General features: G+C 42.5%; 3 protein-coding genes and 1 long non-coding RNA gene across 4 annotated transcripts in view; 2 read left to right on the top strand and 2 right to left on the bottom strand.

Annotated features, from left to right (window-relative positions):
• Window positions 1-1,098, bottom strand: part of LOC118945812 — a 3,976-nt gene extending 2,878 nt beyond the window's left edge. The window contains exon 1 of the mRNA XM_036969312.1: window positions 1-1,098. This exon is cut by the window's left edge and continues 2,337 nt beyond it. Within this exon, the coding sequence (XP_036825207.1) occupies window positions 1-451 (451 nt within the window). The 5' untranslated portion in view covers window positions 452-1,098.
• A 6,523-nt stretch (window positions 1,099-7,621) lies between these two features.
• On the bottom strand, window positions 7,622-14,542 carry LOC110521935. Its single transcript, XR_002473238.2, has 3 exons — window positions 14,372-14,542; window positions 8,206-8,313; window positions 7,622-7,921 (listed from the first exon to the last, which is right to left on the bottom strand). It is a non-coding gene; the product is annotated as an uncharacterized LOC110521935 (long non-coding RNA).
• A 20,269-nt stretch (window positions 14,543-34,811) lies between these two features.
• On the top strand, window positions 34,812-37,855 carry LOC110521934 (prolactin). Its single transcript, XM_036969380.1, has 4 exons — window positions 34,812-35,093; window positions 36,185-36,292; window positions 36,788-36,970; window positions 37,143-37,855. The coding sequence occupies exons 2-4, from the start codon at window positions 36,203-36,205 to the stop codon at window positions 37,329-37,331; spliced, it is 462 nt and encodes a 153-aa protein (XP_036825275.1). The 5' UTR covers window positions 34,812-35,093; window positions 36,185-36,202; the 3' UTR covers window positions 37,332-37,855.
• Window positions 37,856-39,901: 2,046 nt separating this feature from the next.
• Window positions 39,902-50,013, top strand: LOC110521933 (dual specificity protein phosphatase 3). Its single transcript, XM_036969008.1, has 3 exons — window positions 39,902-40,072; window positions 48,142-48,374; window positions 48,900-50,013. Exons 1-3 carry the CDS (start codon window positions 39,951-39,953, stop codon window positions 49,106-49,108), a joined length of 564 nt encoding a protein of 187 aa, XP_036824903.1. The 5' UTR covers window positions 39,902-39,950; the 3' UTR covers window positions 49,109-50,013.
• The last annotated feature ends 10,445 nt before the right edge of the window (window positions 50,014-60,458 follow it).

The raw sequence follows: 60,458 nt of genomic DNA, 5'->3' as shown, positions 1-60,458 counted from the left end.
TCTCTGTTACCCCAGAACACGTCTTCATGGTGTATGGAGCAGAGTTGTCATTGATGTTGAAGAGACTGAACAACTCTGTCTTGGCCAGAGATGTGTTACTCTGTTCATCAAGCACTACATACATTTTGACAGCTTTCTCTCTTTTCCCAGCCGGATAAGCTTTGACTAGGCATATTTTTGAACATGATCTTGGATTGACTGCCTCACCACAGATCTCTGTACACTTTGAGGTGACAGATAGAAGAGCATTGTCACCTTGCTCCCCGCCATGCTCCGTCTCTGCTGTAGCGGTGTCTGTATTTGAAGGGGCCTGGATGCAGAGCAGCAAGATGCCTGTCGCTGTCGCACTCAGAGCACTTGATTGAAACCTTACAGTCTTTAGCTCTGTGTTGAGTTGACCCACAACATCGGAAACAAATGCCATTGTCTTTGAGATATGATTTGCGATCATCTAGAGTTTTGTATCTAAACCCACAACACTTTTTAAGAGGATGAGGCTTGTTATGTATTGGACAGTGATGGTCAGGGTTTTCAACCTTTGTCTTACTGGGTTTGGTTTGGTGGTCTGAGGCCTCAGATGACACATCTGTCTTGTATACAGTCACAGGTGTCTTGCTGTTGTACCTGGCAGGTTTCTCACTTTTCATGGACACCTGGTTAGTTGAGGTGTAGAGGGTGAAGCTGGGGTCATTTCTAATTTTCGCCTGGTTCCTGATGAATCTCGAGAAGAACGAGAATGGTGGGAATGCTACCCGATAGTCCTCCTTATATTTGGATCCCTGTGCTATCCATTTTTCTTGTAAACTGAATTGAAGTTTCTCTACAATAGGGTTTACCCCCCGAGATGTGTCCAGATAAGCGAGGCCTGGAAGGTACCCTTCTACTTTAGCACACTCCAGTTCGAGAAGAATGTCACCTAGTTCCCTTAGTTTGTGATTGTCTTTGTTAGTCAGTTTTGGAAAATCATACATTTTCTTCAACAGTGCATTCTCGATCACTTCGGGTGTACCATAGCACTCTTCTAGTCGTTGCCAGACCATGTTAAGTCCTGCTGTTGCGTTGAAAATATGGACAGATCTAATTCTGTTTGCTTGCACAGACGACTCTGCCCCTAGCCACTTGGTAATTAGATCTAACTCTTCCCCGGCTGATAAATTCAAGTCTCTGGTCACATTGAGAAAGGATGCTTTCCATGCCCAATAATTTTCAGGACGATCATCAAACTTCAGGAGTCCGGAACTCACCATCTCATGGTGTAGGAGGTACTTGATGAGGTCTGGTGCCACTTGTGACTCGGGGAAGTTTTGTGTGTGTGACTGGAAGTGGGCTTGTTTTCCATTTCCACCATGCTGCTGTTCCTTTCTTTTGAACGGAGAGTCTCTGCTCATGTTCTGTTGTTTGCTACTTTCTGGATTATGGCATGTAGCTGGGTCAACACTAAGCTCTTGTTTCTCCACTTCAAATGGAGGTTCAGCAAAGTAGGGCCTAGCATGTTGTTGCACATACTCACATGTGCGTTGGACTGGACTTAAGGGCTGTGTCCCTGTGTCTAGTTCTTTGCGAAGCTCTCTGCGTTCTGCTTCTACAGCTTATTCAAAGGCTGCAGCTTCAGCCAACGCAGCAGCAGCTGCTCTCTCAACTTGGAGAACATATAAAGTTGCCTCGAGGTCAGCTTTTTGCTTCATCACAGCAGCTTCCTTCTCAGCATAGGGGACTTGTGCACGCACTGCGTCTGCCTTGGCGCGTGCTTTGACGGCTGCAGAACTCGCCGTTGAGGATCTGCTTGACTGTTTTGATGACCTTGATCTTGTAGAATGAGACTTGGTCCCAATGTGCTGAAGAGGCTCTTCCATCTCTCTCTGTTGAACACCTGACTCTGGTTGTTGTATCGTAGACTGCTGGTCTTCCCTAGGATAAGAGGCTTTGTTGGCTGATGAACGTAGAAACATAACCACCGTGTGCAGTTATTCTTGTGCTTGAGCCCGCTGTGATGATGTTTTTTCAATATTCTGCCCTTGAGTTGCGTTTCCATGCAAAACTAGACAGATAGCTAACAACTAAGTCTTCAATAAAACTCCCAAGGCGTGACTTTTCTTGAATGAATATATTGAAAACGTTTATGTTGTGAAACTGCAAAATACAGAAAACAATATACTTTAGTATTCAATTCACACCGACAGTAGCTGTACATTATACATTTGAAGTTGCATAAATACAAAGCACGCGCTAAGGTACCATGCATCTGGCATGATGCCAAACCATATAGCTAATTGTTACTCATATGGTAATTGGCTCCTTTCATTACTCTAATAATGTACAACCATTTATGTAGAATAACAAAGAATATTACACTAGGAACAGTAACAAACTACAGTATTGTATATTTTACAATTCGTTTGCATGACGCACGAGCAAAGTAATACAGCTAACGACATACATGAAAGGCATTGAGGAAATGCAACCAACATTGATATGTAAGCAACTCTATCAATAACAAGATTATAATGATTAGCTAAATGCTTGAATTGAACTTACAAACAAATATTTTCCAAGGCTGAAGCGTGACAAGAAATAACTACATTGAAAGACCTGCACCGTAGCGTTGTTTGTAGCTGCTTCTATGCCTGCAGAACAAATTCTCTACTTCCTGTTTGCGTAGTCTTTCTAAGTACCAGAAACCTCCACTAGGGGGCAAATAACACAATTGAACACAATGAAAATCCAATTGAACCATTGTAATGAAATAATCTGTTACCTTCTAACAGGATGGCAGCACAATGACCATGATGCAAGGTACATCAGTCCATTAAAATAAAATAAACAATTATTTCAATTTATGCTCAGCTCTGCCTCGCAAGTGCTAGCTTCACCAAATGATATATTTTATTATTAAAGCTTGTGTTTGAAATATAATATGGTCTTTTTTATTTATTTATTTTATTTCACCTTTATTTAACCAGGTAGGCAAGTTGAGAACAAGTTCTCATTTACAATTGCGACCTGGCCAAGATAAAGCAAAGCAGTTCGACACATACAACGACACAGAGTTACACATGGAGTAAAACAAACATACAGTCAATAATAGAGTATAAACAAGTCTAAATACGATGTGAGCAAATGAGGTGAGATAAGGGAGGTAAAGGCAAAAAAGGCCATGGTGGCAAAGTAAATACAATATAGCAAGTAAAACACTGGAATGGTAGATTTGCAATGGAAGAATGTGCAAAGTGCAAAGTAGAAATAAAAATAATGGGGTGCAAAGGAGCAAAATAAATAAATAAATTAAATACAGTAGGGAAAGAGGTAGTTGTTTGGGCTAAATTATAGGTGGGCTATGTACAGGTGCAGTAATCTGTGAGCTGCTCTGACAGTTGGTGCTTAAAGCTAGTGAGGGAGATAAGTGTTTCCAGTTTCAGAGATTTTTGTAGTTCGTTCCAGTCATTGGCAGCAGAGAACTGGAAGGAGAGGCGGCCAAAGAAATAATTGGTTTTGGGGGGTGACTAGAGAGATATACCTGCTGGAGCGTGTGCTACAGGTGGGAGATGCTATGGTGACCAGCGAGCTGAGATAAGGGGGGACTTTACCTAACAGGGTCTTGTAGATGACATGGAGCCAATGGGTTTGGCGACGAGTATGAAGCGAGGGCCAGCCAACGAGAGCGTACAGGTCGCAATGGTGGGTAGTATATGGGGCTTTGGTGACAAAACGGATTGCACTGTGATAGACTGCATCCAATTTGTTGAGTAGGGTATTGGAGGCTATTTTGTAAATGACATCGCCAAAGTCGAGGATTGGTAGGATGGTCAGTTTTACAAGGGTATGTTTGGCAGCATGAGTGAAGGAAGCTTTGTTGCGAAATAGAGAAGAACAATATCGCTGGCGTATATAGCCAGTATGCTATGTTAATGTATTAGGTCTACTGCACAAACCTCATTCCTATAGAACTCTTTTTATTAGGTTAATGTTTTAAAAAATTTAAGACATGTTTTAAAAAAAATCTGAGTGCTAGAGCTCGGTTTGCTTTTTGACTGCGAAAGTAATCTTGACTCAGAAAAGGTTGGTGACCACTGGGGCAAATTATTAAAGTCTTCTTATCCCGTGTGTTTCCACAGACAGTAAAGTCAATCCTGTTAGTGTCTTTACTACTAATCCTTCTCAACAACAGTTAGAGTTCAGACTCTTCACCAGTCAGGTCAAACTGGTACTAAGTACTATGGTGTAGGGTACTACTATGTTGTACTACTATGTACCCTAATACCCCATGTGCCCTAATGGGGTTTAATTGGGGGTTAAAATTGTATGTATCCCCGCCCCTCCACATTCAGTATACTACACCCTCGCCTTCTCACCACTCCCTTTCCATATGCCTCCCAGTAACGTGTACTAGTCTGGTGTACTACTATTTACCCTAATACCATGATCTATCCTTTTTAAAGTTCCGGGCAGTTTAAAACGGTATGTACCCCCATCCAACCCTCCACAAAGACTACCCCACCCCTTCTCAACACCCCCGTCCCACACCTCGTCCTTATCCCCCTGACACATAACTCTGGGATGAACCAAAATATCTCCCCCCTCAGCAAAATTCCAGTCAGGCATAGGAGTCCCAATGAAGATTTAGGGGTCCAACCAGGGGTACAGTGAAGTTAGAGTAAATATGTCTGGATTGAGCACTGTCCTGTGGGGTATACGAAGCAAGCTAGATCTACTTAGGGTTTTCTAAAGCTAACCAGCTTCAGTTAGCTTCACATTTCAGTTCAGGCTTCATCTGTACTACGACGGTGTATATTGCGCGCCGAATGCCGAACTCTTCGTTGATACAATGCTAAAACATCAATCCAATTAAAATGAAAGAAAAGTTATCTACCAAATTCAGCTAGCTATGGTGAGAAATATGCTTTTATTAGTGCCATCTTCATTTTATTACTTGTCCTTAATGCTGACTTTGGTGTGCTTATCAATGCACTATCACCTTTTTTTTCCCATTCCTATCGTTAAAATAATTGTATTAAGTCGTACAAAAGTCAGCGTTACAGTGCGTGAAGTTTAAAATGCATTCTGTCATTACTAAATTTGCAAAGTGATATATTGTAACACTACTCTTTTTTAACACAAAACATTTGATTAATAAAATATTGAATCAGTCTTCCTCAAATTAAGGGGATGATGATGCAATCTTTGCAAGAGGGAGGGAATCTGATTTCAATGGACCTCAACTCGTGGTTCAGACATTTCATTCAGGGTAAGTGGAGTTAGCCTGCCCTGGAGCTGGTTAGTTCTGAAGGATTTGTTGCCATAGAAATTTACCTGGCTAAAAGGTGAGCCACTTTTGTATGACCGGTTATCCCAATTGACCAATGTTGCCTCGCTAACTCCTCAAACCTGCTTTGTAGGATACCCCTCTGGTGAGTGGTTTGTGTGTCAGGAGGAGGTTGGGGAGGGGGGATAAAGGTATGTTCTTTCACATTGAACATTCCTGGGAACACAGTGAGAGCAGGCCACAGTTGTTACGCATACACACGTATACACATACCCTCTATCTCCCACATGTATGTACAGTACCACCTATATTGCCATATCTCCTCTCGCCATTTGCTCTCTCATACACAGTTCACACACGCACACTGACCATAATGCATAGCTAATGTATCTCCTATCTCACACACTCAGTTCACAGAGCATTTAACTCACATTTACAAATATCAAATCAACTACAAGAGGTAGGCTAACGCTTCCAACACAACGACAGCGTCCTTGCGCACAATAATACTAATCTCATCTGGATATATGTATGCAACAAAAGTTCAACATTCACATTCTGCTACCATTTTTGTCAAGCCGTCTACCCATACAGTTTGAAGCATATGTTCAATAAATCCAACGTATGCACCACACCAAACGCACTGCAACTGCCTCTGCAACGCAATGGTGTAAGGCAAACACAACGTTTCATTGGAAATTAATGTAATTCTGGTGTACCAAAATGCAATGACGCTGTCGGTGTGTTTGTTATGTTTACGCTACTGCTACTCTGTTTATCATATATGCATAGTCACTTTAACCATACCTACATGTACATACTACCTCAATCAGCCCGACTAACCGGTGCCTGTATATAGCCTCACCTTGCTAGTGTTATTTTTCACTGTCTTTTTTACTGTTGTTTTTATTTCTTTAGTTATCTATTGTTCACCTAATACCTTTTTTTTACTGAAAAATTGCACTGTTGGTTAGAGCCTGTAAGTAAGCTGTAAGGTCTACAACCTGTTGTATTCAGCATATGTGATAAATAAACTTTGATTTACTATGTCCCACTGCCCAGCCCACTTCACACATATAACCTCCTTACATGCACACATTGTCCTTGCATGAAGTCCCATCTCTCTCTCTCAGGTCAGCTATCTGATTCCGGAGCCCCAGGAGGTAGATTGAAACTTTCATGTACTCACGCATCCTGATTGGCCTTGGAGTCTACTCACACCATAGAAAGTTGGTGTGTCATACCTCCCTGAATCCCACTTAGTTCTACACCCTTTTCCAGAAGTGTACTTGCACTTTTCCCATCATGTTTTTAAAAGCATATGATTGGTGTAAGCATTAAGCTGGAGTCAGTTTACACCATTGTTCAATCCATATGAGAAAGAGCAAGTGTACAGTTTGGTAGAAGGGTGGAAAATGGGGATGCAGGCTGTGTCCAGTGCCTCGTTCAGAGTGCGTTCATGGAATCAGTCAGAATTAAGAGTGTATCAGTTGCATTTGACAGAGTAAGGGTTAACTGCATTAGTCAAATTAATCTCCTGGTCCTTTAAACCCATTACAAAGAGACAGAATAGTCCCAGGTTCAAACGCTTTTGGAATAATGAGTTGAATCTTAAAGTAAAAGTGCAGAGACGACATCTTAAAATGACACATTCACCAGCTTTTGATGGTATGAGCCTGTATTCATAAAGCACTTCAGAGTAGGAGTTGTGATGTAGCATCATGTCCCCCCAATCTCATTCATTAGGCTAAACTGATCCTAGATCAGCACTCCTGAGAAGCTTTATAAATAGGGGCACTGGTCTGCAACAGGTCATTAAAGTATCAAACAGATGTAAAAACCCAAAGCCATAACCCAATTCAGTACATGAAACTGTAGAGACGGGCTAGCTGACAATGTCAAGAAAATTATGAGCGCGCTTCAATGGGGCAGAAGTCTGTGGATTGTGACTCTGGATGGTCAGATAGCCAATAACTATGACAAGATGCTTCCATGTGGAGAATCGCCAGTTGCTCATTTCAGCTAGTTCTTGATACCATGGTCTTGTTTTGAGGAGTTTTAACTGATGTCACATCTATGATAATATGCCAAAAATTAGCTTGCTAGCTAACCAACAACTGTAACAATGTATTTGAGACAAGTGCACATTTATTTATGTTTTCAATAAACATTGGAGACGAAACAAATTTTACATGTTGCCAACAATCTATGCCAACCCAGTCTGTTTTGCCCCATAGTTTCACACGTGTCGGTTTTGTTGCTAAACAACCAACCTGTCTATTGAGGTTACAAAACTGTTTAAAGAGCCAAAAAGGACATTTCACATCACATTCAAAAAGAGAAGCAAAGCAAGAGGCAAAATGTTATACCAATTTCTTTTATACTTTATTATTCCATTTAAATGTATACATCTCAAGTGGACAATTTACATAAAACCCATAGGCTCTCCGGAATTGTCTACCATTGGATGTACTCAGCCATGGTGGGAGCAGCTCAGGGGTATAAATCGGAAGACACCATTTAAGCTTCAAGGGGGGTTGGGGAGGGAAGTAAGAGGTGGATGGTTTCTGCCAGGCGCCGAACACAGCCAGTATCATTCAGCCCAGTGCTTGTTGTGCAGAAGGGAATGCTGGGAAACGTGGAGGATCCTGTGCAGTGGACCTGGAGAGAGTGAACAAGAGAAAGTGTGCAGAATTAGTTTCAGTCATATTGGCTTAACATCTGCCTCCATGGCTAGAGTGGATAGACTGGCTGGCACACCATTGGGTTGTTTACACCATAAGCCAGATTCTTCAGGCTATTCAATTCACATTCCATGAGTGAGCCCCAATAGTCAGCTAAGCATTTCCTTTGGCATTAGAGAGAGTCCATTACTGGACAAAGAAAGGTTGGCTTTAGTAGTTAGGAGCCTTATCAGGACACATCGCCCCTGCGTGTGAACTTACGTTTCCTGTGAGTCTAGCTCCTGCTCTCCTCACGACTCCTCCGCTACACTCTTCAGACAGGCTGCAAATGCCTCCATCAGATCCTTACAGTCACCCCCCTCCTTCACACTGTAGAGAGAACACAACCGCATGGTTAGGACCTCTGAGGGAGGGACCTTGGATTCTCTCCTCCAACAGTTTGACAGCTATGGAGCCAATAGCGATCTTTGAAGCATTTAGATAGGTTGGCCATCGAGCTCAGCACCAAATGATCAACCTGGAAGTGTCCAAGCCTACCCTATCCTAGTATGAGCTTTTCTAAACAATGTTGGCATTCTTCAGATTGAACCAAGTCAGACTGGTCCTACAGACAGACACTGCCCTCACTAAAAGGAGTGAACTGGTTACATAGGTAGAGATTGTTGGCATAATGGTCACTAGAGAGGACAGGGAAGGGTGTTGAGGGAGATTATTTCAGGAACTCTGCACCAAACAGCAGGCAGACACTGACACAACGCATTAGAGTGATACGGCGAAAGGGAGCGAGGGAAGAGAGGAAGGTGGGGAGAGAGGGATGGGGATAAACCCATCTGTGATGGAAGGTGGGCATCAGGGAGAGCGAGTGATTGCGTGACAATGCAAAACAGATGACGAAAAGGCTGGGTAGGAGGGTGTTGGTCAGAGACGGCAGGAGGGGATGGATTGACTGACATGACTGTCTGCAACCCCACACTACCTCACCATTCTCCCATTGGTTCCATGCCCCGTCCTCCCCCCATCCCCCTGTCGCTGGGCTGATCTCTATGATGTAACTCACAGCTGGTCTCTGCAGATTAAAAAGGTTTATGCAGCCGATTGCTACGGGTTTGAAGAAGGGTCGTTTGTGTAGTGTGTGTCGAGTGAGTCACTGAACGCATAAGAGTGTACGGGTGTGTGGTAAAAAGAGGCATGGGAAGGGTGATGGTGCAGTGACGTGGAGGCAGCAGAGATGACCCAACAGCAGCACAGAGGACCTGGCCCTGAGGCTGTGTGGCCAGATAATCCATCCACCATAAACATCCCTTGCACTGAGAGAAAGTGCTTACCACTGAGAGAAATATGACTGGACCAAACCTACAATGAGAAGCAGGGGAGATAAACCCAAAACAGGCAGCCATTTTAATAATCAAATGACATTGAACTGTAATGGAGGGAGGGAAGGGAAAGAGGGATGGATAGAAACACATTCATTCTGCCACTATAAGAGTGACACTGGGTCTGGGTTCCCTACAACTGTAGCCTGGGGCCTCGTCAACCAACCAAACCAATTAAGCTTCGTTATGTAATGCTGCCTGAACAGAACCTAACTCCCCTGTCTCTCCATCTTCAGCTCCCCACAAACAAATTGGGGAATCCTTTGTGAATGAACCAAGGGGGAACTTTGGGGGTTTGAATATAATGTTTTGGGATTGAGTGATCAACATGCAAGAGTGATCTGCTGCAGAGTGTTACCTCTGGATGTCAGAGGTTGCAGGGGCAGTGAACTGGTGACATCACCATGATAGCTGTCACACAACATGAGGGGGGTGGGGGGCATCAGTCACGTTATGGCACCGCCACCATGTTGGCATGGCAATGGGCACAGACCACTTTAGGGTGCATCACAGAGCAAGTTAAAGAGGGTTGGGTGGCAAGGGCTGGGTTTGTATGGGAGGAGGATGACCGATTGGGTGGTTGGACTGATGGAAACACTGCCTTTACAATCAGGAAATTAAAATGTGAATTATTTAGGGCTATCGGCTGGCAACTAGTTGTGCACAGGTCAGTGGTTTGTTTAACCGCAATTGCTAATAACCCACCCGTAACCGCCCGACTATATGTGATAAAGTGAACATTTGTTTTTGCTCGATTTAGATATGTTTCTGCTTATAATTTCCAACATTTTGGTAGGCTATTTGTTAGTCAACTTGTCTGTATTTAGATACATGCAGCTTCTCTTCTGTCATTATACGTTGCCCTAGAAGACTAAATAAATCCTTGCTCACCAGAATGTCATAAATCAATAGACTGAATGCTTCAATCTTGTTGACATTGGTAAAGTTCTGTCATCTCTGCATCTTTTGCAAAGCAAAGACATTTAGGGACTGGGAAGAACATGCCATAACCACAGTTTGATCGGTTTTAAGGAAATATACTGAACCAAAATATAAACGCAACATGCAACAATTTCAAAGATTATACATAACTACAGTTCATATGAGTCAATTGAAATTCATTAGGCCCTAATCAATGGATTTCACATGACTGGGAATACCTAATTTAAAAAAATGGGTCTCACAACGGGCCTCAGGGTCTCATTGCGGTATATTTGTGCATTCAAATTGCCAATTGATAAAATGCAAATTGTGTTAGTTGTCTGCAGCTTATGCCTGCCCATACCATAACCCCACCGCCACCATGGGGCACTCTGTTCACAATGTTGACATTAGCCAACCGCTCGCCCACACAACGCCATACACATGGTCTGCAATTGTGGGGCCGGTTGGATGTACTTCCAAATTCACAAAAACATCATTTTTGAGGGGGATTATGGTAGACATTGGTGGACATTTCTGCAGTCAGCATACCAATTGCACGCTCCCTCAAAACTTGAGACATCTGTCGCATTGTGTTGTGTGACAAAACTGCACATTTTAGAGTGGCCTTTTATTGTTCCCAGCGCATGGTGCACCTGCACCTGATCATGCTGTTTAAATCAGCTTCTTGGGACCAACACCAACAATTTATATGTTGCGTTTGTATTTTTGTTCAGTGTAGAAAGCTGTGACAACAACCCAACATGATAGTTTGTGATAAGATTTCAGTTTGGCTTGGATGCATATTTTATGTGTTTGAAATACTGAATCAGCTTTTATGATACTAATAAATTCAGCATCTCTACAGATGGTATCTAACACATTCTCTCAAGATGCTAAAATAAATCAATCATATTTCTCCACTCCTGCACCCGAGTCAAAATTTGTACTACATTTGGTGTATCATTTTACTGCAAGAAATGCTTAATTCTGTAGGAGTTAATATTAAGGCTATGTGAGAGGTTACAGTCCAGATTTCAGTTTCCATTTAACCCATCTGAACAGTAGGCCTCAGTTCCCTTGACATGCCATAGGCCTATTTGAAGTCCCCATCTTATGACTGTCAAATTTGTATAGCGCCTCACAATCAAATAGCATCCGCTTTTACCACTTCACCAAATCTTTCCCTTCTTAGTGCCTTAAAAGGAACTCCTGCTCAATTCTGAGTATCAATCAAGTTTGAAAAACTTGGAGTATTAAATATAATATGGTCAACAGTATAATCTGAATTGAGCTTCAATAGTGAGTGCAAACTGTGTATAGAAAGTGTATAACTAGGCTGTCCTAATGGAAAATAAGGGATGCTTAGAAAAGCGCACTAAAGAGGGGGGAACCATCCAGACCAGTATACTAAAGAAAAGAGAGTAGGGACACAGAGCCAATATCATCTAGCTTGTGAACAGCTTTGAAGTTGGTTACTGGGCCTGTCTGAGTAGGAAACTAAGAGCGACCTAAAGTCACCACACTGAAGAGTTCATTGGCATTGGGACGCCTGCGAGTGAACAACTATAGAGGGAACTAAGGGCAGGCCTACAATGATAGGGATATCATTCTAGGACCAATACAAACATTGTCTGAGTCTCAAATGGCACCCTTATTCCCTATATTGTGTGCTCACTGGGCTCTGGTCAAAATAAGTGCACTAAATAGGGAATAGGGTGTAGTTGGTTTCCAGTTGGAGCCCTGTTGTAGCTAAGGGCTCTTGAATTGCAGTAACACTGCATTCCATCCAAGTAAACCACATTTTCAGTCAAGCAGAGCAAGCACACACATGTCTACATACAAGCCAGGGGCCAGGGTCTGTGTGGAAGGCTAGGGTGTTGGCTTACAAGTTACACACAGTTAGACTGCCAAAGTTACTACAGAACCAAATTTCAAAGTACACAGCAGGACCCACACAGGTAGTAGACATCTGTAACATGGTTAATATTACTATTTAAAGCAGCAGTTATGTATCCAAGTCATACATTGACATGTATAATCTATACGTCTCAATTTCCTGACTAGGAGATAAGCAGGCACATACAAAGCACACACAAATACCTTGTCACAGGTTCAAATGTCAGTCAACGCAGGTTCTAGAATAATTAGGCCATGTCCACAAGCTCAAAGTACTTTCCAGAGGAGTTGTTTGGCCCATTACCAAACTGACCCCTAGACCCTAAAGCATGTGTACTTGTGGATATCCGAGGATAAGACAGGTGTAATTAACAACATGAAATTAGTTTGCGTTTGAAGGCGTCAAGGTGGTGACTCCTTCAACTAACCCATGTATTTCTAGGTGACATGTTAGGGCAGGCCAAGCCAGCCAAGATGTCTGCAGCCAGCTGTGCATCGTGTGAGGCCGTTTAAAAATGTATACCTTTTCAGGTTCCACGGTAAGTCGAAAACATGATCATGAACTAAAGCCATGGGACAGGACATGGTATCCTGGACGTTTACACACCAACCCATGCATGACTATTTAGGATTCAAGAGTGGAGCTATAAATACATCGTCCTGGTATACATTACACAGTCAGCCCTCTGGTACAGCTAGCTACGCTGCCTTCAGCAGGTCCACTGCCATCACGTGGACCATGTTACAGGATACAGTATCATTTGGGCCCATCAATGACAAACCCCAAGGACCATGAGATTAACAGTAGAACCCTGGCCTGAGGGTTAGCGGTACAACCCTTGACTGTAGGGTTAACAAAGTGTCCTGAAAGGTTTCACCACAACAGCACAGGGCCCTTGACTAAACTTCAAAGTAGATGTTATTTACTGTGGCGTAGACCAAAGAGCTGTACATTGTACAAAACAATTGTGCTTGACCCAAGTGTTGAGAAAGCCTTCATCTAGGTTCTAATGCAACATTGACAAATTATACAAGTATAAATACTGAGGTAAAGGGCACCTGATGCAAAGTGAACTATAAGAGGCCTACCATGAGTATCAACACTACAGTCCATTCATAAAAAGGTGGCATACAACAATTCAATGACATTCAATTCACCATGGCTCAAGACCGCTATAGGCACCTTGAAAATGTTACTAAAACAAAACTTTACAACCAGCAGCCAACCTAGCCCATCCCTAGCCTGCCCTGCAACCTGCAACCTACCACCCCCTAAACCCTGCATCCTTATCTCATCCCCCACACCCATTGGTCTGGACTTATCTGGCCTATACAGGCTGGGACACTCCAGGCCCTAGCCTAGCCTAGCCTAGCTCCAAACCCTGCAACAACACATCAAAATACAACACCAAGGGTCAAAATGCATCTAGGTTTTGGTGAAATGTCAATGAAGATTGACAGAGTTGAAAACCGCTGAGGGCTAGAGTAGACGAACCGGGCTTTGACATTGCATCGAACCGGGCTTTGACATTGCACTGTCATTGAGCCCTCACACATGCCATCATGTTTCCTGTTTCTACGCATTTCTAGAGATAAAACCCACAACAATCTCACTCTGCACTAATCTTGCAGAGGGAGGACAGAGGAGGGGGGAAAGGTGCACACAGATTTGGACAATGAAGCAGTGAGTTAGCGACTTAGCGCTGGCTAACGCTCACTCAGCAAGGCCAGAACAGCTGAGCGGGGACAGGGGTGGGGTGGGGGGGGCAGCGAGTAGGAGAGGACATGATGTAGGCAAATTCCCTGCCTTCAATCAGGCGTGTGCGAGAGACTGCAGTGCTTTGACCCCAAGACCCCCCATTACACTACAATAGTAACCCCCCAAACTGGCAAGGCAGTTTAAATTTGGATTCTTCTATCATCATTCACTGCACTTCTCAACTGCTCCACCATTTTATCATGGATTCCAAACAACATCAACTCATCATGCACCGCTATAGCCTTCCTCCAAGCGATGGGGGGGAGGGTAGTTGCTTCAATTAAAACACAACTCAACACTGAAATCCACTTGGAGACACTGGGAACTTCTAAGTGAAAAGCACTAGAAGCACTGCGGATTTGCCATGTCCATCCAATGAGTTGGAAGCCATGGATGGGCATCCTGGAGACGTTGGTCCCGGTGGCAATGGCGGACAAAAACAGAGAAAACCACATCCGTCCGTACAGACACTCACCATTTGTCCAGGTCTGCCTTGATGCTTGCACATGTGGCAGGGACAGGGGCCTCAGTAAGAACGGCGGTCTCGGAGTCCGACATGTCTGTAGAGTTGCTGTGTGTGTGTCAGTGTCTCCTCTGTACGCCTATGGGTTGCGTGTGCCAGAGAGAGAGGAGTGAGAAGAGAGCAGAGGAGCGTGTTAGTGGGAGGGGCAAGTGAACACACATGAGGGGAGGGAGGAGAGAAAATGTGACAGGACAGAACACATGTGAAAATAAGGGTCAGCTCAGTGACCCAGACAAAGTTCAATGGGAAAATAAATCAAGTGGAAAGATGTTGAAGTAGAGTGGAGAAGACTAAAAATGACACTTCAAATACCATGAAAAGCCAGATGGATACCCTTAGTGTTCATATAGGCCTACAACTCATTCACCACTGAATGTCGCAACCCACACCAATAACCATCTATACAAGCAACTATGCAAAACTAACATTCTTTTTACATGCACTTCGCTACAGATGCGCTACAGATGCGCACGTTTCGGGGCCCGTGCGCACACATGAAGATGGAGCACTGAGCGCTGCAGAAGGAGAAAAAGAAGTCAATCCATCAAAGCAAAAGGATCCCCGCATGACCTATGGACGAGTGCCACCTACTGGCCTGTTCAAGAAATGTTTTTTTTTTTAAATGCGTTAAAAAAATTGCCTTAAATAATGACGGATAACACCTGGCAAAGCACGAGTCCTACAACTAGCCTATAGTTAAACTTAAAGCAATTGTTACAAAACAGGTATATTTGAACTACTATACAGTAGGCCATACAGATGTTAAACACCAGAAGCGTGTTTAGTCTATGGAACATAATGGGAGTGTTTGATTGGTTAGGCGAAAGCAACCTACCGTAGATGAAAGTCGAGTGAAGTCGGGGGAGGTGCATCCGAAAGTCAGACACCAATGTGGTTTTCGAACAGCAAGGCTCAGATCAACATGCCAGTTTTGACGTTGTTTATAAAAGTTTTTCTTAAAAATGTCGAAATAAACATGGCTCCAACACGCATATCACACACTCACAAACTAAACTCATATGCGTGTTCATTGTACAATCAATGACAGAGAGAGCCTAAAATATCACATTAATTTGTATATAAGCTATCAACTGTATAGCCTACATGAAGTTGGTTCCTGTTTCAGTCATGTCTTTGGTCACATTTGCGTTGGTCAAACAAACATCCTAGTGATTGGTTGAAAATAGAGCATCTCACAATGCAGTCGATGGCTGCAGGATGAAGATGGTGAAGAGCAACTGCAAAAACATGAAGTCAAATCTTCATGACCTTTGATCACATGATTTCTGTATTTTATTCAGTCCACATGTAGGCAGGCGCAAGTCGGAAATATAGAATAAACCAGGTATGATTTATTCTATAAATGTCTAGAATACTTTTACAACCTTTGTTTTGAGGAAAAAAATCCAGTTTGGACTTGTTAGAAATATATAACATCTATAAAATGCAATTTAAAGCAATATAAATCAATAACGTTTTCACTGATTATGACAGAACCATCAAACTAGCTATGATTTATTCTATAAATGTCTAGTATACTTTTACAACTGCTTTGCGTGGAAATTCCAGTTTTGATTTGATAGAAATACATAAAATCTCAAATATTGCATTTAAAATCTAATTCAGTGAAGTGAAAATATGCGTTTATTTGCAATAACTTTAAAGAAATGTTCATTTCAAGTGCAATTTGTTCTATATGAAGTTAGACATAGAGTTGTACAATTGTTATGATATTCAATTGTATGCCAAATCAATGTTTTCATTTTTAGTGCAACAGTTCCACATTTTAAAGTAGTTACAAGGCACAACAGTCATTTATTTATACGTTTCTAATTTAACAGCTAAGAGGCACCTTCCAATAATTTTCTATTTTGGCTGTCATGTATTGTCATGTTGTGTCTTGTTGCTGTCCTTTCCCTTCACCCTGTCTCCCTCTGCTGGTCGTTATTAGGTTACCTTTTCTCCCCCTCTTTCCCCCAGCTGTTCCTTGTCTCCTCCTAACTACCTCGTCACCCCTTTTCCCACCTGTTCCCTTTTTCCCTCTGATTAGTCCTCTATATCTCTCTCTGTTTTTGTTCCTGTCTTTGTCGGATTCTTGTTTGTGTTTTTCATGCCTGAACCAGACTATCGTCATGTTTGCTGCAACCTTGTCCTGTCCTGTCGGAATCTGCCGGTCCATCTGAGCCTACCTATGTTTTGTTATTAAAGAAGTTCTGTTTACGTTAATTCGCTTTTGGGTCCTCATTCACGCACCGTAACAGAAGAATCCGACCAAGAATGGACCCAGCGACTTCGGATCCTCTCCACTCAGCCGTCGAGATCCAGGGAGCGATGCTAGGCAGACACGAGCAGGAATTGTCTGCTGCTCGACATGCCGTTGAGACCCTGGCCACCCAAGTCTCCAACCTCACAGAACAGGTTCACCATCTCCGCCTCGATCCACCGGCCACTTCCAGGGCTTTCGAATCTCCGGAGCCCAGAATCAATAACCCGCCGTGTTACTCTGGGGAGCCCACTGAATGCCGCTCGTTCCTCACCCAGTGTGATATTGTGTTTTCTCTCCAGCCCAACACTTACTCCAGGAGCACTGCTCGTGTCGCCTACGTCATATCTCTCCTTACTGGACGGGCTCGTGAGTGGGGCACGGCAATCTGGGAGGCAAGGGCTGAGTGTACTAACCAGTATCAGGACTTTAAGGAGGAGATGATACGGGTTTTTGATCGATCTGTTTTTGGGGAGGAGGCTTCCAGGGCCCTGTCTTCCCTATGTCAAGGTAATCGATCCATAACAGACTACTCTATTGAGTTTCGCACTCTTGCTGCCTCCAGTGGCTGGAACGAGCCGGCTTTGCTCGCTCGTTTTCTGGAGGGTCTCCGCGCAGAGGTAAAGGATGAGATTCTCTCCCGGGAGGTTCCTTCCAGCGTGGATTCCTTGATTGAACTCGCTATTCGCATTGAGCGACGGGTTGATCTTCGTCACCGAGCTCGTGGAAAGGAGCTCGCGTTCTCCGTTGCCCCCCTCTCCGCATCACTACCATCTTCCTCTGCCGGCTCGGGTGCTGAGCCTATGCAGCTGGGAGGTATCCGCATCTCGACTAAGGAGAGGGAACGGAGAATCACCAACCGCCTCTGTCTCTATTGCGGTTCTGCTGGTCATTTTGTCACTTCATGTCCAGTAAAAGCCAGAGCTCATCAGTAAGCGGAGGGCTACTGGTGAGCGCTACTACTCCTGTCTCTCCTTCAAGATCCTGCACTACCTTGTCGGTCCATCTACGCTGGACCGGTTCGTCAGCTTCCTGCAGTGCCTTAATAGACTCTGGGGCGGAGGGCTGTTTTATGGACGAGACCTGGGCTCGGGAACATGACATTCCTCTCAGACAGTTAAGGGAGTCCACGGCCTTGTTCGCCCTGGATGGTAGTCCTCTCCCCAGGATTCAGCGTGAGACGCTACCTTTAACCCTCACTGTTTCTGGTAATCATAGCGAAACCATTTCTTTTTTAATTTTTCGTTCACCTTTTACACCTGTTGTTTTGGGCCATCCCTGGCTAGTTTGTCATAATCCTTCCATTAATTGGTCTAGTAATTCTATCCTCTCCTGGAACGTCTCTTGTCATGTGAAATGTTTAATGTCTGCTATCCCTCCTGTTTCCTCTGTCTCTTCTTCACAGGAGGAGCCTGGTGATTTGACAGGGGTGCCGGAGGAATATCACGATCTGCGCACGGTGTTCAGTCGGTCCAGGGCCACCTCTCTTCCCCCACACCGGTCGTATGATTGTAGTATTGATCTCCTTCCGGGAACCACTCCCCCCCGGGGTAGACTATACTCTCTGTCGGCTCCCGAACGTAAGGCTCTCGAAGATTATTTGTCTGTAGCTCTTGCCGCCGGTACCATAGTCCCCTCCTCCTCTCCCGCCGGAGCGGGTTTTTTTTTTGTTAAGAAGAAGGACGGGTCCCTGCGCCCCTGCATAGATTATCGAGGGCTGAATGACATAACAGTGAAGAATCGTTATCCGCTTCCTCTTATGTCTTCAGCCTTCGAGATCCTGCAGGGAGCCAGGTTTTTCACTAAGTTGGACCTTCGTAACGCTTACCATCTCGTGCGCATCAGGGAGGGGGACGAGTGGAAGACGGCGTTTAACACTCCGTTAGGGCACTTTGAATACCGGGTTCTTCCTTTCGGCCTCGCTAACGCTCCAGCTGTCTTTCAGGCATTAGTCAATGATGTCCTGAGAGACATGCTGAACATCTTTGTTTTCGTTTACCTTGACGATATCCTGATTTTTTCACCGTCACTCCAGATTCATGTTCAGCACGTTCGACGTGTCCTCCAGCGCCTTTTAGAGAATTGTCTTTTTGTGAAGGCTGAGAAGTGCTCTTTTCATGCCTCCTCCGTCACATTTCTCGGTTCTGTTATTTCCGCTGAAGGCATTAAGATGGATCCCGCTAAGGTCCAAGCTGTCATTGATTGGCCCGTCCCTAAGTCACGCGTCGAGCTGCAGCGCTTTCTCGGCTTCGCGAACTTCTATCGTCGTTTCATCCGTAATTTCGGTCAGGTGGCAGCTCCTCTCACAGCCCTTACTTCTGTCAAGACGTGCTTTAAGTGGTCCGTTTCCGCCCAGGGAGCTTTTGATCTCCTCAAGAATCGTTTTACATCCGCACCTATCCTTGTTACACCTGACGTCACTAGACAGTTCGTTGTCGAGGTTGACGCGTCAGAGGTGGGCGTGGGAGCCATTCTTTCTCAGCGCTCCCTCTCTGACGACAAGGTCCACCCTTGCGCGTATTTTTCTCATCGCCTGTCGCCGTCGGAACGTAACTATGATGTGGGAAACCGCGAACTGCTCGCCATCCGCTTAGCCCTAGGCGAATGGCGACAGTGGTTGGAGGGGGCGACCGTTCCTTTTGTCGTTTGGACTGACCATAGGAACCTTGAGTACATCCGTTCTGCCAAACGACTTAATGCGCGTCAGGCGCGCTGGGCGCTGTTTTTCGCTCGTTTCGAGTTCGTGATTTCTTATCGTCCGGGCTCTAAGAACACCAAGCCTGATGCTTTATCTCGTCTCTTCAGTTCTTCAGTAGCCTCCACTGACCCCGAGGGGATTCTCCCTGAGGGGCGTGTTGTCGGGTTGACTGTCTGGGGAATTGAGAGGCAGGTAAAGCAAGCACTCACTCAAACTCCGTCGCCGCGCGCTTGTCCTAGGAACCTTCTTTTCGTTCCCGTTCCTACTCGTCTGGCCGTTCTTCAGTGGGCTCACTCTGCCAAGTTAGCCGGCCATCCTGGCGTTCGGGGTACGCTTGCTTCCATTCGCCAGCGTTTTTGGTGGCCCACCCGGGAGCATGACACGCGTCGCTTCGTGGCTGCTTGTTCGGTCTGCGCGCAGACTAAGTCCGGTAACTCCCCTCCTGCCGGCCGTCTCAGGCCGCTTCCCATTCCCTCTCGACCGTGGTCTCACATCGCCTTAGATTTTGTCACCGGACTGCCTTCGTCAGCGGGGAAGACTGTTATTCTTACGGTTGTCGACAGGTTCTCTAAGGCGGCTCATTTTATTCCCCTTGCTAAGCTTCCTTCTGCTAAAGAGACGGCACAAATCATCATCGAGAATGTTTTCAGAATTCATGGCCTTCCGTCAGACGTCGTTTCGGACAGAGGTCCGCAATTCACGTCTCAATTTTGGAGGGAGTTTTGCCGTTTGATTGGGGCTTCCGTCAGTCTCTCTTCCGGCTTTCACCCCCAGTCTAACGGTCAAGCAGAACGGGCCAATCAGACTATTGGTCGCATCTTACGCAGTCTTTCTTTTCGCAACCCTGCGTCTTGGTCAGAACAGCTCCCCTGGGCAGAATACGCCCACAACTCGCTTCCTTCGTCTGGGACCGGGCTATCTCCTTTTCAGAGTAGCCTCGGGTACCAGCCTCCGCTGTTCTCATCTCAGTTCGCCGAGTCCAGCGTCCCCTCCGCTCAGGCTTTTGTCCAACGTTGCGAGCGCACCTGGAAGAGGGTCAGGTCTGCACTTTGCCGTTATAGGGCGCAGACTGTGAGAGCTGCTAATAAGCGTAGAACTAAGAGTCCTAGATATTGTCGCGGTCAGAGAGTTTGGCTCTCCACTCAGAACCTTCCCCTTAAGACCGCTTCTCGCAAGTTGACCCCGCGGTTCATTGGTCCGTTCCGTATTTCTCGGATCATTAATCCTGTCGCAGTGCGACTTCTTCTTCCGCGATATCTTCGTCGCGTCCACCCGGTCTTCCATGTCTCCTGTGTCAAGCCCGTTCTTCGCGCCCCCGCTCGTCTCCCCCCCCCCCCCATCCTTGTCGAGGGCGCACCCATCTACAGGGTCCGTAGGATTTTGGACATGCGTCCTCGGGGCCGTGGTCATCAGTACCTAGTAGATTGGGAGGGGTACGGTCCTGAGGAGAGGAGTTGGGTTCCCTCTCGGGACGTGCTGGACCGTGCGCTGATCGATGATTTCCTCCGTTGCCGCCAGGTTTCCTCCTCGAGTGCGCCAGGAGGCGCTCGGTGAGTGGGGGGGTACTGTCATGTATTGTCATGTTGTGTCTTGTTTCTGTCCTTTCCCTTCACCCTGTCTCCCTCTGCTGGTCGTTATTAGGTTACCTTTTCTCCCCCTCTTTCCCCCAGCTGTTCCTTGTCTCCTCCTAACTACCTCGTCACCCCTTTTCCCACCTGTTCCCTTTTTCCCTCTGATTAGTCCTCTATATCTCTCTCTGTTTTTGTTCCTGTCTTTGTCGGATTCTTGTTTGTGTTTTTCATGCCTGAACCAGACTATCGTCATGTTTGCTGCAACCTTGTCCTGTCCTGTCGGAATCTGCCGGTCCATCTGAGCCTACCTATGTTTTGTTATTAAAGAAGTTCTGTTTACGTTAATTCGCTTTTGGGTCCTCATTCACGCACCGTAACATTGGCTTTGTTGAAGTCCTTCTTTGTCATCCCCAGACATGCTGAATGGTACCATCTCTGGCACACAGAGCATTCTATCTTCATGATTAAAAACATAAAACAGGGTTATGTTTATTTACATGTAAATTACAGTTCTGGAATACCCAAATTATGTTGCATCCTTTTGCAATTAAGAACATTTTCAAATTGATTTGTGATTGTTGTTCAATTGCTAAATTGAAGCACACATAACTGTGGTGTTAATCATCATTGAGTATTCAGGAAATATAAATCATGTTGTAATAAAGGCATATGTTTGTAAAACACGTATGCATTGATAAAAAAAGGTATCACACATCAATGTTGTAATATCAAACATTACAATAATGGCAGTCTTTGAAATCCAAATCAGTTTAATCGTCACTTGTGCCAGATACAACGTGTGTACCTATTACAGTGAATTGCTGTCATAGTATGTATCTAGTATCTCTCATAGTAGAATAATAAAATAGAGAAATTATTTTAGAACATTAGATCAATAACTAGGATTTCCGAAGGGCCGGAATTATTCCGGAAATTTAAGTTAAGTTAAAGTTAAGCCTGGGAAATGTTGTTAAGTTAAAGTTAAATTTGGGAAATGTTGCTTAAAACCTGTTGAGGATATGGCAGATATACGCCCCCTTTGGAGAGATTGGGTACCCCTAGTAAACTGGAAAAAAAATCTTTCAAAAATTGTTAATATATGCAAATAAAAATTATTATTGGATAGAAAACACTCTAAAGATTCTAAAACCGTTGGAATTATGTCTGTAAGTATAGCAGAACTCACAGGGCAGGCATTCTTCCAAACTAGTTTCTGTGGCCATGAAAGTTGGAGCAACTTTGACGTCATGCCCCCACCCTTCCCAACCAGCTATGATTCTGGGGACACTTTCTATCTCTTCCGCTAGATGTCCTCTTTCATTAGAGCTTCAAACCGTTCAAATCGCGCGAGAATTGACCCTATGGGAGTGAAATTAGTGCGTGCCACGAGAGAATAGGCTGTGCGTATGGGCGCGAATTGGTCACAGTCATTCCTTTGTTTCCAGCACTGAAGAGAAGGGCAGACGATGGGCGATTGAATTGAAGTTTGTTTTGCACGTCTAAAACATCATAAAGCTTGCTTCTGCACTTAGTTTGACCTGTTTAGTCGACATATAATGTGTAATTTTGAAGTTTTGATGCGCAACTTATCCGGACCAGAGGACGTTTTGGGTGCATTTCAGCTGATGTTATTAGCAGTAGCTAATACAAAGACGCAAGACTTGAAACCAAACGATGTATTGGGTAAGTATGAAGCCTTCCAGAACATTCTGAACGAAGACCATCGAAGGTAAGGGAATATTTATGCTTAAATCTGTGTTTCTGTTGACTCCAACATTACGTGGAAATGTAGCTTGGAACTGAGCGCTGTCTCACAATATGGAATAGTGTGCGATTTCTGTAACGTTAAAAATAAATCTAACACAGCGGTTGCATAAAGAAGCAGTGTATCTTTCTAACTATATGTAGAACATGTATATTTAGTCAAAGTTTATGATGTCTATTTTACGTTATCTTGCCGCGCTACATAGATTTCCTGCGGGCGTTTTTGAGTAATTTCTGAAGGTGAACTCACTGTAAATGGACATTTATGGATATAAATGGCATATTATTGAAAAAAAAAAATATGTACTGTGTAATATGTCATATTACTGTCATCTGATGAAGATTTTCAAAAGGTTAGTGAGCGATTTATTTTTTAATCCTGCGTTTGTTGATTGCATGTTTTGGCTATTGAAATGAGCTGTGTCTGGTGGTGGTTTTACATATATATGTGCTATGTTTTCGCCATAAAACATTTTAGAAATCTGACTTGCTGGCTAAATGAACAAGATGTTTATCTTTCATTTGAGCTATTGGACTTGTTAATGTGTGGAGGTTAAATATTTTTAAGAATATTTTTGCGTTCCATGCGCCACCGTTCCAGCTGCACGTGGGAGGGTTGATTCCCAATTGGGAACCAGTATCGTAGACAGGTTAAATTCATTTTTAAAAAGTTAGCTTATAACAGTGAACCTTTTTTTGTGGGATACACATAAGGCAATTCTAGGTCTTGGGGCATATTCTGGTTAAACTATCCCCAATTCAATGGAATTGCAATCCTCTGCATGCACAGTACATTCTTCCATCACAATTACAGTTGATTCTCAAGATTTTGCACACTAATGAGATGCTATTGGGCCCACACTACTACACTGTTTGAGCCAAGGACTAGATGCTTTCTGGTAAGTTTTTATTACAATACTGGGTGGGGTGAATATATTTTATATGACATACATGATTTTTTGTTAACTAGTAAATAGTAGCCTAGAGCAAAGTGTGTTTAAATAATTTCTAACTTTTTAATCTAACAGCTTAACTATTTATCTGTACATGGAATTGTGTTTGGCACTATCTGATGTGTGGATACATTTCACTGCAGCTATGTAGAAAGAAAAGTTGTGTACATTTGCAAATACTGTGCCAAATCATATGTGAAGAATGCAACAAAGATGCAGAATGGTCAAGTGCATAGAGTTCCCTCAGCGCTCACAAAAAGCAACCTCTGACAAAATTCCATCTACTTCTATTCGAGGTGAAAATGTTGAATCAGACACCTTATCGATAGCAACAGCTCATGGTCCTCCTGGAATCAGTTTTTATACTCAACGGAGGAACGTAGTCATAGAAATGCTGATGAATGTCTTGCTCGAGCTGTGTATGCAACTAGTTCACCTCTGATGCTCACAGGCAATGTGTATTGGAAGAGATTTCTGAATGTTTTTCACCCAGCAAAGACCCCTCCAACCAGACATGCTTTATCTACTCATTTGTTGGATGCAGAGTTCAACAGAGTTCAAGTGAAGGCCAAGCAGACTGTATTGCAATCATCTCCAATGGGTGGTCGAATGTTCGGGGGCAAGAAATAATTAAGTACATCATCTCCACCCCTCTACCAGTATTCTACAAGAGCACAGACATCAGGGACAGACACACCGGTCTCTACATTGCAGATGAGCTGAAGGCAGTCATCAATGACATCAAAGACTGGTGACGGACAATGCTGTGAACATGAAGACTGCTTGGTCAAAAGTGGAGGAGTCCTACCCTCACATCACACCCATTGGCTGTGCTGCTCATGCATTGAATCTGCTTCTCATGGACATCATGACACTGAAAACAATGGATACACTCAACAAAAGAGCCAAGGAAATGGTTAGGTATGTGAAGGGTCATCAAGGGTCATCATCTCTGCACCAGACAGAATGCTCTTGCCAACATACTTGGTGTCCAACATGTATGCTGCGGCATGTATGGGCTTCAGGCAGAAGTCTTCACGCTTTTTTGATGTATTTCAGAACTGCAGTTTCCTCTGATTGGAGCAACAGTGAGGTGGGCAGGGCAGCAATCAACCTCACCAAGCAAAGTGAGAAGAATAAGAGCACCACATTGAAGCTGCCCAGCAACACCCGTTGTGGTGGTGTTGTCATCATGTTTGACAGACTCTTGGAGGGGAAGGAGTCTCTCCAAGAAATGGCCATATCAGTCTGCCGAAACGGACAGCCCCATCAAGAGGATCCTCCTGGATGATGCATTTTGGGAGAGAGTGGTACGCAGCCTGAAACTCCTGAACCTATAGCAGTAGTCATTGCACAGATTGAGGGAGACAATTCCATCCTGTCTGATGTTCAGACTCTGGTTGCAGAAGTAAGAGAATAAATCTGTACTGCCCTGCCCACTTCACTGTTGCTCCAATCAGAGGAAACTGCAGTTCTGAAATACATCAAAAAGCATGAAGACTTATGCCTGAAGCCCATACATGCCGCAGCATACATGTTGGACACCAAGTATGTTGGCAAGAGCATTCTGAGCATTTCCACCATAATTTGCAAATAAATTCATTAAAAATCCTACAATGTGATTTTCTGGATTTTTTTATCTCATTTTGTCTGTCATAGTTGAAGTGTACCTATGATGAATTTCAGGCCTCTCTCATCTTTTTAAGTGGGAGAACTTGCAAAATTGGGGGCTGACCAAATAATTGTTTGCCCCAATGTATGTTGAAAACGTTTTTAGGAGATGCAATGGATCATTGGGGATCATTCAGTATTCCCTTTATTTTGTTGTTCAGTGAAATCATCCCATGTGAACACTCAACTAATTTAATTCAAGTTCTTTTTGTAACAAAAAATGGTTTTCTTTCTATTGGAAGGATTTAATCATTTGCAATTTGTCTACCTATGATAAGGTAAAAGGTTTATGTTTCTCTCTCCATATGATATGGTAAATATATCCAATGCTAAAAAACATCCACATTTAATTTGTATTAATTCCCATATATTCCTGTTAATTCCCACGGAAAGTTCCACCTCTGAATATTCCCCAAAATGTTCAACCCTAGCAATAACACAAGGATAACCTTGATAAAAAAGTTTCAAGACAAAGTTTCATATTTCTAAATGTCTTCAAGTATGAAACTACATGTGTTTTCATAGCGTACTGTTATGTGACACAAAGACAAACCCAGTTGGTCAGATGATCTTCCGTTTTCTCTGGATGATGCAAAGCACACATTGGATTTTTACGACAAGGTCCTGAAAAAGGGACATTTCTTTTTTTGATGAGTTTACATCAAAGTACATTAAACCTCCCAAAATGTATTTTCCAGTATCAGTATTTCCATTCTCCAGGCTTTTTTCCTGAGGTAATAGATTCAACTGTTTAACACTTACAGCCAAATGTTTAATACAATATAATATAGAACACATTCTGGAAAGTCTATAGATGCAGTGGTCACTTTCTTAGGTACAACCCCCTTTGCATCTGGAACACCGTGAATTCAAAACAGTTGATGAAACTGGGAGAGAGACTGTTCAAATGTTTAAGTCCAGTTGTAGTTTATTACAGTCAGTACCAGCTGAGTGTTGGAATATTTAAAATAACAGTTTTGGAACTTTTCTGAGTTACAAAAGACCATCACAGACTGTGCTGTCATTTGCACATTCTAAAGTTCAAACAAACAGTAACAGAATACCTGAATACTTCTCTGCATGCTTTAGTGTCTTGCAAGCCAAGACCACTGGACTTGGTGAATGTAGGAGCAATTTATTTTTGTGAATAGGGTGGTGAACCTAATAAAGTGGCAACTGAGTGTAGATATCACAAACAACTCCTTTTGAGCAGTGTCTGTCTGTTATACGTTTGATCAATGGGTATAATGGTAAATCTGATCCCCCAAGGTCCTCATAGGCTCACTTGGATACATAGAGTTGGAGGTAAAGAAAAAAATGAAACTAGGACATTAAAACACTTGCAGAATGCTTTCATCCACATCCATTCACATAAAATATGTATTTTAAAGTATAAATACCCTTTAAAGACCACTGTCTTTCTGGACGTTTTAAAAGGTTTGAAAATTGTTCTTTCTGCAAGGAATGTGAACTGAAAGGGATTTTGTAATAGCTATGTAGGTGACCGTTTTTTTTACTGGTATAATGGGTATAATGTGTGGTAGTTGCACACCTCCCTGCTGAATTATGTATAGCTGATTTGGGCCAGGTGATATTTTTTTTCATTATCTTTTGTGAAAGACCACATTTTCACATAGGCTTTGTGCTAGCAGTTTAAGAGAGAAAGAGAGAAAATAGCATAGGGACAGCCTGGTTGAAGTCATAGTTTTTAATGGTTAGTGCCAGTAGATTGCAGAGGGGTTCACATACAGTTCAGAGGCAAATCATAATGTATACATTTAGCCCAAAAACCAGACATGTACCGCTTACTTTTTATATTAGTGCTTTTTTGTTATCTACCCTCTGGTATCTTTCAATACCCATGCTAATATATATATATATATATACAGTATATACGTACACTATCGTTCATAAGCTTGGGGTCACATAGAAATGTCTTTGTTTTTTAAAGAAAAGCCAATTTTTGTCCATTAAAATAACATCAAATTGATCCGAAATACAGTGTAGACATTGTTAATGTTGTAAATGACAATAGTAGCTGGACACGGCCCTGGTGCACAACTGAGCAAGAGGACAAGTCCATTAAAGTGTCTAGTTTGAGAAACAGATGCCTCACAAGTCCACAACTGGCAGCTTCATTTAAATAGTACCGGAGGCGATTCCGGGATGCTGGCCTTCTAGGCAGAGTTCCTCTGTCCAATGTCTGTGTTCTTTGGCCCATCTTAATCTTTTCTTTTTATTGGCCAGTCTCAGATTCAGCTTTTTCTTTGCAACTCTGCCTAGAAGGCCAACATCCCGGAGTCGCCTCTACACTGTTGACGTTGAGATTTAAATGTCATTTTATAGATTGTATGTATTTCTATCAAGTCAAAACTGGAATTTCTACTCAAAACAAAGCTTGTAAAAGTATGCTAGACATTTATAGAATATATCATACCTAGTTTGATGTTTCTGTGACAAACGGTGAATTAGTTATTGATTTATATCGCTTTAAATGGCATTTTATTGATTGTATATATTTCTATCAAGTCAAAACTGGAATTTCTACTCAAAACAAAGGTTGTAAAAGTATGCTATACATTTATAGAATAAATCATATCTAGTTTGATGATTCTGTGAGAAATGGTGAATTAGTTATTGATTTTTAAATTTTTAAACGCTGGAAGGAACCTCCCGGGAGAGAATCTCATCCTTTACCTCCGCGCGGAGACCCTCCAGAAAACGAGCGAGCAAAGCCGGCTCGTTCCAGTCACTGGAGGCAGCAAGAGTGCGAAACTCAATAGAGTAATCTGTTATGGATCGATTACCTTGACATAGGGAAGACAGGGCCCTGGAAGCTTCCTCCCCAAAAACAGAACGATCAAAAATCCGTATCATCTCCTCCTTAAAGTCCTGATACTGGTTAGTACACTCAGCCCTCGCCTCCCAGATTGCCGCGCCCCACTCACGAGCCCGTCCAGTAAGGAGAGATATGACGTAGGCGATACGAGCTGTGCTCCTGGAGTAAGTGTTGGGCTGGAGAGAAAACACAATATCACACTGGGTGAGGAACGAGCGGCATTCAGTGGGCTCCCCAGAGTAACACGGCGGGTTATTGATTCTGGGCTCTGGAGATTCGAAAGCCCTGGAAGTAGCCGGTGGATCGAGTCGGAGATGGTGAATCTGTTCTGTGAGGTCGGAGACTTGGGCTGCCAGGGTCTCAACGGCATGTCGAGCAGCAGACAATTCCTGCTCGTGTCTGCCTAGCATCGCTCCCTGGATCTCGACGGCTGAGTGGAGAGGATCCGAAGTCGCTGGGTCCATTCTTGGTCAGATTCTTCTGTTATGCACGTGAGTGAGGACCCAAAAGCGGTTTAACAAAAACAGAGTCCTTTAATGTCAAAACACAGGGAAGACATAGATCCTCTTCGGATGTATATAATGGCAAAATAGACAACCCGCAGAGAGGGCGACAAATGAATCATAAAGTCCTTCTGATATTTACAGAAGAGTCCCCCTTCTTAGCAGCAGAGGAGAATAGCTGGGTTAGAGTCCCCTTCTTAGCAGCAGAGGAGAATAGCTGGGTTAGCAGCGACAGACTGCTGGTCTCTGAGGGTAGGCGCGGGTCGTAGAGGACAGAGGTACCTGATCACACGTAGCATCAGATGAACAGGCAGATTCCGACAGGACAGGACAAGGGTGAAGCAAACAAGACGATAGTTTGGTTCTGGCATGAGAAACTCAAACGAGAATCTGAAAAGACAGAAGCAGGAACAGAGAGAGAAATAGAGACCTAATCAGAGGGAAAAAAGGAACAGGTGGGAAAAGGGTGAACGAGGTAGTTAGAGAAAATGAGGAACAGCTGGGGGAAGGAGAGGAAGAGAAGGTAACCTAATACGACCAGCAGAGGGAGACGGAGTGAAGAGAAAGAACAGGAACAAGACATAATATGACAATACATGACACTACCGGCAGAAGTCAGTGCCATAGTTATTAAACTAACGTTCAGTAACCTTATTTTTTTTTTATAGTACAGTAAAGTAACCAAGACATTATCTCCCCAACCATAAACGATTACGAAGACTTATTTAATACTACTCGAGCCTGGCCAAGGTTGCGCAATAAATCCAGATGAGTAGCCTATATCAAAGTAGACTACAAACGGAAATTCCATTCGTGTTCAAACTCGGTAGTAAACTTTGTTTAATAAAACTGTGGCTCGAAGGCAAATAATTCAAACGCACTACTTAAATGTTACACTAAGGAGGAAATACAGCTAGAAAGACCATTTTTACACGGCATGTGCGTGCACATTCTGCTAAGCCAAAACCACAATCGTTTTAACAATACACAGGTTAATTGCATTGGCTCCATGTAGGCTACTACTCAATTCGAAACGCACATTTAATACATTTACTTTCAAGCATTGGCATTCTGCCAGCTGTCATTGCGACTGGTCACATCAAACAAAAGACTAATCACAGGAATGTGCAGCACAGGTAACTTCTTTTGCAACAGTCCATTTAACAGCATTTTTTTTAACCGAATATAGTCAGAAATGCGAAACATTCGCGACTCAAAAAATAGGAATGCCAAATAAATCTTTAGGGCCTACTTGTGCATATTTCAGTAAAGCAGCTCAAAACCCAAACATTTCCCAACCTTATTACAAGGGGTCTATGACTCAAGTCTGGTAAACATAGTATTTTGGACATGGCCTACAGCCATAGGCCTACTACTATAACATGTTCCGTACTTTTTAAGAAAGCATGGACATTTAAGTCCAAACTCCCAATAAGTGATGTTGCATACATGCAAAAAAAAGTGGGATACTGAAGAGAAAACCTAACAACCTTTGTGAGATAGCCCACCGGTGTTCTTATACCATCTTTGCCAATGTCCCCTTCACCCAACCCCCTTCCCTCTGTCTCCCCTAGAGAAGCATCAGATGTCCATTAATAGCTCCTATAGATTCATATTCATGAGAAAACACCACGAGAGGCTTAACTCTAGTTCTAATTAAATTACCATTAAATGCCACCCAATTACATTGTCCTGCAGTGGGACTGGATTTCTCCGGAATGAACTGGGACTTCAGTTCAATGTATAACTGGAACACAAATGTACAAAAAGCATTAGGCTTACACTACACATAGTAGCAGTACACGTGCCTGACCCTCTTGACATGAGCCTTACATGTACATAGCCCATGTTTGAATCAATATACAAAAACTTGGTAGAGTTAGCACATGGCTGTTAAAGTGTATGCCCAGGGCATCTGTTATTTTACATCAGGCTATAGCTATTCTATCTCATGTTTCCCTATAATGAACTTCATCTGTACATCAAAAGCCTTCTGCATGCCTCAATGAGCAACATAGCAAGAGCATGATATAGGCCAGAGACAAAGAGATCATTGTGGCACACAATAAAAGTATCCATTGTGCTAAAACTGATCCCAGAACAGCTTTATTACTAATATAAAGTATTAAATCCAGGTGAGTGTGTAGAGGAATCACTATGCTGAGGCCTCCAAAAACATTCAAAGGTTTCCTAAAGTTCTAGTGAATGTGAAGGACAGAGGGGGTGTGTTGCGTTTGAGTCTCTCTCTGTGTGTGTGTGTGTGTGTGTGTGTGTGTGTGTGTATGTGTGTGTGTGTGTGTGTGTGTGTGTGTGTGTGTGTGTGTGTGTGTGTGTGTGTGTGTGTGTGTGTGTGTGTGTGTGTGTGTGTGTGTGTGTGTGTGTGTGTGTGTGTGTGTGTGTGTGTGTTCACTACGTATGGAGTGCCATAGAGGCACTGGGGGAGGTAGTGGAATTTCCTTTACACAAACTTAGTAGAACCAACCTCTTTCACTGGAGAGAGAGAGAGGTTACACCAACCCCTTTTAGAAAGAGTGGGAGAGAGCAGAGGAGGGAGATGTTTACATTGCTTTGGCACTGCTTTGGCAATGTAAACATACGTTTCCCTTGCCAATAAAGCCCATACATTTAAATTGAATTGATAGAGGCTCTGCCAACCATTTTAGGTAAGAGAGAGTTGGGGGAAATGAGTGAATAGCAAAGGAGAAGAAAAAAAGCATACTAAAGCCAAATCTTTGAGAAAGAAAAGGAGGGAGAGAGAATATGTGCAGAAGATCTAGGTGCTGCTGTAGGCCCTCCTTGGTTGGGTACAGAAGCACCAGATCATCAGCAAACAATAGACATTTGACTTCAGATTCTAGTAGGGTGAGGCCGGGTGCTGTTCTAGTGCCCTCGCCAATTTGTTGATATATATGTTGAAGAGGGTGGGGCTTAAACTGTATCCATGTCTCACCCAATGGCCCTGTGGAAATAAATATGTGTTTTTTTGCCCATTTTAACCACACACTTGTTGTTTGTGTACATGGATTTTACAATGTTCTATGCTTTTCCATCAATTTGTATAGCAGACCCTAATGCCAAATTGAGTCAAACGCTTTTTTGAAATCAACAAAGCATGAGAAGACTTTGCCTTTGTTTTGGTCTGTTTCTTTGTCAATTAGGTTGTGCAGGATGAATATGAATCTGTTGTACGGTAATTTTGTAAAAAGCCAATTTGACATTTGCTCAGTACATTGTTTCACTGAAAACCTAAACAGGGAAATGTTAATGATAATGCAGAGGATTTTCCCAAGGTTGCTGTTGACGCATATCCCACGGTAGTTATTGGGGTTAAATTTGTCTCCACCTTTGTGGATTGGGGTTGATCAGTCCTTGGTTCCAAATATTGGGAAAGATGCCAGAGCTAAGGATGATGTTAAAGAGTTTAAGTATAGCCTATTGGAATTTTTGGTCGGTATAATTGTATCATTTCATTTAGGATACCATCAACACCACAAGCCTTTTTGGGTTGGAGGGTTTGTATTTTGTTCTGTAGTTCATTCAATGTACTTGGAGAATCCAGTGGCTTCTGGTAGTCTTTAATAGTTGATTCTAAGATTTGTATTTTATCATGTATGTGTTTTTGCTGTCTGTTCTTTGTTATAGGGCCAAAAAGATTGGAGAAGTGGTTTATCCATAAGTTATTACAGTGAAATGTTTTGTCCAGGAAGTTGTCTAAAAGAGACTGAATATTTTGTTGCCTCATTGTTCTTTCTCTCTCTACCCCCCACTCTCTCTCTCTCTCTCTCTCTTTGTTGTCTCTTCACTCACTCCCTCCCTCCCTCTTCTCCTTTTGTTTTTGTCATATTTGTGGTTTCATCACTGGTTTGCAAAAGATCAGGCAGGCCAACTATTCCTCAGGCTCCTACAGTGATCACATCTACTGTACCTGAATCTAACATCCATAGCCACACGCCTGGCCAGAACCCACATCACCATTCCTCTACTGCAAATCACATCAAGCCAGCACAGCACAAATACAGCCACTACAATTCTTGTTTTAGTAACAGTAAGCAGTGGAACATTTGGAGAGAAAAAGACAAGAGAGATCGAAAGAGAGAGAGAGAGGGAGAGATTTGGAGGTTTTGTATTTTGTGTTACAGCAGTTGGTAAGGAAAGGTTTGTTAAGAATGATAGAAAGAGAAAGATAGAGAAAGAAACATTTGGGAGTAGTTCTGTGTTCAAGTAGGGGTTGGTAAAGAATGGGTTGGTAAGGAGAGAGAGCCAGTGGTAGTTGCTAGATTCCAGTGGCACCTCTAAAGGGAAGGAACTTACATTTAAAGTCAGAGGTATAGGTAATACGAGGGGGGAGAGGAGGAGTGTTTCATGTGTGCGTGTGTGTGTCCAACATGTAAATGATACACTGAATAGTCTACACTCCGCGCACACACCATACACCATACACCAGACATCTGCGTGCGCGCACACACACACACACACACACACACACACACACACACACACACGCACACACACACTGCTACAGATTCATAAGGAGCAAACCTCTGGCTTGCCGGCTTTCTAGGAGTTCTTATTTATTCCCCAATAAAGGCAGTGCTATGGTTACCCAGGGAGACCAGAGACCATTTATTGAGGATACAGGAGTCCTTAGGTGAATTGTAGGCCTAATATCAAACATTTAAATTCTAGTCTGGTTTGCTCTCTATCTGGAGAAAAGAGCAGCCTCTGTTGGCTCAACAAGGTATAACAGTCCTGAATAACTCAAGCCCAATGCATGTGACCACATTCTGACTTCTTTCTTTTGACTTTTTTTTTCTGGGAAAGAGACAAAGAGAAATAGAATTTGTGCCAGTAGGTCGGATTCGAACCCACACAACACATTATATGTTTGCGCTGAAGGCAGCAGCCCGAATCGCTAGACCACCCCAGGCCACATGTAGATCATGTATGAAGATAATGTATTGATGTCAATGAGTGATTGGGATGAAGATTCTAGACACAGGCAAGGACCTCCAGTTATGATTCTGCACTGGGCGTAGAGCACTGATACACATAGATGGTGGTAGGTGGTGTATGGTTTCAGTTACAGTCCCAGCACATTTGGATCCTTGGAAGTTGTGGGAAGTTTTTGGTTTCCCATTGGTTCTTGGAACCACCTCAGTCCATGCCATGTGGAAAGATGACTTGTGTGGAATACCAACTGGGTGGCAGTGTAGCCTACCCGAGGCTCATTGAAAGTGGTTTATTTTGTATTTCTTTTATTATTATTTTTTTGTTTGTATTTTACCCTCTTTTTCTCCCCAATTTCGTGATATCCAATTGCGATTCAATTACGATCTTGTCTCATTGCTGCAGCTCCCCAACGGGCTCGGGAGAGGCAAAGGTCAAGTCATGTGTCCTTCGAAACATGACCCACTAAACCACACTCCTTAACACCCACCCGCTTAACCCGGAAGCCAGCTGCACCAATGTGTCGGAGGAACACCGTTCAAAGTCAGCCTGCGGGCCCCTGGCCCGCCACAAGAAGTCGCTAGAGCGCAATGAGCCAAGTAAAGCCGCCCCGGCCAAACCCTCCCCTAACCCGGACGCCGCTTGGACAATTGTGCGCTGCCCTATAGGACTCCCGGTCACGACCGGTTGTGATACAGCTTGGGATCAAACCCGGGTCTGTAGTGACACCTCAAGCACTGCGATGCAGTGTTTAGAATGCTACGCCACTCGGGAACCCCATTGAAAGTGGATTAAGTGAGAGAGAATGGTACAGTGTAATAATGGTATGATAAGAAAGATGGTCATTTAGCAAATGCTGTGAACATTGGTCACAGTGGCCAAACTAAAGGGAAGGAGGAGCCAACAGCACACTAACAACACTATCAAATAAACATCTAACAACAGGAAAAAGACAAGACATGGTGTTCGCTCAAATCTGGGAACAACACATGACAGTTAAAGAGGCTGTACAGAATTTTTGACAGAAACGATTAGTAACTAAACTTCCATAGTGTACTGTAGATCCCACCTTGTAGGACAAATAAATGATTTCATTTAAAAATCATATTAATGGAATCTAATTGCCCTTCAACCACCCCCCAGCCCCTCTCTCTTTTTTTCCGACAGCTTTTGTCCACCTCACTATCTCACCTTAAAAAATACCATGGGTATTGATGAGTACATACCTAAGGGACAGACACCCCAAATGTTTCTCATTAGTGATCAGGAGAAAACTAGTTCTGAACAATACGCACAGTCACCAGACTTATGCATTCACAAATGAAAAAGACAAGGGCATTATATAAGGGGGACGAAAAGGAACGACAGCCAAAAAGCAGGAGAGGAAGGACAAGAAGATAAGGAGAGAAGAGAAAAGAAAGAAAGATGGCTCGCCGATCCCAGGGTACCAAACTCCACTTAGCAGGTGAGATGAAATGTGTGTGTTTAGTCTGTGTGTGAGAGTTATTGATGGAGGCAAGTTGACTAAAGCCAAACCTCTCTCTCACACACCTATAGTTCTGTGTCTAGTTGTGTCCTGTCATGCCATTGGCCTTAGTGACCTAATGGAGAGAGCTTCCCAGCGATCAGATCAGTTGCCTGTTCTGGGAATGTTTAGCTTTAGTTTGGTTCTGAGAATATTTTACTCTGGTTTATTGAAAGTTTTCCTGGGAGGTTTTTATTAAAGCTCTAAGAATGGAAATTATATGTTATTTGGAGGTTTTTGAATAACTTCCTTAACTTTCACTGAATATTTCAATAACACTTTCAGATTATTTTGGGTAAACTTTTTTGAAATCTTAAGCACAGATGGGACACATGGAAATCCATTTCCTTTGGCATTCATCATGCAACATTTTTTATTTATGGCATCAGTGCGGTTCAAACCTATAATCTTCAGTCCTCTATCCATGGAATTAGTCCACTGCGCCACCAGGATGGAGCTAATATGCCATGTTTTTTTTTACACATACAAAAGCTGTTAATTTTTGTCTATTCAAACAGAATCGATTTCTAAAGGAAACAAGCACTCATTAGTGCATGCGGCCAACCCACCTGAACATGATTTTAAATGGAACCCTGAGGAAACCTGTAGGAAACATTATGCTGCAGATCTGAAATTAACGTTCTCTGAACTATTTGAGAATATTCTCAATGCCAAACCAGTTGAAGAATGATAGAACGTTACAAAAAGTTTTATTAAATGTAACCACGTTGGAACTTTTAGGAGACTTTCTGTTCCATAAATGTGCTGAGAATGTTCCAAAGCCAAACAACTATCTTGTACCATTCCCAGAAAGTTGTAGGATGCTTAATAACCATAGGACAACCATGCATGTGTACGTTGGTCTGTGTGTATGTGTATCTGTGTGTATACCTGGTCTGTTTGTGTTCAAGATGTATGTATTGTTCGTTAAATTAATATGTTCAGAGTATTATGAGTCAGAGTATGTTCAATTTGAGCTAACCTTATTTTAACCACTTTTGTGCTGTTCCACCTCTCTCTCTCTCTCTCAGGACTCTCACTTCCCACCAATGGGACGAGTGATGATGCCACGTCCATCTATGTGTCACACCTCCTCACTCCAGACACCCAAGGACAAGGAGCAAGCGCTTAGAGTATCGGTCAGTAAAGCTCTGTGCTCTCCTCACTCATCTCTCTATTAGTTATAATCTCTCCCCTTTCTCTCTTTTCCCAGTCTACCTGCGTGAGCACTTCATTGATCAAATCTACAGCCCTGTAGATCTACAGCCCTTAGGCACAGATCTGAGAGGATTAGAGAGCTGTGAGCAATTTGCATCCAGCAGTCTTAGATTAGTGGAGTCTTGGAGATGAAGGAAAGAAGCCTCCTAACTCAGAAGTACCATTCCTCTCCTCTCTCTCTGGGTTTGTCTCCTCCCTGTGGTATACATACATGTTAGTATTTACACCGTTCTAAAAAAGCAGTGCATTTAACAACCTGCACAAGAGTTCCTTGACTAAACCCCCAATCCCTACTATTCCTACTCCCCTTTCGTCAAGCCTGATTAAGACCTTTGGGTTGGAGCGTTGCACTCAGTAAAACAGCAGGAACATTCAATTGACCTTTCCTTCATGACTTTACCCATTGTGTTCCTCAGGAGAATGAGCTGATCTCCCTGGCTCGCTCCCTCCTGCTGGCCTGGAATGATCCCCTGCTGCTGCTCTCCTCTGAGGCGCCCACTCTGCCACACCCCTCCAATGGTGACATCAGCAGTAAGATCAGGGAACTGCAGGACTACTCCAAGAGCCTAGGAGACGGACTGGACATACTGGTCAACAAGGTGGGTCACTGATGCTGTTTATCTCTGTGTGTGTGTGTTTTCATGTGAAGCATTCCAGACTGTACATGTACAGTGGTTTTAGTTCAACAATTGAACACTGTGTTCAAGGTGACAACCTTTTTGCACTATCTTCTGCTTTAAAAAAAAAATGTCTCTCTTTCTCTCTCTATAGATGGGCCCCTCCTCCCAGTACATTTCTTCAATCCCCTTCAAGGGTGGAGACCTCGGCAATGACAAGACCTCCCGCCTCATCAACTTCCACTTCCTTATGTCCTGCTTCCGCAGGGACTCCCACAAAATCGACAGTTTCCTCAAGGTCCTTCGATGTCGGGCTACCAAAATGCGACCAGAAACATGTTAGGAGAAAATGTCAGACATTTTGGTTCGGGATTGTTCTATTTTCAAACTGATACAGAGCCAAAATGGGGTAGCCGTTTGAAGGAGAATTCAGGGGATTGGTTGTTATTAAGTTAGATTTTGTGACATCATGACTAATGCTCTATGTCATCTACATTATCTGTAGACTATTCATAGACTATACATTAAATTCAACACCTGTCATCTGAACCACATTTTATCAGTGTAATATACAACTCAAGAGGTTTTATTATTGTTTATGTTCTGTAATGTATTTCATCAACAATATTCAACCTAATATTGGCACTTATAATCATTGAATAATCAACTTCAATGATTTATTTGGATAACACAAAGCATTCCTCCAAGTCATTCTTAGTAGATACAGAGGGCTGTTGATAGTTGACCAATGACCATCATGATAACATTTGCACATTAGAATACGATTTCTCAAGTCACTTATACTATACACAATGTACTGTTTCACTAAATACCAAATAAAATCTTTATTGCATTATAAAACATGAATACTAGCAGTCCAACCAGTAGATCACTTAAAAATGTGAAACAAGGGTTCAAACTTTGTGCAGGCACTGTGTGTACACAAATACATTGTTATTACTGTACGGTAACATACTGTAGGTACTGTATATATATATATATATATATATATATATATATATATATATATATAGCAAGTAACACACTGATTTCACAGAAGTGTGATTGATTTGGAGTTACATTGTGTTGTTTAAGTGTTCCCTTTATTTTTTTGAACAGTATATATATATGTATATGTATATAGCATCCAACATATATAAAGCATCCACCAACTAGTGTGTGTCTATATATATATATATATATATATATATACATACACACACACACTAGTTGGTGGATGCTTTATATATGGTGGATGCTTTATATATACATATACAGTATATATACTGTTCAAAAAAATAAAGGGAACACTTAAACAACACAATGTAACTCCAAGTCAATCACACTTCTGTGAAATCAAACTGTCCACTTAGGAAGCAACACTGATTGACAATAAATTTCACATGTTTTGGTCACTTTTGAATGTTGGCGGTGCTTTCACTCTAGTGGTAGCATGAGACGGAGTCTACAACCCACACAAGTGGCTCAGGTAGGGCAGCTCATCCAGGATGGCACATCAATGCGAGCTGTGGCAAGAAGGTTTGCTGTGTCTGTCAGCCTAGTGTCCAGAGCATGAAGGCGCTACCAGGAAACAGGCCAGTACATCAGGAGATGTGGAGGAGGCCGTAGGAGGGCAACAACCCAGCAGCAGGACCGCTACCTCCGCCTTTGTGCAAGGAGGATCAGGAGGATTACTGCCAGAGCCCTGCAAAAGTACCTCCAGCAGGCCACAAATGTGCATGTGTCTGCTCAAACGGTCAGAAACAGACTCCATGAGGGTGGTATGAGGGCCCGACGTCCACAGGTGGGGGTTGTGCTTACAGCCCAACACCGTGCAGGACGTTTGGCATTTGCCAGAGAACACCAAGATTGGCATATTCGCCACTGGCGCCCTGTGCTCTTCACAGATGAAAGCAGGTTCACAATGAGCACGTGACAGACGTGACAGAGTCTGGAGACGCCGTGGAGAACGTTCTGCTGCCTGCAACATCCTCCAGCTTGACCGGTTTGGCGGTGGGTCAGTCATAGTGTGGGGTGCATTTCTTTGGGGGGCCGCACAGCCCTCCATGTGCTCGCCAGAGGTAGCCTGACTGCCATTAGGTACCGAGATGAGATCCTCAGACCCCTTGTGAGACCATATGCTGGTGCGGTTGGCCCTGGGTTCCTCCTAATGCAAGACAATGCTAGACCTCATGTGGCAGCAGTTCCTGCAAGAGGAAGGCATTGATGCTATGGACTGGCCCACCCGTTCCTCAGACCTGAATCCAATTGAGCACATCTGGGACATCATGTCTCGCTCCACACCACGTTGCACCACAGACTGTCCAGGAGTTGGTGGATGCTTTAATCCAGGTCTGGGAGGAGATCCCTCAGGAGACCATCCGCCACCTCATCAGGAGCGTGCCCAGGCGTTGTAGGGAGGTCATACAGGCACGTGGAGGCCACACACACTACTGAGCCTCATTTTGACTTGTTTTAAGGACATTACATCAAAGTTGGATCAGCCTGTAGTGTGGTTTTCCACTTTAATTTTGAGTGTGACTCCAAATCCAGACCTCCATGGGTTGATATATTTGATTTCCATTGATAATTTGTGTGATTTTTTATCAGCACATTCAACTATGTAAAGAAAAAAGTATTTAATAAGAATATTTCATTCATTCAGATCTAGGATGTGTTGTTTTAGTGTTCACTTTATTTTTTTGAGCAGTATATATATATATATATATATATATATAGAGAGAGAGAGAGAGAGAGAGAGAGAGAGGGCCGTGCGCAAGCAGACTTTTCAAAACAAACAGACCCTCAGAGGCTCTCTCTGTGAGAGCAATGCAACAGCCGGGTGAAAACCTGACTCCTCTCCTGGTCGCTCTGTAAACCGGACATATTTAACAGCTCTGCTCTAGTCATGAAGCAAAATCAGAGCGCAACCAAGAAGCCTACCGTGCCACAGCGAGTTGACATGTCAGACTATGAAGTGTCAGTGCAGCAGCTCAATGATCTGTGTGCCAACGTTGACGGTTACTACAGCATGCCAACACACCATGTCGACGAGGTGTTCCCCAGGATATATGTTGGAAATGCGTGAGTTTCATTTGCTTGAGTTAATGTGTCAATGAAATGTTAATTCTAAACTTTATAGACAGGTATAAGGCTATTCGATCAACTTTGGTCTTGGCACACTTATCTGAAGCTAAAAATATTAAAATGGAGTATAGTCTAAGTGCATCCACTGGCCTCAGTCATACACTGATTGTACAAAACATTAGGAACACCTGCTCTTTCCATGACATAGACTGACCAGGTTAATCCAGATGAAGGCTATGATCCCTTATTGATGTCACTTGTTAAATCCAAAAATAATGATTTTTAAGCCTTGAGACAATTGTGACGTTGATTGTGTATATGTTCCATTCAAAGGGTGAATGGGCAAGACAAAATATTGAGTTACCTTTGAACGGGTAATGGTAGTAGGTGCCAGGCGCAGCGGTTTGTGTGTCAAGAACTGCAACGCTGCTGGGTTTTTCACGCTTGACAGTTTCCCGTGTGTATCAAGAATGGTCCACCACCCAAATGACATACTGTATAGCCAACTTGACGCCACAGTGGGAAGCATTGGAGTAAACATGGGTCAGCATCCCTGTGGAACACTTTTGACACCTTGCCCCAACGAATTGAGAATGTTCTGAGGGCAAAAGGTAGAGCAACTCAATATTAGAAAGGTGTTCCTAATGTTTTGTACACTCAGTGTAGTTACATCTGATAGCCAATAGGACTACAGCAGCCTATGTTGTGATAATAACTTGTTTTCATTTTATTTGTTTGCTTTAATCATCCTGATTTTTAAATTAAAAATGTATTGACAAAAGCCATACTGAAACAAAACTGATTACAGTGGGGAAAAAAAGTATTTAGTCAGCCACCAATTGTGCAAGTTCTCCCACTTAACAAGATGAGAGAGGCCTGTAATTTTCATCATAGGTACACTTCAACTATGACAGACAAAATGAGAAAAAAAATCCAGAAAATCACATTGTAGGATTTTTTATGAATTTATTTGCAAATTATGGTGGAAAATAAGTATTTGGTCAATAACAAAAGTTTATCTCAATACTTTGTTATATACCCTTTGTTGGCAATGACAGAGGTCAAACGTTTTCTGTAAGTCTTCACAAGGTTTTCACACACTGTTGCTGGTATTTTGGCCCATTCCTCCATGCAGATCTCCACTAGAGCAGTGATGTTTTGGGGCTGTTGCTGGGCAACACAGACTTTCAACTCCCTCCAAAGATTTTCTATGGGGTTGAGATCTGGAGACTGGCTAGGCCACTGCAGGACCTTGAAATGCTTCTTACGAAGCCACTCCTTCGCAACGAAGGGCGATGTGTTTGGGATCATTGACCCAGCCACGTTTCATCTTCAATGCCCTTGCTGATGGAAGCTGATGGTTTTCACTCAAAATCTCACGATACATGGCCCCATTCATTCTTTCCTTTACACGGATCAGTCATCCTGGTCCCTTTGCAGAAAAACAGCCCCAAAGCATCATGTTTCCACCCCCATGCTTCACAGTAGATATGGTGTTCTTTGGATTCTTTGTCCTCCTTTGTTACTTTGGTCCCAGCTCTCTGCAGGTCATTCACTAGGTCCCCTGGTGTGGTTCTGGGATTTTTGCTCACTGTTCTTGTGATCATTTTGACCCCACAGGGTGAGATCTTGCGTGGAGCCCCAGATCGAGGGAGATTATCAGTGGTCTTGTATGTCTTCCATTTCCTAATAATTGCTCCCACAGTTGATTTCTTCAAACCAAGCTGCTTACCTATTGCAGATTCAGTCTTCCCAGCCTGGTGCAGGTCTACAATTTTGTTTCTGGTGTCCTTTGACAGCTCTTTGGTCTTGGCCATAGTGAAGTTTGGAGTGTGACTGTTTGAGGTTGTGGACAGGTGTCTTTTATACTGATAACAAGTTCAAACAGGTGCCATTAATACATGTAACGAGTGGAGGACAGAGGTGCCTCTTAAAGAAGAAGTTACAGGTCTGTGAGAGCCAGAAATCTTGCTTGTTTGTAGGTGACCAAATACTTATTTTCCACCATAATTTGCAAATAAATTCATATAAAATCCTACAATGTGATTTTCTGGATTTTTTTTCTCATTTTGTCTGTCATAGTTGAAATGTACCTATGATGAAAATTACAGGTCTCTCTCATCTTTTTTAAGTGGGAGAACTTGCATAATTGGTGGCTGACTAAATACTTTTTTGCCCCACTGTATGTAACAGTATAGCTTCCGTCCCTCACCTCACCCCTACCTGGGCTCGAACCAGGGACCCTCTGCACACATCCACAACAGCCACGCTCGAAGCATCGATACCCATCGCTCCACAAAAGCTGCGGGGGAACAACTACTTCAAGGTCTCAAAGCGAGTGATGTCCCTGACTGAAACGTTATTAGCGTTATCACCGGCAACAACGTCGCCTATTTGCACAAACCCACCTTCGCTGGACAAGACAGGACTGGATAAAAGTGCTCTTCACTGACGAGTCTGGGTTTTGTCTCACCAGGGGTGATGATCGGATTCACGTTTATCGTTGAAGGAATGAGCGTTACACCAAGGCCTGTACTCTGGAGCAGGATCGATTTGGAGGTGGAGGGTCCGTCATGGTCTGTGGTGGTGTGTCACAGCATCATCGGACTGAGCTTGTTGTCATTGCAGGCCGTCTCAACGCTGTGCGTTACAGGGAAGACATCCTCCTCCCTCATGTGGTATCCTTCCTGCAGGCTCATCCTGACATGACCCTCCAGCATGACAATACCACCAGCCATACGGCTGATTCTGTGCGTGATTTCAGGAATGTCAGTGTTTGCCAGTGTTTGCCATGACCAGCGAAGAGCCCGGAATTCAATTCTATGTGAAACCGGGTTCAAACTTTCTGCAGGCACTGTGTGTACACAATTACATTGTTATGACTGTACGAAGCCCTCACCCTTCGATCCAACAGGTCCAAGACCTGTTGTGTGTGTGTGTGTGTGTGTGTGTGTGTGTGTGTGTGTGTGTGTGTGTGTGTGTGTGTGTGTGTGTGTGTGTATATATATATATATATATATATATATATATATGTATATATGTATATATATACACACACACACACACAACAGGTCTTGGACCTGTTGGATCGAAGGGTGAGGGCTATGGCCATTCCCCCCTGAAATGTCCGGGAACTTGCAGGTGTCTTGGTGTAAGAGCGGGTAACATCTCACAGCAAGAACTGGCAAAGCTGGTGCAGTCCATGAGGAGGAGATGCACTGCAGTACTTAATGCAGCTGGTGGCCACACCAGTACTGATTGTTACTTTTGATTTTGACCTCCCTTTGTTCAGGGACACATTATTCCATTTCTGTTAGTCACAGGTCTGTGGAACTTATTCAGTTTATGTCTCAGTTGTTGAATCATATGTTCATACAAATATTTAAACTTGTTAAGTTCGCTGAAAATAAATGCAGTTGACAGTGAGAGGACGTTTCTTTTTTTGCTGAGCTTAGAAATTGCAAATTCAACAATGAGTGGTTTGGAAGGAATCAGTGGCTAACTGCAAACTAGCCTGCTGAGCAATCACTAGCCTGCTATTCAGTGGAGTGGGTGTGTGGTCTAAGTCTGGGTTTAAGAGTCTCTTTTCCAAGGATAAAAATATAAACATTCAACATTGGCCATGCTGTCAATCCAGCATGACTTTTGCCGCGTTCAAAACAGCTGGAAACTCGGAACTTGGAAATCACAGACTTCAGTGAGTTCAAGACAACTGGGAACTCTGGGGAAAAAAAAGAAAACTCAGACTGGGAAAATACGTTTTGAACAGTCATCCAACTCGGAATTCCATGTCAGGAACTCTGGCCTCATTTATGGTGCTTCAAGACAACTGGGAACTCTGAGGGGGGGGGGTCAAGGTCATATCATAATGTCATTGATCTTCAGGTCAGAGCTCTGACCTGAAGATCAATGACATTATGATCTGACCTTGCCCCCCCTCAGAGTTCCCAGTTGTCTTGAAGCACCATAAATCCAGAGAATGACAGATTTCGATAACAAAGTTTGATGACAAAATGTTCCCATGAAAGACCATTGCGCCACCTTCCTCTTCAAGTGAGCCCAGCACAACAACGTGATCCAAAATGGTCTTGTGTGCTGCTGCATAAATGATGTAATATGCCAGGGAGATATGTATACTGTATATGTATACTGTAGCTAAGAAAGTAATGCTAAGTGTATTTTGTGTTGTAAGCTGTTAGCTGTTGGTGGTGCACATGAAGCCTATAGCCTGTTCTAGAGAAATGTAATCATCAAAAATTGTAAGAGCTTTCATTGTCTGCTTATATGCCCCCTTTATTTGTCCTACGGTTCTGACTTGGTGTACAGGGAGAATACTGTAAGAACGGCCTATGTTCTGAATTCTGTCATTGTACATTTCAAAAGTGCTGAACAAATAGTTATTAACAAAATCCGTCCTAGCTCGCTCATTTATGTCTTAATCAAAATTACAGACTGCCTCTTATCTGCTCGCCGTCCCCTTATGCCATAATTTGTACATCTCAATTGTCAGTAGACACCACATTTCTCTAAGTATGTTAGCCATATCAGCTATGCTTTTTTAAAGGCAGTAAATGTGGCTGAATTAACTGTTTTGCTGCCAGACAAGGCTCCGCTGATAGCCAGGTGTAGCGGTGGTACGGATTCACTCCATGTTGCTGAAAATAAATATTTTCTCTTGGGCTTTATGAAGGCCTTTGAGGGTTTGAGGGTACCGTTTGCCACCTTTTCTGGCATGCACCAAAATTCTTATTTTTTTAAGTTTGCCCCACCAAGATTTACATGCTAAAATGGACACTGGTAATGGCACAGCTAATAACACATCCCTGTACAACTTTATACCACTACACATGTACAATGCCTTAAGAAAGTATTCCTTCCCCTGACATTTACATATTTTATGTTATTTTGTGTGATTTTTTAAAATAGATTCAGTTTAGATTTTTGGTCACTATAATTCACACAATAACCCATAATATCAAAGAGGAATTATGTTTTTTGAAAAAAAGGATACAATTTAATAAAAAACTGAAAAGCTGAAATAAGTAATAACATAAATTGTATAGACTCACTCTGTGTGCAATAATATAGTGTTTAGCATAATTTCTGAAGTAGTACTTCATCTCTGTAACCCACACACAATTATCTGTAATGTATCTCAGTCGGGGCAGTGAATTTCAAACACAGATTCAACCAAAAAGACCAGGGAGATTTCCCAATGCCCTGCAAAGAAGGTTGATGGAGGATGGGTAAATTAAAAAAGAACATTGAATAATATTCCCTTGAGCATGGTGAAGTTATTAATTATACTTTGGATGGTGTATTAATACACCCAGTCACTAGAAAAATTTCCTTCCTAATTTAGTTGCCGGGGAGGAAGGAAACTGCTCAGGGATTTCACCTTGAGGCCAATGATAAAACAGTTACAGAGTTCAATGTCTGTGATAGAAAACTGAAGATGCATCAACAACATTTTAGTCACTCCACAATACTAACCTAATTGACAGAGTGAAAATAAGGAAGCCTGTACAGAATAAAAATATTCTAAAACATGCATCCTGTTTGCAGCAAGGCACTAAAGTAATACTGCAAAAAATGTGACAAAGCAATTAAATGAATACACATTTTGAATACAAAATTGAATACAAAATTGTTATGTTTGGGGCAAATCTAATACAGTGCCTTGCGAAAGTATTCGGCCACCTTGAACTTTGCGACCTTTTGCCACATTTCAGGCTTCAAACATAAAGATATAAAACTGTATTTTTTTGTGAAGAATCAACAACAAGTGGGACACAATCATGAAGTGGAACAACATTTATTGGATATTTCAAACTTTTTTAACAAATCAAAAACTGAAAAATTGGGCGTGCAAAATTATTCAGCCCCCTTAAGTTAATACTTTGTAGCGCCACCTTTTGCTGCGATTACAGCTGTAAGTCGCTTGGGGTATGTCTCTATCAGTTTTGCACATCGAGAGACTAAATTTTTTTCCCATTCCTCCTTGCAAAACAGCTCGAGCTCAGTGAGGTTGGATGGAGAGCATTTGTGAACAGCAGTTTTCAGTTCTTTCCACAGATTCTCGATTGGATTCAGGTCTGGACTTTGACTTGGCCATTCTAACACCTGGATATGTTTATTTTTGAACCATTCCATTGTAGATTTTGCTTTATGTTTTGGATCATTGTCTTGTTGGAAGACAAATCTCCGTCCCAGTCTCAGGTCTTTTGCAGACTCCATCAGGTTTTCTTCCAGAATGGTCCTGTATTTGGCTCCATCCATCTTCCCATCAATTTTAACCATCTTCCCTGTCCCTGCTGAAGAAAAGCAGGCCCAAACCATGATGCTGCCACCACCATGTTTGACAGTGGGGATGGGTGATGAGCTGTGTTGCTTTTACGCCAAACATAACATTTTGCATTGTTGCCAAAAAGTTCAATTTTGGTTTCATCTGACCAGAGCACCTTCTTCCACATGTTTGGTGTGTCTCCCAGGTGGCTTGTGGCAAACTTTAAACAACACTTTTTATGGATATCTTTAAGAAATTGCTTTCTTCTTGCCACTCTTCCATAAAGGCCAGATTTGTGCAATATACGACTGATTGTTGTCCTATGGACAGAGTCTCCCACCTCAGCTGTAGATCTCTGCAGTTCATCCAGAGTTATCATGGGCCTCTTGGCTGCATCTCTGATCAGTCTTCTCCTTGTATGAGCTTAAAGTTTAGAGGGATGGCCAGGTCTTGGTAGATTTGCAGTGGTCTGATACTAATTCCATTTCAATATTATCGCTTGCACAGTGCTCCTTGGGATGTTTAAAGCTTGGGAAATCTTTTTGTATCCAAATCCGGCTTTAAACTTCTTCACAACAGTATCTCGGACCTGCCTGGTGTGTTCCTTGTTCTTCATGATGCTCTCTGCGCTTTTGACGGACCTCTGAGACTATCACAGTGCAGGTGCATTTATACGGAGACTTGATTACACACAGGTGGATTGTATTTATCATCATTAGTCATTTAGGTCAACATTGGATCATTCAGAGATCCTCACTGAACTACTGGAGAGAGTTTGCTGCACTGAAAGTAAAGGGGCTGAATAATTTTGCACGCCCAAATTTTCAGTTTTTGATTTGTTAAAAAAGTTTGAAATATCCAATAAATGTCGTTCCACTTCATGATTGTGTCCCACTTGTTGTTGATTCTTCACAAAAAAATACAGTTTTATATCTTTATGTTTGAAGCCTGAAATGTGGCAAAAGGTCGCAAAGTTCAAGGGGGCCGAATACTTTCGCAAGGCACTGTACAACACATTACTGAGTACCACTCTCCATATTTTGAAGCATAGTGGTGGCTGCATCATGTCATGGGTATGCTTGTAATCATTAAGGAATTTTTCAGGATAACAAGAAACGGAACGGAGCTAAGTACAGGCAAAATCCTAGAGGAAAAGCTGGTTCAGTCTGCTTTCCACCAGACACTGGGATATTAATTCACCTTTCAGCAGGACAACAACATAAAACACAAGGCCAAATCTTCACTGGACTTGCTTACCAAGAAGACAGTGGATGTTCCTGAGTGGGCGAGTTGAATTTTGACTTAAATCTACTTGAAAATCTATGGTAAGACCTGAAAATGGTTGTCTAGCAATGATCAACAACCAATTTGTCAGAGTTTGAAGAATTACAAAAATAATAAAATGGGCAAATGTTGAACAATCCAGGCGTGGAAAGTTCTTAGAGACTTATCCAGAAAGACACAGCTGTAATGGTTGCCAAGGGTGATCTACAAAGTGTTGACTCAGGGGAGTGCATACTTATGTAAATGAGATATTTCTGTATTTCATTTCAAATAAATTAGCAAACATTTAGAATCATGTTTTCACTTTGTCATTATGGGGTATTCTGTATAGATGGGTGAAAAAAAATATTTAAGCCATTTTGAATTCAGGATGTAACAACAAAATGTGAAATAAGTCAAAGGGTATGAATACATTCTGAAGGCATTGTATATGCCTGTATATAGTACCACTCTAGGTTTGTAATGGTTATGACACCTACAGCACTTTGTTTTTTAGCATTGTGGCTATGAACACGATGCGTCTGAAGAAGCTAGGCATCACCCACATTCTGAATGCAGCGGAAGGCAACTCCTTCATGCACGTTAACACCAACGCGGAGTTCTACGCTGGCACAGGCATCACATACCACGGCATGGGCGCCAGTGACACAGACCACTTTGACCTCAGCATCTACTTCGAGGAGGGGGCGAACTTCATCGAGAAGGCCTTGGCACACAATGATGGGAAGGGTAAGATAAAACCTTTCTGAGACAAGGGAAAATGCACACCTGAGTTAGAGAGGTGCAGGCCGACGGAGCAAAACACTTAGAGCAATAGTTAGCCACCTCTTTTTCTTTTAAGGCAAAACAAATATGGGAAGAGTAAGGTAACAGTTAATTGTTTTGGTGTGAGCCTCTGCATGAGATCATTGGAATATAATACATTACAGTACATGACCTCATCGCGCTAAGATTATGAAAAGGGTCTTCTGTGGTCTAATGGGATGACTCAGTTTCAACACAGTCACACCAGGGATGGATGCAGAGTTGACTTCAGAAGAATCAATTCTATTTTAATAGATTTTTTGGATCGTGCATGTAGAAACTGGAAATTTGAGTTGAATTCAAATGCAGAATTGTCTCAATTTAGAAATATTAAATGAAATACATTGACGCAACATTTTATCCCAGTATTTTATGTAACATTTTATCCTTATTTGTTGCAATATTGTGTCCCGTTCTCTCTGACCTAAAACCCTTCTCCATGTCCCTCAGGTAAAGTGTACGTTCACTGCAGAGAGGGCTACAGCCGCTCACCAACACTGGTCATCGCCTACCTGATGCTGCGCCACAGGATGGACATTCGGTCCGCCCTGTCCATGGTACGGCAGAAGAGAGAGATCGGCCCTAACGATGGCTTCCTGCGCCAGCTGTGTCGCCTCAACGAAACTCTGGCGGCCGAAGGAAAGTTCTGGAACCAATGACGGTTTTCTTTCCCCTGTACTCGTACCTTACAAGTATGTACAGATAAACAGACACGTGAAAGAGTGTAGGTATTCAGGACACCTGGAAAGTATGTACCTGTAAATGTACACAGATACGCACATTCACTGACTGCCATCCTTGACTTGTAGGCTGGCTCAAGCATGGCTTGTCCTTTGATTTAAATTCAGAAAGACACTGTATTCAAGTGAAAGGGAATACTTAGTCAGTTGTAAAACTGAATGCATTCAACTGAAATGTGTATTCCGCATTTAACCCAACCCCTCTGAATCAGGGAGGAACCCTCACACTCAGGAACAATCCCTACAACTCCCCCTCTGTCTCTCCATCCAATTCCTTCCTTCCTTCACACTGCCAGTCTTTTCTAGCCTCTGTGCTGTGGAGCTTGCATCTACTCGTCAAGGTGATTTCTAGAGAACCATTGAATGGTTATGTTATCAGGCTTACTTTTCCTCCTGCTCCATTTGAGTGTCTAAATAAGACATAGTTCTCATTTTGCTGTAGCATGTTTTTTTTTGCACATTTATGAGAAACTATCATGGTTTACATATGGCCTACAGTCTAACTGAGATCATGGTATATTCTTACACACACACACGACATGAGGACTAAACTAAGGCCCCTGACCAATCGTTTGTATGACATGCAGTCCTCCCAATCCCATCTGTCTATAATATTATTTCACATCTTCCCACTGCTGGTAACACAGATCATGTGACACACCAAATTAACGTATATTCAAAAGTATATTAAATTACTTTTTAGTTAGTAGAGATTTATGTAGTATTGATATGGTTAACCTACAGTACCAGTCAAAAGTTTGGACTCACCTACTCATTCAAGGGTTTTTCTTTATATGTTCTATTTTCTACATTGTAGAATTCTAGTGAAGAGATCAAAACTATGAAATAACAAATATAAAATCATAGTAACATAAAAAAGTGTTAAACAAATAAAAATATAGTTTATCTTTGAGATTTTTCAAAGTATCCACCCTTTGCCTAATAAAGGTAAAAATAAATTGCCTTGATGACAGATTTGCACACTCTTGGCATTCTCTCAAACAGCTTCACCTGGAATGCTTTTCCAACAGTCTTGAAGGAGTTCCCACATATGCTGAGCACTTGCTGGCTGCATTTTCTTCACTCTGCGGTCCAACTCATCCCAAACCATATCAATTGGGTTGAGGTCAGGTGATTGTGGAGGCCAGGTCATTTGATGCAGCACTAGATCACTCTCCTTCTTGGTCAAATAGCTCTTACACAGCCTGGAGGTATGTTGGGTCATTGCCTGGAGGTATGTTTGGTCAAACAAATTATAGTCCCACTAAACACAAACCAGATTGTATGGCATATCGCTGCAGAATGCTGTGGTAGCCATGCTGGTTAAGTGTGCCTTGAATTGTAAATAAATCACTGACAGTGTCACACCTCCTCCTCCATGCTTCATGGTGGGAACCACACATGCAGAGATCATCTGTTCACCTACTCTGCGTCCCACAAAGACACGGAAATCTCAAATTTGGACTCATCAGACCAAAAGGGCAAATTTACACTGGTCTAATGTCCATTGCTAGTGTTTCTTGGCCCAAGCAAGTCTCTTCTTATTATTGGTGTCCTTTAGTAGTGGTTTCTTTGCAGCCTGATTCACACAGTCTCCTCTGAACAGTTGATGTTGAGATGTGTCTGTTACTTGAACTCTGTGAAGCATTTATTTGGGCTGCAATTTCTGAGGCTGGTAACTCTAATGAACTTATCCTCTGAAGCAGAGGTAACTCTGGGTCTTCCAAACTGTTATTTAGCTGTTTTTTTAAAGAAGAAACCACTAGTACAGATAGTATTTCTTATTTAGTTTTGTCGTTATTTTTTCTAATTGTATTTCTTCAGTGAATACAAGGTATACTGACACTATTGAAAAAGTTGTGTAGAGATTCTGCTATTGACCAGTAGGGGGATTGAGTCCATTATAACCTTTATGCAATATATCAAGCTGGACAACATTTGGTGTTCTCTGTCTGTATCAACTGGTCTGGGGCTGGCTCTGCTGATATTCCTGTAATGCCTGCATACCGTTAGGAATGGGGTAGGATGGCCTGTATTCACTAAACGTCTCAGAGTAGGACTGCTGATCTAGGATCAGTTTAGCCTTGTAGTGGGAACTGATCCTAGATCAGCTCTCTTACTCTGAGACACTGAATACGAACAAAACAGCTCCACTGTCTCTCTACAGGTAGGCCATCTATCTGATGCTGTCTGGTCCAAACGAGTATGACATTGTTGCCACCCATAGCATTGAAGGCAAGGGAAGTCAGCGAGCATTTAGCCTCCTTTGATAAAAATAGTATAAAAACATTTGCCAATAAGTGTTGAGCTAAACTGAGCAAGTTCAAAGGTGAATGGTCATGGCGCACCAACAAAAAAGTGTCAAGGGAAATCAGCTTGGAATTTTGCATCACTGCAATCAAATCCCATTGAGAGCATACGTAATTGACAGAAAAACGTGAATTGTTGCGTCTCGTTGTGTTGTCCTTCAGTGGCTAGCTAGCAGAAATAGTCTCTTTCCTAAAATAGCCATGGCTGGAGATAGGGATTTGGACTTGTGGTTTTACTTAATTCTCCATACTGGCCAATGATTATAACGGCAATTCTGATCGAACCATTAATTCATACATTGTTGAGCCCCTGGCCTGAGAGGATGAAAGTTCAATATGTAGCTAGATGTAGAAGGCTAATGTTAACTACTAACGTTGCACATGAATGGAAGTTAGGATAGAGAGCAAGCATTTTAGCCAGGTAGCCTAGGACAACAAAAAATACTATTATGTACTGTATGCCAGAAAGAGTGATAGATAGTTTTGAGGCCGTTTCGCCAACATGAAAGAGAGGAGGATGCCATTGGTGGTTCTCTACAAGTAGGGTGAGTCAACATGTTTTTCTACTTGCGCACACACACGCACAGCTAACCTTGTAGGGACACACAATTCAGTCCCATTCAAAATCCTATTTTCCCTAACCCAAAAACCTAACCTCAACCCTAACCCTAGTGTATTACCCTAAAATTAACCCTAGCTCCTAACATCAATTCTAATCTTAACCCTAAAACCCCTTAGAAATAGCATTTGACCTTGTGGGGGACTAACAAAATGTCCCCAATTGGTCAAATGTTTGTTTGTTTACTATTCTTGTGGGGATGGCTGGTCCCCACAAGAATAGTTAAACATAGCCATGTTGATTGGAATAAATTGTTTTTGGTATCTTTTAGTTGTCACTGTATTAGACTAAGCAGAGGTGATTTGATGATGTTGAAATGTTGAAGTTGAAATGGTGCTGGAATAGTGGAGGCAGATCCTGTTTTCTTTGTGACTTGTGGTAACTCTCTGTAGTTCTAAATCAATTTGTTTAGTGGTCTGAAAATGTCAGAAACATTGACTTGCTTGACCATGCTATAGGTCATGTAACTAACTGTCTGTTACTGTACCTGCAATATGCTTTGTGGACTTCACTGGACAGAAGTTGCTATCTGGCTTTGTGATAAAACAAAGATGTGTTTGAATTAATTCTGCCACTGTGTCTTCTTATTGTCTCTGCCTTTAGGCCTACAGTATATATCACGGTTGCAAGGCATATGAATTAACAGGTTATAGAGCAAACACCACAATAATCACAACACATAGGTTGTAATATTGCCCAGCTTCCCCAGTGACTTTACCTACTGGTTATGTAACACTGTTTTGCATGAGTGTGTGTGTAGAGGGAGTTGGGCGGTATTATTGAATATACTATATGACGCGTGGACGGCAGGCTATTTACATTCACAGAGTGAAGAAACTCATGCTTGAATTAACCTGTACCCAGGCACGTGCTCAAACATTGTATTGATGACATGGACACTTCACATTACTCACAAGCTCTGGTTTAATTTAAACTACAGTCTCATATACAGTATCTGCAAGGTTTCTAAATGTGGGTTTGAGCACTAAGTAGTGTCCTTTTTTAATGTAATGCAATTTGATGAGCGTGTGTATGAGAGTGGAAGTATGTGTGTGTGTGTGTGTGTGTGTGTGCTATTTTTGTGCCTTTCTGTACTGTACTTATTCAGGTTCAAGATCAAAACAGACCCTGTAACAAGACAGAGAAAGACAGAGAAAGAGAGTATGTATTTATTAGATACATATATTGCGACTAGACTAGCAACAACTACCGTACAAATATTTTCTTTTAAAACAATGAACACAAATCTCAAAACCACATTTTACAATTGCCCTGGTTGATTGTTTGAACCAGTCAGCCCAACACAGAACAACACATATCGGACATAACATAACACCATCAGTCAATATAATATATGCAATGTGAACAGAACACTGGCTTGAGCAGCAGGTGACAGGAATCACAGTGCATTTCCGGAATTGTCTCGTGTGTGTTTGTGTTGTAGTAGTACACTGTTTGTACAATTAAATTATATATACTTTTTTACATTTTATTCTGACAAAACCCCTGAAAGTTATTATTTGATTAAGAACCGTGGCACAACATAGTCACATGGGTTAACAACAGTAACGTTTATATACCTTTAATACTTGTAGGACCTAGGCTGAGAAACCCTGATGATGACTGCATGAGGTTATGTTTTTCTGGGGGAGAGACACACATTGAGGCTTGCATCCGGTGCTTTCACTTGAGCTAAAATTGCAGTTTTATAAGAGAAAAAGTGTCAACAAGCGGTCATCAAAATGGAAAAAAAGGACGAGAAGAACCTCTTCTGTGCATCAACTTGCATAGTTATAATATATGCTTTTTCTCAAGCAATAATACCATATGAAGAGATTATTGGTCCAAACTTTATGATTTGTTGGTCATCTTGCATGTAACAAACGTCCAGTTAAGTGGCAGATATGGTGTAGTGGTAACACTCCCCACTCTCAACACACGCCGGAGACCTGGGTTCAACCCCAAGTTGTCCCTTTCAACTTCCTCCCTTCTCCACCTCTGTATCACCTTGTCATTTCTAAACTCTTGAAATAAAGCTTAATAATAAGCTAAGTTAAACAAACTGAGGGGTGCTGAATCTATAACCTGACAACCTACGGTCGCAACCACTATCAATACCTTTTTCTAAGGGAAAACCAAAATGAGAACTCTTATTCGAAAGATTTCGAAACAGTTTTTCCCATTTTGTGCCTTCATTAGGAACATGACCATAGCCGCGGGGAGTAGGAGTGCTGAAGTAGGTGCAGCACAAACTGGCAAATTGCCAAAATTAATTAATTATTAAACTTGACAAAATTAAATAATTAGTCCTGTTTGTACATATGTCTAAATAAATAAAATAATTCAAAATACTACACCAGAGAGGATAATGTAGCCACCGAGTATTAATAGCTTCCTTTACAATATCGCTGTGAATTGTTTAAATCACAAACATAGCACATAGGCCCACAAAGCCTGCAATTTGGGCAGCTGGCTTAATTTCAAACAGCTGATTGTGGAGTTGCGGCTGTTAGTAAACAGCAGCTAGAATTGGTCTTATATTTCAAAATACAATTGCTGGAAAAACATAGTTTTGAAGTCAAATGACTACGGCTGAAAAGAAAAGACCCTAATCTGTCTGTAAAAAAATAAAATAAAAACAAAAATAAATAATTATTTTACCTTTATTTAACTAGGCAAGTCAGTTAAGAACAAATTCTTATCTTCAATGACGGCCTAGGAACAGTGGGTTAACTGCCTGTTCAGGGGCAGAACGACAGATCAGAACGACTTTGTCAGCTCAGGGATTCGAACTTGCAACTTTTCAGTTACTAGTCCAATGCTCTAACCACTAGGCTACCCTGCGTGACCAGCGGATAGCATCTGCCATCCACAGCGAGCAAACATATTCACAGAATCCCAGCCCCTTTCACTCACAGAGTCTGTGCCTCTGAATTATATAAAAAAAATTATACTATAATTTCCTCCACCAGGCCAGATGGACAATCTGCATCTCCCCTCTTTCCGTAGGCCCAAACAGTTGTGAATTAAATTCACTTATCAGGCTGCACTGCAGTGACTACTGTTACCAACTCTAGGCCTACTCATCACATTAGGAATTGTATCTTCAACCACCTCCCACAAACACAGAATTCTATAGCCTCCGTTCACTACTCCACATAACATTTAGTCAGACCTGAGCAAATTTGTTAACACCTCTACACAGTTTGTCTCATTGGAAATTTCAGATGTTTTTCTTTTTTACCAGAACCAATATGGTGTATAAAAGTGTTTCCCCCAATCCCGGTCCTTGATTTGAGAATATAAACTTTACTATCCCATCCATCAGACATGCTCTACACCATTCAACTGGTGGGAAGAGCAGATAAATGTTCAACTGAAACCTCAAGATGGTAATTTGCTTGTTAGCAATATTTGGGCAATACTCTTGCCTTGCCAACACAAAGACCAGGATTGAAAAACACAGGAGTAGGTATTGGACTTTTCCCTCTGCCTATACTGTGTTCGCTCCAAGCTATCCCACAATCTCCCATTCTATATACTGTACTTGATTAATGATTACCACTGAAAATTGACAGTAAATGGATGAGTTTCCACCATACTGCTTTCACATATCTGGTCCTTTCAGACCAGTATTCATGAAGGTAAGTTGAGAGAAGAGAAAGCACACTGCTAAAGATTGTTTGGACATAATTCAATGGCTGATTTCATTAAAATAATTGTCTCAAGAGCAGGTTGAGGGAGGGAAACGTACCCAAGTAAGAAACTGAACGTAAGTAAGTCTAACTTTTTAACAATAAAAATAAAAAGAGCTCTGGGATGTCACCATCTCTTGATGTATGTTTTTTTTGTCATAACCTATGAAACATCTAACAAAAATAATTGATCAGTGAGTGTCTGGGCACAAGAACCACTATCACATTCTGCAGAGGCGGCAGGGTAGCCTAGTGGTTAGAGCGTTGGACTAGTAACCGGAAGGTTGCAAGTTCAAACCCCCGAGCTGACAAGGTACAAATCTGTCGTTCTGCCCCTGAACAGGCAGTTAACCCACTAGGCCGTCATTGAAAATAAGAATTTGTTCTTAACTGACTTGCCTAGTTAAATAAAGGTAAAATAAAAATAAAAGAGCAGTATGATTTGTCTAGCGTTATGCCTCCAGACCGGTTTGTGCAGTCTTCTCAACTTGCCGTGATAATGACCATAGGAGTTTACAAAACAACCTAACCAGGCTTGGTTAGACAGTGATGAGGGACATAAACAAGAGTTGTGACATTGAGCTAGGACAGAACATCCACACTATGTGGAGGGAACCTCACCTAAACATCTCCTGATCCTGTGAGTCTATCCTGAGCCTTGTGAGAAACTACACTTCAGAGCGAATGTCAAATACCGCTTGAATTTAAGATGGTGTCATTTTATATACAGTTCCTGTCAAGAAGCTTCACACAAACAATGTGAGCGTACGATACAGCAGCTGGCTATCCATGCACAACTCCTTTTCATTCTGTTTCCACTTCATTGTCTGAGGTATGAATAGTTGTTTAAATCTCTCTTTTGTGGTTTCTGTTTTGAAATTTTTATAGCGTGTTTCTTATTTTACAGAAATATTTTTTCTTAAAAAACGTATATAATATTCCTGTTTACATTAAGACAGACAGACGGCAAATTCATGGGGTGACGTTTCCACCAAGTTGTCATCTAAAGTCAGTTTTACTTTAACCCATCTATAGATCAAGGTTAAGATTGGTTAGAGGAGAACCCAGGTCAGTGAGTTAAGGGGGTCTTCCACCTTGAGCGAACAATACAAACCAGCTGAGATCAAAGTGAAGTTTCATGAAGACCTAGTCTGCGTCAGGAAATAGGGGGCCATTTGAGACACACGCCTACACTGCACAGATGTTCAGAAAGTGTCTACAGCTGTTTGTTTTACACAGTAAAGCATCATATCAGACAAGCTCTGACAACACAGACATTAACTGAGCAATTAAATCAAATGCTAAACAACAAACAACAATAATCATAACAACAAAAAAACCTCAACATAATTATCCAAGTCGTGAACTAAGATCCAAGTCGTCTTTTCTTTCCCTCCGTTTCTGGGCTTTCAGTTGTAACGGAGTCTCTTTTTCAAAAAAATGTAAAATACTTTATTGAGATCAATCTGTCAGACAAACAGCATTTCAACCCGGAAGTGTGACATCATCCACTTTCATCATCCATCCAGTTCACAAATATGCAGAAATATGCAGAAAGACACTTAGTGCACAACATTTTCAGTCTGGGACTTCTCCATTTCATTTCTCTAGTTCAACCGATCGCAGCCGGCACCCGCCCGCCTGTCGAGCATCACTACTCTGGACGGGTCTGACTTAGAATATGTGGACAACTACAAATACCTGGGTGTCTGGTAAGACTGTAAACTCTCTTTCCACACTCGCATTAAGCATCTCCAATCCAAAATTAAATCTAGAATCGGCTTCCTATTTTACAACAAAGCATCCTTCACTCATGCTGCCAAACATAGCCTCGTAAAACTGACTATCCTACCAATCCTTGACTTCGGCAATGTAATTTACAAAATATCCTCCAACAATTTACTCAGCAAATTGGATGCAGTCTATCACAGTGCCATCTGTTTTGTCACCAAAGCCCGATATACTACCCACCACTGCGACCTGTATGCTCTCGTTGGCTGGCCCTCGCTTCATATTCGTCACCAAACCCACTGGCTCCAGGTCATCTATAAGTCTTTGCTAGGTAAAGTCCCACCTTATCTCAGCTCACTGGTCACCATAGCAGCACCCACACGTAGCAGGCGCTCCAGCAGGCATATTTCACTGGTCATCCCCAAAGACAACTCCTCATTTGACCGCCTTTCCTTCTAGTTCTCTGCTGCCAATGACTGGAAGGAATTGCAAAAATCACTAGAGCATGAGTCTTATATCTCCATCACTAACTTTAAGCATCAGCTGTCAGAGTAGCTTACCGATCATTGCACCTGTACACAGCCCATCTGTGAATAGCCCACCCAACTACCTCATCCCCATATTGTTATTCCTTTTTTTGCTCCTTTGCACCCCAATATCTCTACTTGCAAATTCATCTTCTGCACATCTAACACTCCAGTGTTTAATTGCAAAATTGTAATTATTTTGCCACTATGGCCTATTTATTGCCTTACCTCCCTAATCTTACTACATTTGCACACACTGTATATAGATTTTTCTATTGTGTCATTGACAGTACGTTTGTTTATCCCATGTGTAACTCTGTGTACCTAAGATAACATTTGTTGGTTGATTGTATCCACACTGTCCTGGCACAAGGATGGCCAGCGAGAGCCTGAGGATCCATCAGCTGTGCTGGTGTGATTGATGGTGTCTGAAGGCAGTGTGCTCTGTGGTGCTGGTGAGTCTGATTCTGTATGAGATTGTTAGTAGTCTAGGGACCACTGGCTGTGTGGAAAAGCTTCCCTTTCTTCTACATGTTGTTAATCACGACCCCTCTGGGGAACATTTCCATGTCGTTCACAGCTAAAGCCAACCCTATTCTACACCTTATCCCAAACCAACCGTCTGGTCAAAGCCTGGCTCCTTCACAGTGATAAAGAGTTGATTATCATTATGCTGCATATCTTTTATGTATCCTTTATTTAAACATTAAAGCCACATTGAGATCGGCATCTCTTTTTCAAGTGAACCATATCACATCTCTGCGCATGTGTTTGAATGACATCCTATTTTCTAGGTTCCTTTAAATCCCCTTGTGGTAATACTGAGAATGTGTGTGTGTGTGTGTGTGTGTGTTTGCGTGCGTGCGTGCGTGCGTAGTGGCAAATCAAATCAAATCAAATCAAATTTTATTTGTCACATACACATGGTTAGCAGATGTTAATGCGAGTGTAGCGAAATGCTTGTGCTTCTAGTTCCGACAATGCAGTAATAACCAACAAGTAATCTAACTAACAATTCCAAAACTACTGTCTTGTACACAGTGTAAGGGGATAAAGAATATGTACATAAGGATATATGAATGAGTGATGGTACAGAGCAGCATAGGCAAGATACAGTAGATGGTATCGGGTACAGTATGTACAAATGAGATGAGTATGTAAACAAAGTGGCATAGTATAGTATAAAGTGGCTAGTGATACATGTATTACATAAGGATACCATCGATGATATAGAGTACAGTATATACGTATGCATATGAGATGAATAATGTAGGGTAAGTAACATTTATATAAGGTAGCATTGTTTAAAGTGGCTAGTGATATATTTACATCATTTCCCATCAATTCCCATTATTAAAGTGGCTGGAGTTGAGTCAGTGTCAGTGTGTTGGCAGCAGCCACTCAGTGTTAGTGGTGGCTGTTTAACAGTCTGATGGCCTTGAGATAGAAGCTGTTTTTCAGTCTCTCGGTCCCAGCTTTGATGCACCTGTACTGACCTCGCCTTCTGGATGATAGCGGGGTGAACAGGCAGTGGCTCGGGTGGTTGATGTCCTTGATGATCTTTATGGCCTTCCTGTGACATCGGGTGGTGTAGGTGTCCTGGAGGGCAGGTAGTTTGCCCCCGGTGATGCGTTGTGCAGACCTCACTACCCTCTGGAGAGCCTTACGGTTGAGGGCGGTGCAGTTGCCATACCAGGCGGTGATACAGCCCGCCAGGATGCTCTCGATTGTGCATCTGTAGAAGTTTGTGAGTGCTTTTGGTGACAAGCCGAATTTCTTCAGCCTCCTGAGGTTGAAGAGGCGCTGCTGCGCCTTCTTCACGATGCTGTCTGTGTGAGTGGACCAATTCAGTTTGTCTGTGATGTGTATGCCGAGGAACTTAAAACTTGCTACCCTCTCCACTACTGTTCCATCGATGTGGATAGGGGGGTGTTCCCTCTGCTGTTTCCTGAAGTCCACAATCATCTCCTTAGTTTTGTTGACGTTGAGTGTGAGGTTGTTTTCCTGACACCACACTCCGAGGGCCCTCACCTCCTCCCTGTAGGCCGTCTCATCGTTGTTGGTAATCAAGCCTACCACTGTTGTGTCGTCCGCAAACTTGGTGATTGAGTTGGAGGCGTGCGTGGCCACGCAGTCGTGGGTGAACAGGGAGTACAGGAGAGGGCTCAGAACGCAACCTTGTGGGGCCCCAGTGTTGAGGATCAGCGGGGAGGAGATGTTGTTGCCTACCCTCACCACCTGGGGGCGGCCCGTCAGGAAGTCCAGTACCCAGTTGCACAGGGCGGGGTCGAGACCCAGGGTCTCGAGCTTGATGACGAGCTTGGAGGGTACTATGGTGTTGAATGCCGAGCTGTAGTCGATGAACAGCATTCTCACATAGGTATTCCT

This window comes from Oncorhynchus mykiss, chromosome 30 (assembly GCF_013265735.2).
Source record: "Oncorhynchus mykiss isolate Arlee chromosome 30, USDA_OmykA_1.1, whole genome shotgun sequence".
In the NCBI taxonomy this organism is placed as follows: Eukaryota; Metazoa; Chordata; class Actinopteri; order Salmoniformes; family Salmonidae; genus Oncorhynchus; species Oncorhynchus mykiss.
Note: the sequence above shows the minus strand (reverse complement) of the source record. Positions and strands in the feature narration are given on the sequence as shown.

Excerpts from the sequence above, each read along its gene's own strand:
- LOC110521934 (XM_036969380.1), top strand. The coding sequence starts at position 36,203 with ATGGGACGAGTGATGATGCCACGTCCATCTATGTGTCACACCTCCTCA. Across the intron at positions 36,293-36,787 it reads AGCAAGCGCTTAGAGTATCG|GAGAATGAGCTGATCTCCCT; the intron begins GTCAGTAAAGCT and ends TGTGTTCCTCAG. Across the intron at positions 36,971-37,142 it reads TGGACATACTGGTCAACAAG|ATGGGCCCCTCCTCCCAGTA; the intron begins GTGGGTCACTGA and ends CTCTCTCTATAG.
- LOC110521933 (XM_036969008.1), top strand. The coding sequence starts at position 39,951 with ATGTCAGACTATGAAGTGTCAGTGCAGCAGCTCAATGATCTGTGTGCC. Across the intron at positions 40,073-48,141 it reads AGGATATATGTTGGAAATGC|CATTGTGGCTATGAACACGA; the intron begins GTGAGTTTCATT and ends TTTGTTTTTTAG. Across the intron at positions 48,375-48,899 it reads GGCACACAATGATGGGAAGG|GTAAAGTGTACGTTCACTGC; the intron begins GTAAGATAAAAC and ends CATGTCCCTCAG.